We start from the raw sequence: 72,089 nt of genomic DNA, 5'->3' as shown, positions 1-72,089 counted from the left end.
ACAAAATGGGCTCGATGGCATATAAAGCTCGCAAATCCTTGACCGCTTGGCGAAGGAGATCAGCGGCAGGGCCGTCGAAGAGATCAACGGCGATTGAACCAGAGGGGTCGGGGATGGACCACTTAACCTATGACATGGCCCGCGTGAAGCCGTCGGTGTGGACGAGCTTGATGTCGTAGCCAGCTTTCCCGAGATACAGTAATACGCTAGCCCGCTGACATGAAGCCTTCGACATGGCAACGTAGTCAACTTCTTCGCTAGCTTCCGCCGCGACGTGTTGCTCTGGGATCGACAGGTCGGGGCGAACGGCGACCACCTTGCCAACGTCCGCCGGAGAGGCCATGATAAACCTCTTCTTGGCCGAACGCTCATCGGGCTCCCCGGGATACGTGGTCGAGCTTAGGCTGCGACATTCTGGAGCAGGGGATGTGGATCTGGAGGGGAGGGACACCGCAGGCCTCATCTAAAAACACAGGGGAGTGGGGCGACGGTATGAGAATCGCTGGATAACCTGAACTTTATTATCTAAGCTAGGAGGAATGGGCAGACCGGCAGGGTTGGCGGCGGCGGCGGCCGCGAGCTAGGGTTCGAAGGGGGAGGGGCGGGTGGGGGACTGTGGAGGGGGGGTGGTGTTTGAGGATACGCCTCGGCTACTGAAAATTTTAGTAATGGTGGGTGGAGATGGTGGTGGACGAGGGAGGGCGACGGTTCAAATGCCTCGGCTACTGCAATTTTACTATAAGGTTGGTGCTGGAAGAGTGTGGGTGACGGTTGAAGTACGGCGGCTACTAAAATTTGGGTAAAGGAATTGATGTGGGGCGGGAGTTCCCAAGATCACGCACGGTCCAATAACAATATGCGTGTATGATAATAAGGAAAAGTGGCGCGGATCCGCCGATTTTTGCAACGCTCAAGGCGGGTAGTTTGTTTTTTATATTTCTAGCTAGCTGGTCTATCGCACACGGTTTGTCCTAATTTCCAAATAAACGTACCCGCCTTTAGCTTCCACACAGCTGGTGGTTTTACATCGCACTTGCATCGCACACGGTTAAGCCAGTACCTCCACCCTTTGCTCGCGCTTGCGTGGTCGTGGTGATTTCAGTGCACTTGCATCGCACATAGTTGAGCCAGTACCTCCACCCTTTGCTCGCGCTTGCGCGGTGGTGATTTCAGCGCACTTGCATCGCACACGGTTGAGCCAGTACCTCCACCTTAATTTGCTCGCGCTTGCGCGGTCGTGGTGATTCACATCGCACTTGTATCGCACACGCTTAAGATATTATACCTCGTGTCCGTTGAGGGTCATCAGAGTCTTTGCAGCAAAAAATAACGTTAGGGAGGGTCAAGAGACAGCCATACCAGCATGTGGCCCAAATATATATGAGTGAAAAGGGTGGTCTGTGATGTTCAAAATTCCAATGCACAACTTTGACCCCGCGGGCCCACGGTTGGGCGCGTCATTGAAGATCGATGAGAGGGGCCAGAAGTCATGAACCACCTGGAAGTGGCCAAATATATGTACGAATATTGGGGATGTTTAAAACTTTAAATACACAATGCATAACTTTGGTGGCACCTGCCTCGCAAACCCGAAAGCACCCTAACAACCACCTAGCTAGGATATATATAATGACATAATGTCGTACCTAGCTAGGATGCTTGGCCCACCACCTCCCACTTCGTGTCAGCGGGGCGGATGCACGTAATGATCGATACTTTGGTCATACATGCATGTCGCCATGACCTACCATAAGACGGACCAACGAATCTTTTGTTTGGTCAAATGACAGTTGTTGTTGTCGATAAACCGCTTGGGCCAATAGATTGAACCATCATAAACATCGCACAAGAGGGACCACAAAACCAGCACCTCTTGCATGTGGCCCAAAATGATGTACGTTGGGAAGGGGTGATGTGTGTTTTCAATATAGAATAATGTACAATTTAGATGTGGTGCCTACCTCTCGATACAGACAACAACCATGAAGGCAAGGTAGTTAAGGATGAGATACGTACGCAGGGTTTGATGTAGGTCGAACCCAGCAATCCGAGCATCTGGGAGGGAATCCTGACAACGCATGAGCTCGAGCTTTGGTTGACCGACATTTGACGGTGACCGGCCCTAACATGAACTAGGAGGAATCCATTCATGGCCAACATATACCCCTCATTATTGGTCAAAGGGATGATATATATACACTCGGGGAGCCCACAGATATCTGTGTCGTCACAAAAAACCGCACAAGGGAGACATGGTCGATCAGAAGACCCCGTATACGCTGCATGCGGCCCGAAAATATGTATGGGTACGATGGTGTATGATGTGTTTAAATCCCAAATGCACAACTTCGATGGGCCACGCCAAGTACATTACAAACCGAACACCGTACCCGACTCCAAGCCTGGTTCAATACCTATGATGTCAGTTTCCCAACTTCGAGGCGGCAGCGGGGGGGGGGGGGGGGGGTCGTCCCACGCATGCACTCAAACTTTATTTTGTCTAGCATGGGACACATCTATATATATATCTATACATCTATACATCTATACACCTATATAGTGTGCGAATAACTATGAAAGTTGCTCGTTGGATGAAGCCAATCCGACGGTACAAAGATGGCAAATCCGAGCACTACTGGCCGTTGGATATCATCTACATTCCACCAGATTCTGCCACATGTACAATCTAGAAGACTCCATGGTTGAACTTAAGCATAATGCACAAACCTCAAAACACAAGCACTTCTCCTTTGTTCTCTAGAATCTTCCATATCTTAATTGCCCAAACCTTTTTATTCTAAATGAATTGTCACTTTTTGTTTTACCTTTACAATGCACAATACCATGAATCTTAAAATAGTTTTTTTATAAAACTAATTGATTTTGGATGAGATGAACTATTAAACGAACATATACATCATGCATATCTGGGAGAAGAGGCGGGAAACCGATGAGAGGAGTGGCGAGAAACGGTAGCCTATTTTGAATGAAAACCTAGTAGAGAAGGAAGCATGAGCTACACGACGCATGCGCACAGTGCTTACCCATGTACTGCATGTGCTGTCGAAAGGGCTCAGGGTTGCTGTTCGATCTGGGAGCATCCAACGGTGCACACGTATGACCCGTGGGGTTTGGGTTCTGGCCAGTCAGAACGCAGGACTCAGAGGGGGGGGGATATCATACGGAAACCAACATTCGGTGGAAACCGGTGAAAACCACAAGAAAAAGATGTTTTGAAGTTTCAAAAAAATGCGGGATGTTAAGAGGATGATGTTTTGTTGGAACACAAAATTTCAAGTTGAAACACATTAAGAGATGTGAGCTATGAAAAAGACAAAATCAGTGTTGAATAGTGCCGAATAGTAATGTCACTATTCAGGGCGGAATTTGTCTTTTTCATAGCTCACATCTCGTAATGTTTTTCAACTTGAAATTTTGTGTCGCAATAAAATATCACCTTCTTGACATCCCACATTTTTTTTAGATTTTTATGAAACTTTAAAATATAGTTTCCACGAATTTTTCATTGAATATCGGCTTTCGTGAGTGAACCGTGTGCTATTTGAAAACATTTCGTGAGGAGAATCTCGGTTTTTAAATCCTCGTAAATCCAAAACTAAGTTGAAAATCGTGAAACCTGCCATGGTGTCACGACATCGCACTTATATGTCGAGGAATTTTTTTCGTCCATTGTGGCGCAACTTTTATTACAAGCCTCTTACAAACCGGAGCTTCTCTCAAAGAAGCCTCGTGGTTCCGATAGGGAAACGTGTCCCCTTGTGGGCGAAAAGTAATCACTGCCTCTTTTCACCTTGTATTTTCTTCCACGGGCGACATGTAACGACATGATATCCGTGCTGAAATTTAAACTTATTCAGGGTTCGTTTGGCCTTTTTATATACTAATTGAGTTTCCTAGGCATTTAATGTCCATAATTCAAATCTGAACTACAAATACATGCTCCAGTTCGCCAAAATGGCTAGAAAAATTATACATGGGTCCTTGGGTGCTTGTTTAGGTCCCATGCCAGGAATGGGAACGAATTACAACCGTACTGGTGTCATGGCTCGTACTCAAACATTTCGAATCTCGGTTTTTAAGTCCCCATAAATCCTAAACTCACCAGAAAGTCATCAAAGGTGGCATGGTGTCGCGTCATGGCACATATATGTCATGGTAAAAACATTGTCCAATTTGGGCCAAGCTTTATTACAAACCTCTTACAAAAATTGGAGCTTCTCTCAAAGAAGCCTCGTGGTTCTGATAGGGAAACGTGTCCCCTTTGTGGGCGAAACGTAATCACTGCCTCTTTTCGCCTTGTATTTTCTTCTACGGGCAACATGGAACGACAGGATATCCGTGCTGAAATTTAAACTTATTCAGGGTTCGTTTGGCCTTTTTATACACTAATTGAGTTTTCTAGGCATTTAATGTCCATAATTCAAATCTGAACTACAAATTCATGTTGCAGTTCACCAAAATGGCTAGAAAAATTATACATGTGTCCTTGGGTGCTTGTTTAGGTCTCATGCCAGGAATGGGAACGAATTACAACCGTACCGGTTGTTGGGTAACGTAGCAATAATTCAAAATTTTCCTACATGTCACCAAGATCAATCTAGAGATGCTAGCAACGATAGAGAGGGACTGCATCTTCATACCCTTAAAGATCGCTAAGCGGAAGCGTTACAAGAATGCGGTTGATGGAGTCGTACTCGCAGTGATTCAAATCGCGGAAGATCCGATCTAGCGCCGAACGGATGGCGACTCCGCGTTCAACACACGTACAGCCCAGGGACGTCTCCTCCTTCTTGATCCAGCAAGGGGAGAGGAGAAGTTGAGGGAGAACTCCAGCAGCACGACAGCGTGGTGGCAATGGAGCTCGTGGTTCTCCGGCAGAGCTTCGCTAAGCACCACGGAGGAGCAGGAGGAGTTTGGAGGAGGAGAGGGCTGCGCCTTGGGAAAGGTATGGCTGCCCTCCCACCCCTCCACTATATATAGGGGCAAGGAAGAGGGGGGCTGGCCCCCTCAGATCCCATCTGGTGGGAGGGGCGGCGGCCAGGGGAGGTGGCTTACCCCCCAAGCAAGGGGGCGCCCCCCCTTTAGGGTTTCCCCCAAACCCTAGGCGCATGGGCCCTAGGGGGGTTGGCGCCCAGCCCACTAAGGGTTGGTTCCCTTCCACCTACAGCCCATAAGGCCCTCCGGGGCAGGTGGACCCTCCCGGTGGACCCCCGGAACCCCTTCGGTGGCCCCGGTACAACACCGGCATACCCCCGAATACTTCCGGTGACCGTATGATGACTTTGATAAATCTTTACCTCCGGACCATTCCGGAACTCCTCGTGACATCCGGGACTCCGAACAACCTTCGGTAACCACATACTATTTCCCATAACAACTCTAGCGTCACCGAACCTTAAGTGTGTAGACCCTACGGGTTCGGGAACCATGCAGACATGACCGAGACACCTCTCCTGCCAATAACCAATAGCGGGATCTGGATACCCATATTGGCTCCCACATGTTCCACGATGATCTCATCGGATGAACCACGATGTCTGGGATTCAATCAATCCCGTATACAATTCCCTTTGTCTATCGGTATGTTACTTGCCCGAGATTCGATCGTCGGTATCCCAATACCTCGTTCAATCTCGTTACCGGCAAGTCTCTTTACTCGTTCCGTAATGCATGATCCCGTGACTAACTACTTAGTCACATTGAGCTCATTATGATGATGCAATACCTAGTGGGCCCAGAGATACCTCTCCGTCATACAGAGTGACAAATCCCAGTCTCGATTCGTACCAACCCAACAAACACTTTCGGAGATACCTGTAGTGTACCTTTATAGCCACCCAGTTACGTTGTGACGTTTGGTACACCCAAAGCATTCCTACGGTATCCGGGAGTTGCACAATCTCATGGTCTAAGGAAACGATACTTGACATTAGAAAAGCTCTTAGCAAACGAACTACACGATCTTGTGCTATGCTTAGGATTGGGTCTTGTCCATCACATCATTCTCCTAATGATGTGATCCCGTTATCAATGGCATCCAATGTCCATGGTCAGGAAACCATAACCATCTATTGATCAACGAGCTAGTCAACTAGAGGCTTACTAGGGACATGTTGTGGTCTATGTATTCACACATGTATTACGGTTTCCAGTTAATACAATTATAGCATGAACAATAGACAATTATCATGAACAAGGAAATACAATAATAACCATTTTATTATTGCCTCTAGGGCATATTTCCAACAGTCTCCCACTTGCACTAGAGTCAATAATCTAGTTCACATCACTATGTGATTGTAATGAATCCAACACCCATGGGGTTTGTTCATATCTCGCTTGTGAGAGAGGTTATTAGTCAACGGGTCTGAACCTTTCAGATCCGTGTGTGCTTTACAAATCTCTATGTCATCTTGTAGATGCAGCTACCACACGCTACTTGGAGCTATTCCAAATAACTGCTCTACTATACGAATCCGGTTTACTACTCAGAGTCATCCGGATTAGTGTCAAAGTTTGCATCGACATAACCCTTTACGACGAACTCCTTTTCCACCTCCATAATCGAGAAAATTCCTTAGTCCACTAGATACTAAGGATAAGTGCGACCGCTGTCATGTGATCCATTCCTGGATCACTATTGTATCCCTTGACTAACTCATGGCAAGGCACACTTCAGGTGCGGTACACAGCATAGCATACTGTAGAGCCTACATCTAAAGCATAGGGGACGACCTTCGTCCTTTCTCTCTCTTCTATCGTGGTCAGGTCTTGAGTCTTACTCAATACTCACACCCTGTAACACAACCAAGAACTCCTTCTTTGCTGATCTATTTTGAACTCCTTCAAAATCTTGTCACGGTATGTATTCATTTGAAAGTACTATTAAGCGTTTTTGATCTATCCTTATAGATCTTGATGCTCAATGTTCAAGTAGCTTAATCCAGGTTTTCCATTGAAAAACACTTTTCAAATAACCATGTATGTTTTCCAGAAATTCTACATCATTTCTGATCAACAATATGTCAACAACATATACTCATCAGAAATTCTATAGTGCTCCCACTCACTTCTTTGGAAATACAAGTTTCTCATAAACTTTGTATAAACCCAAAATCTTTGATCATCTCATCAAAGCGTACATTCCAACTCCGAGATGCTTACTCCAATCCTTAGAAGGATTGCTGGAGCTTTGCATACTTGTTAGCATATTTCAGGATCGACAAAACCTTCTGGTTGTATCACATACAACCTTTCCCCAAGAAAATCTTCGAGGAAACAATGTTTTGACATCCTATCTACAAGATTTCATAAATAATGCAGTAACTGCTAATATAATTCCAACAGACTCTTAGCATCGCTACGAGTGAGAAAGTCTCATCGCAGTCAACTCCTTGAACTTGCTGGAAAACATCTTAACGACAAGTCGAGCTTTCTTAATGGTTACACTTACCATCATTGTCTGTCTTCCTTTTAAAATCCATCTGCACCCGACAGCCTTACGACCATCAAGTAGTTCTTCCAAAGTCTACACTTTGTTTTTATACATGGATCCTCTCTCGGATTTTATGGCCTCGAGCCATTCGTCGGAATCCGGGCCCATCATCGCTTCTCCATAGCTCGTAGGTTCATTGTTGTCTAGCAACATGACTTCCAAGACAGGATTACGTACCACTCTTAAGTAGCATGCATCCTTGTCGTCCTACGAGGTTTTGTAGTGACTTGATCCGAAGTTTCATGATCACTATCATAAGCTTCCACTTCAATTGGTGTAGGTGCCACAGGAACAACTTCCTGTGCCCTGCTACACACTAGTTGAAGTCATGGTTCAATAACCTCATCAAGTCTCCACCATCCTCCCACTCAATTCTTTCGAGAGAAACTTTTCCTCGAGAAAGGACTTGTTTCTAGAAACAATCACTTTGCTTCCGGATCTGAAATAGGAGGTATACCCAACTGTTTTGGGTATTCTATGAAGATGCATTTATCCACTTTGGGTTCGAGCTTATCAGCCTGAAACTTTTTCACATAAGCGTCGCAGCCCCAAACTTTTAAGAAACGACAGCTTAAGTTTCTCTAAACCATAGTTCATATGGTGTCGTCTCAACGGAATTTCGTGGTGCCCTATTTAAAGTGAATGCGGTTGTCTCTAATGCCTAGCCCATAAATGATAGTGGTAATTCGATAAGAGACATCATGGTATGCACCATATCCAATAGGGTGCAGTTATGATGTTCGGACACACCATCACACTATGGTGTTCCAGGCGGTATTAGTTGTGAAACAATTTCCACAATGTCTTAATTGTGTGCCAAACTCGTAACTCAGAAATTCATCTCTATGATCATATCACAGACATTTTATCCTCTTGTCACGATGATCTTCAACTTCACTCTGAAATTACTTGAACCTTTCAATAATTCAGACTTGTGTTTCATCAAGTAAATACACTCAGCATCTACTCAAATCATCGGTGAAGTAAGAACATAACGATATCCACTGCATGCCTCAGCACTCATTGGACTGCGCACATCAAAATGTATTACTTCCAACAAGTTGCTTTCTTGTTCCATCTTACTGAAAACGAGGCCTTTCAGTCATCTTGCCCATGCGGTATGATTTGCATGTCTCAAGTGATTCAAAATCAAGTGAGTCCAAACGATCCATTTGTATGGACTTTCTTCATGCATATATATTAATAGACATGGTTCGCATGTCTCAATCTTTTCAAAAACGAGTGAGTCCAAAGATCCATCAACATGGAGCTTCTTCATGCATTTTATACCAATATGACTCAAGTGGCAGTGCCACAAGTATGTGGTACTATCATTACTATCTTATATCTTTTGGCATGAACATGTGTATCACTACGATCGAGATTCAATAAACCATTCATTTTAGGTGCAAGACCATTGAAGGTATTATTCAAATAGACAGAGTAACCATTATTCTCCTTAAATGAATAACCGTATTGCGATAAACATAATCCAATCATGTCTATGCTCAACGCAAACACCAAATAACAATTATTTAGGTTTAACACCAATCTCGATGGTAGAGGGAGCATGCGATGCTTGATCACATCAACCTTGGAAACACTTCCAACACATATCGTCATCTCACCTTTAGATAGTCTCCGTTTATTCCGTAGCCTTTTATTTCGAGTTACCAACACTTAGCAACCGAACCGGTATCTAATACCCTGGTGCTACTAGGAATACTAGTAAAGTACACATTAATATAATGTATATCCAATATACTTCTGTCGACCTTGCCTACCTTCTCATCTACCAAGTATCTAGGGTAGTTCTGCTTCAGTGACCGTTCCCCTCATTACAGAAGCACTTAGTCTCGGGTTTGGGTTCAACCTTGGGTTTCTTCACTAGAGCAGCAACTGATTTGCCGTTTCATGAAGTATCCCTTCTTTCCCTTGCCCTTCTTGAAACTAGTGGTTTTACTAACCATCAACAATTGATGCTCCTACTTGATTTCTACTTTCGTGGTGTCAAACATCGCGAATAGCTCAAGGATCATCATATCTATCCCTGATTTGTTATAGTTCATCACGAAGCTCTACTAGCTTGGTGGCAGTGACTTTGGAGAACCATCACTATCTCATCTGGAAGATTAACTCCCACTCGATTCAAGCGATTGTAGTACTCAGACAATCTGAGCACATGCTCAACGGTTGAGCTTTTCTCCCTTAGTTTGCAGGCTTAAGAAACTTGCCAGAGGTCTCATACCTGTTGACGTGGGCACGAGCCTCAAATCCCAATTTCAGCTCTTGGAACATCTCATATGTTCCGCGACGTTTCAAAATGTCTTCGGTCCCTCAATTCTAAACCGTTCAACATTACGCACTGAACTATCACGTAGTCATCAAAACGTGTATGTCAGATGTTCACAACATCCACAAACGACGCTCGAGGTTCAGCACACCGAGTGGTGCATTAAGGACATAAGCCTTCTGTGTAGCAATGAGGACAATCCTCAGTTTACGGACCCAGTCCGCATAATTGCTACTATCAACTTTCAACTAAATTTTCTCTAGGAACGTATCTTAGTAGAACTAAAGCGTAAGCTACGACATAATTTGCAAAGACCTTTTGACTATGTTCATGATAATTAAGTTCATCTAATCAAATTATTTAATGAACTCCCACTCAGATAGACATCCCTCTAGTCATCTAAGTGATACATGATCTGAGTCAACTAGGCCGTATCCGATCATCACATGAGACGGACTAGTCATCAACGGTGAACATCTCCATGTTGATCGTATCTACTATACGACTCATGTTTGACCTTTTGGTCTCTTGTGTTCCGAGGCCATGTCTGTACATGCTAGGCTCGTCAGGTCAACCTAAGTGTTTCGCGTGTGTAAATCTGGCTTACACCCGTTGTATGCGAACGTTAGAATCTATCACACCCGATCATCACGTGGTGCTTCGAAACAACGATCCTTCGCAATGGTGCACAGTTAGGGGGAACACATTCTTGAAATTTTAGTGAGGGATCATCTTATTTATTCTACCGTCGTTCTAAGCAAATAAGATGTAAACATGACAAACATCACATGCAAATCATAAAGTGACATGATATGGCCAATATCATCTTGCGCCTTTTGATCTCCATCTTCGAGGCGCGGCATGATCACCTTCGTCACCGGCATGACACCATGATCTCCATCATCGTGTCTTCATGAAGTTGTCTCGCCAACTATTACTTCTACTACTATGGCTAACGGTTAGCAATAAAGTAAAGTAATTACATGGCGTTTTTCATTGACACGCAGGTCATACAATAAAGTAAGACAACTCCTATGGCTCCTGCCGGTTGTCATACTCATCGACATGCAAGTCGTGATTCCTATTACAAGAACATGATCAATCTCATACATCACATATATAATTCATCACATCCTTTTGGCCATATCACATCACATAGCATACCCTGCAAAAACAAGTTAGACGTCCTCTAATTGTTGTTGCATGTTTTACGTGGCTGCTTCAGGGTTTCTAGCAAGAACGTTTCTTACCTATGCAAAAGCCACAACGGTGATATGCCAATTTCTATTTACCCTTCATAAGGACCCTCTTCATCTAATCCGATCCGACTAAAGTGGGAGAGACAGACACCCGCTAGCCACCTTATGCATCAAGTGCATGTCAGTCGGTGAAACCCGTCTCACGTAAGAGTACGTGTAAGGTCGGTTCGGGCCGCTTCATCCCACAATGCCGCCGAATCAAGATAAGACTAGTAACGGTAAGCAAATTGAACAAATCATCGCCCACAACTACTTTGTGTTCTACTCGTGCATAGAATCTACGCATAAACCTAGCTCATGATGCCACTGTTGGGTAACGTAGCAATAATTCAAAATTTTCCTACGTGTCACCGAGATCAATCTAGGAGATGCTAGCAATGATAGAGAGGGAGTGCATCTTCATACACTTGAAGATCGCTAAGCGGAAGCGTTACAAGAACGCGGTTGATGGAGTCGTACTCGCAGCGATTCAAATCGCGGAAGATCCGATCTAGCGCCGAACGGACGGCGCCTCCGCGTTCAACACACGGACAGCCCGGGGACGCCTCCTCCTTCTTGATCCAGCAAGGGGAGAGGAGAAGTTGAGGGAGAACTCCAGCAGCACGACGGCGTGGTGGCAATCGAGCTCGTGGTTCTCCGGTAGAGCTTCGCTAAGCACTACGGAGGAGCAGGAGGAGTTTGGAGGAGGAGAGGGCTGCGCCTTGGGAAAGGTATGGCTGCCCTCCCACCCCTCAGATCCCATCTGGTGGGAGGGGCGGCGGCCAGGGGAGGTGGCTTGCCCCCCAAGCAAGGGGGGGCGCCCCCCCTTTAGGGTTTCCCCCAAACCCTAGGCGCATGGGCCCTAGGGGGGTTGGCGCCCAGCCCACTAAGGGCTGGTTCCCTCCCACCTATAGCCATAAGGCCCTCCGGGGCAGGTGGACCCTCCCGGTGGACCTCCGGAACCCCTTCGGTGGCCCCGGTACAATACCGGCATACCCCCGAATACTTCCGGTGACCGTATGATGACTTCCCATATATAAATCTTTACCTCCGGACCATTCCGGAACTCCTCGTGACGTCCGGGATCCTATCCGGGACTCCGAACAACCTTCGGTAACCACATACTATTTCCCATAATAACTCTAGCGTCACCGAACCTTAAGTGTGTAGACCCTACGGGTTCGGGAACCATGCAGTCATGACCGAGACACCTCTCCCGCCAATAACCAATAGCGGGATCTGGATACCCATATTGGCTCCCACATGTTCCACGATGATCTCATCGGATGAACCACGATGTCGGGGATTCAATCAATCCCGTATACAATTCCCTTTGTCTATCGGTATGTTACTTGCCCGAGATTCGATCGTCCGTATCCCAATACCTCGTTCAATCTCGTTACCGGCAAGTCTCTTTACTCGTTCCGTAATGCATGATCCCGTGACTAACTACTTAGTCACATTGAGCTCATTATGATGATGCAATACCGAGTGGGCCCAGAGATACCTCTCCGTCATACGGAGTGACAAATCCCAGTCTCGATTCGTACCAACCCAACAAACACTTTCGGAGATACCTGTAGTGTACCTTTATAGCCACCCAGTTACGTTGTGACGTTTGGTACACCCAAAGCACTCCTACGGTATCCGGGAGTTGCACAATCTCATGGTCTAAGGAAACGATACTTGACATTAGAAAAGCTCTTAGCAAACGAACTACACGATCTTGTGCTATGCTTAGGATTGGGTCTTGTCCATCACATCATTCTCCTAATGATGTGATCCCGTTATCAATGACATCCAATGTCCATGGTCAGGAAACCATAACCATCTATTGATCGACGAGCTAGTCAACTAGAGGCTTACTAGGGACATGTTGTGGTCTATGTATTCACACATGTATTACGGTTTCCAGTTAATACAATTATAGCATGAACAATAGACAATTATCATGAACAAGGAAATACAATAATAACCATTTTATTATTGCCTCTAGGGCATATTTCCAACACCGGTGTCCTGGCTCGTCCTCAAACATTTCGAATCTCAGTTTTTAAGTCCCCATAAATCCAAAACTCACCAGAAAGTCATCAAAGGTGGCATGGTGTCACGTCATGGCACATATATGCCGTGGTAAAAACATTGCCAATTTGGGCCAAGCTTTATTACAAACCTCTTACAAACCGGAGCCTGTCGCAAGAACCCTTGTGGTTTCGATAGGAAAACGTGTCCCCATGTGGGCCAAACGATAATCACTCCCTCTTCTAGCCTCGTATTTTCTTCTACACGCGACACGGAACAACTGGAGATTCGCGCTGAACTTTGAAATTATTCAGGGTTTGTTTGACCTTTTTTATTCATTAATTGAGTTTTCTAGGCATTTAATGTCCATCATTCAAATCCGAACTACAAATACATGCTCCAGTGCACCAAAATGGCTAGAAAAAACGCACATGTTTCCTTGGGGTGCATGTTTAGGTCCCATGGAACGAATGGGAATGAATTCAACTGTCTCGTCGTCCTGGCCTGGCCACAAACATTGCGAATCTCGGTTTTTAAATGTCTGTAAATCCCAAACTCACCAGGAAACCATGAAACTTATCGTGGTGTCACTACATGGTATATATAATTGTCCAATTTGGGCGAAGCTATATTACAAGCCTTTTACAAACCGGAGTCTGTCGCAACCCTCGTGGTTCTGGTAGGGAAACATGCCCCTCTTGTGGGCGAAACGATAATCGATGCCTCTTCTCGCCTTGAACTTTGTTTTCAACAGGCAACATAGAATAACAGGAGTGTCGGGCTGAAATTGGAAACTGTTCAGGGTTCGTTTGGCCATTGTATATATATTACTAATTACTAAGTTTTCTATGCATTTAATGTAGTCCATAATTCAAATTTAAACTACAACCACATGCTCTAGTGAAGCAAAATGGATGGGAAATCGTACATGTGTCATTGGGTGCATGTTTAGGTCTCGTTTAAGGAATGAGAATGAATTACAAACTTGTCGTCGTCCTGAAACAATGAGAATCTCGGTTTTTAAATCCCAGTAAATAAAAAAGTCACCCAAAAAAATATGAAACTTGGTATGGTTTCATGACATGGCAATCACATATATGCCGTGGTAAAAAAATCGTCCAGTTTGAGAAGAGGCGCACACATTAGTAGCCAACGAAGTCCTTTTTGAAACAAAAAGCTGACACGTTAATATCGCAAACGGTTGTATTATATTCACCGTGTCAAAATTTAACCATACTCGGTGGCATGCGTGCAACTGTTTGATTAGACGGGACGAGCGCGAGAAGTCCGTCGTGCAGGTTCGACGGGACGCGTGCGAGCAGTCCGCCGCGCAGGCTCGACGGGGCGCGTGCATCCTGTCCACCTCGCAGGCTTGACGGGACACATGCGAGCAGCAAGGCCGCCCATGCTCATCGGGAAGCGAGCTCTTTGACCTCCATGCACCAGCCGCCGCCCGCCTCGTTCACAACTTCTCCACTAATGGGTTAATTAAAGCACTTGGACGGAGGGTGTTTGCTTGTGATCCCATGGCAGCATTTGCTTTGTTCGTGTTTTCAACTCCTATTCCGCCCTAATTTAAATTGCCACATAGAGCAACGGATAATACGAACACAACTAAAATGGCAACGGATAATACGACGACAAATTTACAATGGCGCAAATAATAATTGTCTTACATATTCCGGATAATTTAAAATGCCACATGTGACAAAGCCTGGAAGACACGGGGGCAAGAGAAGAAGGAAATTGCAGACAATGATCTCGGTCGCTACTGTCTCTACTCGTCGATGGATCGCCGGGCGGCGAAATCCTCCAGCTCCTTCTTCAATTCCTCACGACTTTGCTTGAAAGCAGCCACGGATTCCTCCACCTCCTGCTCGCACACGATCCGGAGCTTCCTCAAGCCACCGATCAGTTCCTCAACGACCGCTTTCAGCGTCATCTCCGAGGCACTACTCTGCTCATGCAGCATCTTCCAGCCGGTAGCCTCCTCCTCCTTCTCGGCGACCAACTTGAGGAGCTTCGCATTGTCATCCATGAGTTGCTCGACGAGGCCGGTCGCCCTGTCAACCGAGGCATCGCTGAACTTGAGCAGCTTCATCAAGCCGTCGACCAGCTCCTGCTGCGTAGTGACGCCAGCGAGAATGTCATCGTCGCCAGCGAAGGACTTCAGGAACACCGGCTCGTCATGATGGCCGACGCCGCGAATGCGCTTTTGAGAGCCCTCGCGTGCCCGTGAGAGCTCGTTCGAGGGCTCCGCGGCGCGCCGGGACATCTCTGCTGTGGCTGCGGCTTCGCGGCGGGACCTCTCTAGTGCTTCCGCGGCCTTGGTCTTTGCTGCCTGGTTATATGTCCAACCTAAACTCCTCCTACCGGTCATGGCAGAACAACTTGACAGAAAAAACCAATTTTGTGGGTGATGAGGAGAGGAACTGTGAAGTAATTTTTGAGTGGGTAGTTTTTATAGCCCGGTGCTAAGTGTGAACACATATTAGTTTGATAAGTGTGAACAGATTTGCAATTACTTATTGCGTTGTAATCAGCAATGTGACAAGAAACAAGGTCAAAATTTATTGATGGCAGAAGGTTGACCACGTGGTTGCTCGCCGTTGAGGCGGCCGCGGCGCGCTCCGCTCTGGCGTCCCTGCGCGCGCTCTGCTCGCCGTTGAGGCAAATTTACAATGGCAATGATTAATAATTCTTAATAATTGTCTTACATATTCAGGATAATTTAAAATGCCAAATGCGGCAAGGCCCAGAACACTCACGACCTACATATGCACACAATTATAATAAAAAATAAGCTAAATGGCTGAGTTGTCGGCCTTCCGACGATGGTCTTCTCGGACTCCATGATCAGCATAGCACCCTTGCGGCCGTTCACTCCGAGTGTCCCGACCTGCCTCCGCCTACGGAGCTGCTAGCGCTGGGAGGCTCTTGGGGCTGCTGGGCCTCTTCCAGAAGAGCTTGATAGCGTGCAATCGCGTGCATGACAACTTCGCAGAACCGCTCCATTTCCATGTCTCTGGCCTGGTAGCAAATTCCTTCGATCACCTGCATCCTCAAGATATCACGTTGGCGATGTTCTACTTCATCGGGGACGTCAACTCCGCCAAGGATGCGCTCGAGCCTGGCCACCACATCATCGGGATCAAGGTTGACACGGCCGCCGCGGGCAATGATGAAGCCGCAGGCTGCCTTTGTCTTGACTGAATCGCAGAGGTCCTCTGCTCATTCCTTGCGGGGCGTCAGGCTCTCGATGAGCACTAGTGACGGCGGTTCTTCGGGTGGGTCGTCGATCATGCCGCCGAGCAGCTCTGGATCTTTTGCACGGTGGATGGCAAACTGCTCATCACACCTCCTGTGCAATATGTCGATTGTGCTCCCAAGGACTGTGACGCCGATATCGCTGCCGATGGGCCATGGTGCCTGCACCGACCGATGAAGCTCTTGCTCCCCGACCTGCTCCAGCTCATTCTCCTCGCCGAAGATGTAACGCAGGTAGGCGTCGACGTTGAAGCTTTGGTCGTTGCCTGGCATGCTTTGAATAACTAATGGTAGATGGGTGAGGACTAGATCTTCGCAGAGTGTCGCGGCGGTGTGTTGCCGCCTGGGTTATATGCAGCAAGCCGTTACCTGGTGGCGGGAAACCGGTGAGGGAATAGGCGTGGATTTTACAATTCACCCATGTGGAGCGCGGGAAGCATTCGCTCGAGCGCGGGAAGACTAAGTGGAGCACACACACAACACGAATACCGTATCCGGTGGCACATGTTATTTATCACACAAGTGTTAACATCAGGAAATGCATGTGTAACTTACTAATCATCGCACACGAGTACTCGCAGACGCATCGTGTGCGATACTCCTACCAACCGCAAGCAACTAGTTTGCATTTTTTAAAGTTTTTTGTACACACAGAATCGCACACGAACTAACTGTATTAACCGTCTGTGTTGTAAATTCTCATCGCAAACAGTTCACCGAATCGGCTGTTTGCCACGTATCACACACATCTTGTTAAGTTGAACCGTTTCTGTTGCGTTCGCTAATCGAAAACAGTTCGTCCGAGTGAACCGTATGCCCTATATCACACACACCTTGACCTAGCTAACCGTTTATGTTGCACTCCTTAATAGCAAACGGTTCATCGGAGCGAACTGTATGCCGTATATCCCACAGATATTGATATGGCTGCCCGTTTCTATTGTTCTGCCTCATCGCAAACAGTTCGAACGGGTTAACCGTGTGCCCTACATCGCACACGCAACTAAAATCTGAACCATGTTTGATGCGTCCTCCATCGCAAACGTTTTATACATTTCTGACGGTTTTCATACACCATCATTTGCGATTATGGCATCACACACAGTTTCTCAAAGGGTCTCCGATCGTAGTGTCGCGTTAGCAGCATCCTGCAGTAGTGAGTGCTATGCTCCGAGTGGTTGTTGTCGTCCGAGTGACTTGGTGGTCATCCTAGTGGATGGTCTGTCGATTCTCCGAGTGATGCTCTGGGCCCATCTGATATGTGGACCCCGTGCTTTATGATCTTTGACCCTTCGTGGGCCTACCTGTTATGTATGTCTCCAACATTAGCCCCCGAATCGGTTGTGATTTTGCAGAACGAGTTTGTGAAAGACACAATTTGGCCCGAGTGGTTACGGAAATACTCGGTACCCGTCATCGTTCTTTCAGACAACCAAGGTTTGAACAAAATCTCAATGGATTCTGGCACCGCGCTTCCTGACTGATCTGCGGTAAATGCCCGCGAGGATCAACTTGGTGACATTCGATTATCTCTCGGAAGAGGTTAACTCGTGATCAGAGTATGGATGTGTCATTAAATCCGGGCAACAAGATCGACGCATGGACTGCTCTATCGGAGAGATGCCATTCTTATCCCGGAGGAATGTCAATACGAGTCAGCTCTAGATCCAAACTTATGAGTTTCACGCTTTGAGTCCTAGAAGAAGGCTCAAAACAGGTCCACGGAGGAGCGTTAAACTCAATTATAGCAATTTTTTGGTAGTCGACGGGAGTCTTAGAACTTGTTTGTTTGTTGTTCCACTCGGACCGGTCAGGCCATACCGACTGGAGATTACTCCAGTGGGGGCACGCTGAGTGCACCCACTGGATGTAGTCCCCAAGACCGCCGTCGACTGCGGGCAGTCGGCGGGGGTCTGAGAGAACTAAAAATCTTCTTAGCTGGTACTGATTGAACTTATTCCTCTCTGACTCGGAGGTCGAGTAGTACTTGAGGATCTGGAGCTGGTCTTGCATCGAGTAACAGATTACTCGGAATTTTTTTCTATGGGTGTAGTCTCCGAGACTCCGACTGATTGTTGGTAGTCAGTTGGAGTCTTTAGGTTTGTTGTACTTGAATGTTGATGCTGGACTTGACCGAGTTCTCTTCCAGTGGGGGCACGCTGAGTGCACCCACTAGGCGTAGTCCCCGAGCCTCTGTCGGACTAGATGAGTCTGGTAGAGGGTTTAAGTCTCCTGGTAAACCTCCATGCAGTCGGCACGGTAAATATCTTTTAGTCTGAAATTGAGTCAATCAGATGGATCTTCAAGCGCTTGGCATGGTAAATAAGCTCATCCTGGAGTTGAGTTAGTCGGACTGATCTTCGTGCACTTGGCACGGTAAATAAATTCAACCTAGAACTGGATCAATCAAGTGAATCTTCGTGCACTCGGCACGATGAATGAATTCGGCCTTGAAACTGCTGACTGTAGAAAAAAGCTGGACACTCCAGGGAGTAGTCATTTCATTAGTACTTCTTACATTGACTGTCAGCCTTTGCATGAAATGGGTATTTGTAAGAGTACATTGTATCCGAAGAGGAGCTTCGTTTTCACCCTTTTGCATGGAAGGGGTATTTGTCCGAGTGGACGTGCTTCCCGACTGATCGGGGTATGTTGACTGCAAGGAAAAACTTGGTGGCACTCGTATGTCTCCCGGAGGAGATAGACTAGTGGTCTGACGTGGACGTGCCGTGAAACCCGAGTGACGAGGCTAGTGTGTGGGCTGACTCTCCGGAGAGAGGCCACTCATCATCCCGGGGGAACACCAGCACATGCCATCTCTGAGTCCAAGTTTGTGAAACTGACGCCTTGGAGCCTAGGATAAGGGCCAAGTGTATCCGTAGAGGAGCGTCGTTTTCACTCTTTTGCAGTCCTGAAGATGACTCCAGGTAATGATTTGGGCGATCATCCGAGTGGACGGTGTTACCCTTATAGATCTTCGGCGGACCGAGCATGTATGGTCAGAAAAATATTACTGATGTGATCAACAGGTTGATCAAATGGGCGTAACCCCTAAGGATGGCATGGCCCACAGCTGTGTGCAGCCCCCGAGTGATGCTCGAAAGAGGTAAGCTTGCTACAAAGTGTGATATGAGGCTTGATCATATGAGTAACTTAGTCGTTCCCATGTTGGGGGTATAGTGGTGAAGACATGTCCAACTGAGTGGTGACGCGCGGGGCGGCCGAGGGGCGAGGATGTGTACAACTGAGTGGCGACGCGCGGGGCGGCCGAGTGGCAAAGACGTGCACAACCGAGTGGCGACGCGCGGGGCGGCGCCCAGTGATGAAGACGTGCACAACCGAGTGGCGACGTGCGAGGCGGCCGAGCGATGATGTGCGAGGTGGCCGAGTGAAGGAGTACGTGTCCAGCCAAGTGGTGATGCGCGGGGTGGCCGAGTGACGACGCGCAGGGTGGCCAAGTGGTGAAGACGTGCACAACAGAGTGGCGACGCGTGGGGCAGGCGAGTGGTGAAGACGTGCACAACCGAGAGGCGACGCGCGAGGCGGCCGAGTGGTGAAGACGTGCACAACCGAGAGGCGACGCGCGGGGCGGCCGAGTGGTGAAGACGTGCACAACCGAGAGGCGACGCGCGGGGCGGCCGAGTGGTGAAGACGTGCACAACCAAGAGGCGACGCACGGGGCGGCCGAATGGTGAAGACGTGCATAACCGAGTGGCGACGCGCGGGGCGAACGAATGGTGAAAATGGTCCTCGGAGGAGTTAGTTGGATGCTTTTGAAGTTGATGCAGTGACGAGGTCGGTGTAACGTGGTTGCGGTGCGAGAAGACCGGTGTGCCAACTGATTCTGAGTAGGAACGAAGATGGCGCACAGAGCGTCTGAGTGATCATGCAACTTAACGAAGTGGCGGGTCCGACTGCACTTGTTGAAGTGAAGGATCTGACTGGTGTCGAAGTACTCGACCACTCAGGGGAGTGTGATTCTGAATGAGCTGCAGCCCCCGAGTGCGGCGTAGCCCCCGAGTGTGGCATAGCCCCCGAGCATACTATAGGCTTCGACTGCGGTCCTGTCGGAACACGATTAATATAGTTTTGTATGGATAAATTGTAGTTCATCGAGTCGGACTCGGGTAATGGTGAGGAGGAGCTTCCGAGTGATGCTCGAAAGAGGCAAACTCGCGAATGAGTGAAGTGTGCAGTTTGATTACAAAAGTGACTTATCAGTCTCATGCCTGACGAGGTCTATGTCATTAATACGATGAAGATGATTCCTCTGAGGGGTTGGCCGGATGTGTTTGAAGTCAACAGAGCGACAAGGTCCGTGTTGTTGTGCGCTAGGACCGGTACGGTGACCGAGTCCGAGCAGCGATGAAGTTGGCGCATAGGGCCGTCGAGTGATCGCGTAACTTGTGTAAGAAAAATGGCACAAGCCAACGGAATAATTTCTCGAGGAAATTTGATGTGTGCTGAAATGATTTGTGTAAATAACACCCACTGAGAGTGCAAGGGGCTTGCTGGTTCAAAACCAGGAAGAGACTAAAAGAGTGAAGGAATTGATCGAACATGTTGGAGTGCTGGCTCAAATAAAACGGAAGTGTAGTGTTCCGACTGAATTGCAGCACCCAGGACCGATGCGAACTCGAAAATGAAGAACACATGGTGTTCGTGAGTGACATATGCGTTAAAATGGAAGTTGGACTCGAGAGTCAAATAACCAGTACTAAGCAAGTATGTGAAAATAAGCACCCGAGCGTAGAGGTACACTCGGTGGCGTGGCCTCCGAGTGAACGTGATGTGTGAATTACGGGATACTCGGGAAGACGGAAATAACATAATGGAAAATGACTTAGCTGTCTGAAGGCGCGCGAGTGGCCGAGTGGTGAAGATGTGTTCAACCGATGGCGACGCGCGGGGCGGCCGAGTGGTGATGAGGTGACCAACCGAGTGGCGACGCGCGGGGCGGCCGAGTGGTGATGAGGTGACCAACCGAGTGGCGACGGGCGGGGCGGCCGAGTGGTGATGAGATGACCAACCGAGTGGCGACGCGCGGGGCGGCCGAGTGGTGATGAGGTGACCTAATTTTGCCGGTCTCATGGTGCTTGGAGGGAGACCAGATTATAGGTTTGATAGTCGTACTATGAAGAGGGACTTTCGGACGAGTAGCTTGATCACGTCGCATAAAGAGAGATCAAACCTTTGCATAATTTGCATCATTCTTTCTTGTTAATCTTGGGTGGTTCTCTATGTGAGGACCTTGGGTTTTTCCATAGCTTTAAAACGAGCCCAAGATCATCGAATTTGGAGTTCGTATGCCAAAGTTATGCATGTTTTAGTGGGCTGCTGCAGGCTGTTTCTGAGTACCTCGTGGGCACGGGGTTTGAGGCCGTGGGCACGGGGCCTCCTGCGCACGGGACCCCGTGGGCACGGGGTGCCCAGGAAGTGTCTGTTGGAGCACTAACGGCTAGTTTTGGAAGTTGGCTATAAAAGAGCCCTTCCTCCCCACCGGTTTGGGGTTGTTGTTACACTTTCTAATCATCATTTTGAGCATCATACCACCTCTTCCAAACCCCTATCTCCCCTCTATGTGAAGGGGATTTTTGGATGGATCTTGGAGTCATTTTATTGATTTCCTCCATTGCATCCCCTCTCTTCAATCTCCTACTTTCGAGAGTGCATCTTGTGAGATTGAGAGAGTGAGTTGAGCATTTGTTGCTTGAACTTGCATTGCATTTGTTGCATTGGTTTGAGCTCCCCGCATCAATTTGTTCAAGTGAGAGCCCGTGAGTTTATTACTCTTGGAGGCCTCCGTCTCCTAGACGGTTTGGTGATATATTGAGAAGTTTGTGAAGAGGCCTAGGTGGCCAAGGTTCCTCCGGAAGCTTCCTTTTTTTGGTGTGCTCCGGGGAAGGGTGTGAAGTGACCTAGGTGGTCAAATTCCTCCGGAAGCTTCCGTGTTTGTGGTGTGCTCCGGAGAATATTGTAAAGGTGTGGTGGTCTCCTTCAAGACCAACCCCGAGTGAATCGAGGCTCATCCATTGGGGGTGACTCGAAAGGGAGAATACGGCGAGTCACTTGGTGACGCCCCGGAGCTTTGGCTTCGGCACCGCTCTAACAGAGATTAGCACTCTCACGAGTGTGAACTTCGGGATAAATCCGCGTCCCCGGCTCGCTTGTGGTTATCTCATACCCACACCCTTTACTTTCCGCAATTCATACTTGCTCTTATTGATATATCTTGTGCTAGTTGAATTGCTTAGTTGTTCCTACATTTCCATATCTTGTGATATAGTTTGTGCTTGCTAGTTTCCTTAAGTGCCTATCTTGTTTAGCATAGGTTGTTGGTGCACTTAGTTGAGCCTAACATATTTAGGATTTGTGCTTGAAAAGTATCAATTCCACATTAGGATAAAGTCAAATCCGTAAAAGTTTTAAAACGCCTGTTCACCCCTCCTCTAGTCGCCATCTAGATCCTTTCAAGAACGATCGGACGTTATCACGGTCCAGATTCTTATGTGAAAGAAAGAAGGAATCGTAACGAGGAGGGGATAGTTCGGATCTGTCGTTAAAAACGGAACGATCGGACGCTATCACAATCCTAGATTCTTTACGTGTTTCTAAAATAAGATTTATATATCTAGACCTCTTGTCTTTGTGTTGAAATTCAAATACGAAAGAACTGTTATATTAGACCATGCACACGAGGACCTTTATCTACGTTCTTACTCAAAAAATCACGTTCAGTTGATTTTTGGGCAGTCCGATCTTTAGTCGAACCTCGTAGTGCCCATGTGGAGGCGGTGTGTTTTTATTTTGTTGGGCTTTTCTTGGGTCGTGGTTTTTTTCACACGTGGTTTCTGGACTGCTAGCCGTTTTTGCCAATGTGGTCATTGTACCATTGAGTTCCTGACGAGTAGTGATAGGAAGGTGGTGGGCGGGGAGGCGAGCTGCTGGTGAACAATGTGGAGGAGTGGGGGCGAGCTGTCAGCAAGGAGCCGAGGAATGGGAGAAGGGAGATGGAGGGGTGGGAAGGAGGCCATTGATGCTCCCCCATCGGGCGCACCACGAGCAAGCGACTGTCCATTGGGGCGGAACCAACTGCCATCCCCGACCGCGAGTAAGGTAGGGAGAGCTCGTCTGCTCTTCCCAGCCTGCTCAGCACATATATGTTCTTCTACGCCAGTCTTGTTTTGCGCTACCGCGTGCTGATTTATTTTCAAACCACTGTACTTGCTAATCCCCTTGCCTATCGATTTCCAATGCAGCACTTCCCTTAACACGGTAAGTAGTTCAATTGCTATGCCATTCGTTTTCATCTCAGGAAAGAGAGAATAACCAAAATACCACTCGTTAAAACCGAAAGTTTTGAATAACACTAATAAAAGTCAAGTAGCCAAAGTAGCACTACCATTCCGGTTTTTATTCCAATTTTTTGGGACACGGGAAGGGTCCGGAAGGACCCAAACTGTATTAGATACTACTAGAAGCAGTACAATCACATTTTACATAAGGACCCAATGAAAATTGAAAAGTACAAACTAGTCTCTGCATATTATGGCTAGACACCAACATAGAACCAACCTTCATGCTGTCTGGGACGGAACCACTTGGGGCAAAAAAATCGCCACATCACCACCATTGATGAGTTGCCGGAAGTCAAAGACATGGAGGCCTAGTTAGGGTTGAACTGCCTCTCATCTGACTCGCCGACCGACATGAATAACCGGAGTTGACAACTCCATAAGGTCCCATTCGACCAGAGAATGCTGCTGTTTCGTGTCAAAGCCCGGCTGCCGCCTGCTAGCTGCCAAAAGAGATCCTCCCTGAAGGAAGGGGCACTCAGGCGGGCACCAAGGCTTCAGCAGTCGCGACGTTGCTGATGAGCTCCGGGAGGGAAACAAATTTGCAGCTTGTTTGAAGTCTTGATCTTCTACCCTCCACCTCTCCTCTTCTTCCACTACAACTAGAGAACCAAATCAACTAAACAGGGGAATTCCATATCTGAGATGGTGGCAAGTAGTGTCTCAGGTTCCGCAAGAAAGCCAACTCCGACTACCAATACTCTGGCCACTATGACAACAATAAGAGCAGCAAGAAGTGAAAGATCTAAGCCAAAAACTGCTTTATTTGAGAAGCTATGACCATGGAAGGAGCCGAAAAAAGGAGGAAGAGAGGTCGGAAGGGAAGAGAGCAAGGGAGGCTAAACCAATCCTACGTAGAAATAGGAATCCATTTCTACGAACCAAAGGCCTCTGAAGAAAAAATTTCTATCATATTCTATAAAATTCCTCCAATCCAAAGGAGGCCTAAATGTCAATGTGAATCGCTTGTCAGTTTTATAGTATTCCAAAATTACCCCTGTCAAAATTATCCTCTCTCCCCTCTCTCTAGTTTGCTGCCTCCGCCACCCCTCGCTCCGCGGCCCTCTTACACCGACGCCCGCAACCTCCACTGTCCTCCCCTGCTCGGCCGCCACGACCTTGGCGGCCTCTACTCGGCCGCCTTCCCTGGCTTGACCCCGACGTCCACTGCTCGCCCGCCTCCCCTGGCTCGGCTCCGGCGACCTCAAGGTACCTGCTCGGCGGCCCTCGCCTGCTCCGGCCGTCGGCGCCCCTCGCCTGGCTCGGCCCCGGCGACCTCGACGTCACCGCACCTGCCGGCCCTTCTCCGCCGACCACACCACCTGGCCCTGCTCCAACGACCGAGCCACGCCCTGCTCCGTGATCGGCTTCAACCACGCCGGTGCGCCTTTCCCTGCTGTGCTGGTTGTGTTGCTGATTTGGTATTGAAATGTGTTAAGTGGTTGCGTGATTCAGTCGATTCGGCGATTAGTTCACCTGAGCGCTTAGTGTTGTTTTGGTTTCATCAGATTTCATCACTAATTTGACTGCAAACTAGGTACGTCGGCATGATTCGGTCACGTTGAGGGAGTGTATCCCGTAACATTTTTAATCGAATTAGAGGGAAATTTGCTAGCTCAGAGTATATGGTTTCACCAGTTCTTCAGTGATGAGAATTGAGAGCTAGCTTTGGGCAGCAGATTACTAAGTTCTAATTTTTAGATTTAGTCTTTGGTGGGAGTTGGTAGTGTTTCTGTTTAGTTATTTGTTGCGTAGTTTCCAAGTTGCTTCAAACAAGCACTGATTTTGTGAAGTCTAGGATTCCTTTTTTTTTTATGTTCAGTTGATCGACATTTTTTACATCCGCCACACTGATGCAACTTTGCTATTTTTTGACATATAGCCTACATTCACAAGTGTATGGCGTAAATGGCTAAATGCTGGTCCATTCTATTTGTCCATTTTTCGCGCGCCTGCGTGAAGTGGGAATGCGGCGTTTTGGTGCTCAGGCTACATGGAGCCCTTTTTTTGAAACATTCGAAAATAACATTTCAAAGTTTCAAAAAATTCTGGAAACAATTCCACATTGACATGTGGATGCATACTACACATGTGTAAAATTTCATGAGACTAGCAAGATGCCCGTGCATTGCATGGAACATCAAGATGCACTTTTTTTTTTATAAAACACCTGTTGTGATTGACCCATGCGTGAGTAAAACCATGTGTAAAAACTAATGATAGCTCGAGAAAGAGGAGAGATAAGGTGAGCAGGAGTGGGGCGTGGTGGTGATTGGTGGTCGGACTGAGCGGAGGCATGGGGATGGACGACGCTGGCAGCGGCCACCTGTTGTGATTGACCCATGCGTGAGTAAAACCATGTGTAAAAACTAATGATAGCTCGAGAAAGAGGAGAGATAAGGTGAGCAGGAGTGGGGCGTGGTGGTGATTGGTGGTCGGACTGAGCGGAGGCATGGGGATGGACGACGCTGGCAGCGGCCACCATGCCAAATTGTTCCAGAGGCTTCCTTTTTTAATTGCTCAACAATGAGGTTGTGGGAGATAAGGATGAACGAGGGAAGGCCTTATCTGCAAATGTGGAGAGGGGTGCGGGTATCTTTTTGCAAAATTGCCATAGTTTGCTTTCTATCCGTCAGATATAGATCGGACGGTCTATATTGCAAGATGGCAGGCATACCATCATCACCAACTCGGTTTTTTATAAGAGTAGAGAAAATACATTGATTCGTGAGCTACACAAAAAACTAAAAATCGTTCGGTTTATACAGTGAACAGTTCGTATACTGTTCACTCTTTCCAATGTCAGCAATTTGTCTTTTTTGTGTAGCTCTCATGTCCATGTATTTCATTATGAAAATTTGTGAGTATGCAGTATACATCTATATGATACTGTGGATTTTTTCGCAGAATTTTTTAAGCATTGAAACATTTGTTTTGAATTTTTCCAATTCAGTCAGTCTATAGGAGCATGTGGGTTTTCAACAATAAGTGTATTTTAGATGATTGTGATACCCCATGTATTTTTCATCCCGTTTTTGCATACAAGTGCTCTGCTGTATGTATGTATGTATGTATGTATGTATGTATGTATGTATGTATGTATGTATGTATGTATGTATGTATGTGTTGTGGTGTAAATGGTTTCTTCCTTCCATGCTGGTGTTGTAACCTATAGGCGTGTTGCCAGTATTTTATCAGGGAACTACGCGAGTAGTAAATCAAATGTTGTCAGTGGATTATTTTGTAATATCAATGTTCAGTTATGCAATATATTTTTCAGCAATGTTCACCACCCTGCTCTTTGTGTAAAATTTGATGTCCACTGCAAATTACCTGTGGCTTGCTCTTATATTCTTTTAGTGGATGTAAATTATTGGGTTGTCGTTCTATTTGTTACCGTCACCTGGATGTCGTGCTTTGTTATTCTCCTCTATGTAACTCGTGAATTATGCTACTCCAATTAATATGGATCGGAGGGAGTATAGTATTCCCTTCTGTGAGGTTCTTGCTGTTTTATCAACAACAAGGTTGATTAGTATATGTTGAGTGTACTAATGCTCTACTGAAATTATCCTGTTCATTCTTGTGATCACTTCTGCTGATGGAGTAGCTAGTGGTTGCAATTTTGAGGCACTTACAGTCAAGGTTCTTGTTTGAGTACTGTGCTTTGATTACTGTAATTGACATGTATCCCTTATGTAATTTTTATATAATCGCCATGGAACATATACGTACTTTGCACTGTGTCATTCCTATTGTTTTATATTCTTCTTTTTATGGTTGATCTTAGTTAGAGATCAACTGAACTCTATTTTTTGTGGCTTGTAATATATAGATTACTGTAATGGGTAGACTCGGCAAGGCTTCCGAGCTGAATATTCGCATACAATCTTCTTTTGACACTGATGATTCGGGAGGCAAAAAATGTTCCCAATGACTTTGCTGAAGATGATTCATACCCTATTTCCCAGGTTAATTTATGTCTTTTTAGATATTTTTTCCAAGTTTACTAGGTTTTCATGCTTTGTGCAGTGCTTACTGAGTTTCTTTTTATTGCAACCTTTTCAGGATCTGTTGATGGATGATGATAATTTTGTTAAAGGTTTGTATGATTTCAATGCGACCCATGTGAGTTTTTTAGCCTATAATCTTTGTTTTTCGTTTTGATTACGGGCTCGGTGATTCTAGTCAGTATGGTGTGTACCTGATGCTCCATTTTTTTTCCTCTGTGCAGAAAGTGAAATGTCTGAAATGGAAGCAAACATCTGTTGGTGCTAGAAATGGTATGTAGTCTTTGTGTGTGCAGAAAGTTCATCAGTTCTGTTTGCTTTTGATGTATCGTGTACCTGCACGATGAGATAGGGAATGTTCATTAGCTAGATTTTTCAGTAATATGTAGGCTTACAGTAGTATACAGAGTGTGCATGTATATGTTTTATAGTCTTCAGTCTGTTTCTTTTTTTATTCTAGGTAGGTGTATTTTCTCTTTGTGTTTCGATGTTTCCTGTCTGTGTATGTAGGTAATACAATTCCCTATTCTCTCTTGGTTTTAGTTTGTCGTCTAGTTTTCCCTCAACTATTTGTGTCTATGTATGTAGGGGTTTTGTATTTTAGTTCCAGCTATAGTATTTGACCTTTTCTCATTGACTTGTTGTTTGAAGTCCATTTTCTCTTTCCATGTATGTAGGTTAATATAAATCCCCTTTTCTCTGTCTTCTAGTTTACCTGCTACTGTTGATCGCTGTTTTAAATTTATTTCCGGTAGTATTAAAGATATTTTATCACAATGTACTGTTTTGTTTACAGTCCATTTACTCCGTTCATGTATGCCAGTATTTACTTTTTCCGGTGGTCGGTTTGTTGCCAATATAGTTCAGTCTAAATTTGGGTTTTGAGGACTGCAGGTCATTAATTGGTACTCCCTCCGTCCCATAACATAAGAGCATTTTTGACACTACACATTTTTGACACTAGTGTAGTAATGATTAGTGTACTGAGCTGTCAGCCTCTGCTGTTTCTTGAGCCTATGTTCTCTGAGCTTCTAGATCAGAAGTACCAGTTATTCTCTATAGCAATAGCAAGATCAGAGCGCCATATTCATGTAATTACAGCCTGTTTGATCATGACTTACTGTACCTATCTTCCCTGCTAGCTCTAGTGTAATTATGATGATACATACGTAGTTGTTTGTAATCTGTACTAGCTTTATTTTTGCGAGGTGTAATCTGTACTAGCTGAGGTCCTATATGACTTCATTTCGCTGTCCCTTTTGATGCTGTTGGCAAAATCTTGTGGATTTGTAGAGGGAAAGGCAAGGCCCCTGAAGTCTCAATCCCTATGAAGAATGCTGGAGAAGCTTAGACAAAGCAAAATTGGGGTGAGGGATGCTCTGCTGTGTTGCATCTGCCATTGTTCCTTCCAGGTTTGTCCCAGCGTTCTTGCTGTAAGTTTTGCCCCAATTTTTGGTTGTTTCTTTAGCCTTGTTCTTCTCTTGCTTGTCCATGCTGTAAGTTTTGCCCCAATTTTTTGTTGTTTCTCTCACCTTGCCCGCAAGCTCTGGTGTCAGGGTCGTTTCTGTCCTGTTGATTTTCGTGTAGCTGGGTTGTAGTCATACGTGAGAACGTTTTAGGCCCTACTCTTTTCCCTGCCTCTTTTTAGGTCAAATAAACAGCACCTTGATCTATAAAGCACCCTAAGCACGACAGCTAGACCTTCTCAGCTACTCTTAGCAAACCTGATATCGGAGTTACTCCAAGAGGATCTTGATTCATTAAAGAAAAGAAGAGAGTTGCCTGGTTAATTTGTGGAAAACCGGACGCAAACCGTTACAACATGCCCGCAAGACAGGGTACCTGATCAACGTGACTACCCACACAAAGACTCATTCGCTGAGGAAATAAAGACCGTCGAGGTTGTCATCCGATGTCATCGTCATCACTCCTCTATGAGCCATCGACTCCAACTCCCCTATCGGGGGCCAGGGGGCCACCAACCTAGCCTTCACCACAATAGGCTGAGACCCATGCCTGCCTAGGCCAAACAGTCAACCAGGCAACCACCCACGTCAGCGACCAGCCAACTCTGACTCTGTCGACGAACATAGCTCGTTCTAGGATGACAAGAACAAGGGTTCCCTCGGAGCATGAGAGAGAAGGTAGATGCCCTTGAACCACGACGCCTCCAAGAAGGTAAGCAGTGCTCGTCGGCGTCACCATTGGTGGCTTCTGTCGAGCCGGAGCAAGGCTTTCGCCTCGAGCAGCCACACCCTCCTCCGAGTCGGTTGACGAAGCCCGCCGCTCGCCCGAACCTCAGCCACCTAGGAACCACGCGCCTCCCCCACATCATACGCGCCCACCCTAGCAACAGTGGCACACACGAATTTGTTGGTGTTGAGCACCCCAAGACCACCATACTCAAATGGTCGGCAAATGGCCTCCCAGTTGATCTTGCACTCTGCACGGTTGTCTTATCGGCGGTGGACCAAAGGAATGCCCGACCGATCTTGTTTAGATTGTGGAGGGTGCTCGGGGGAACCACGATCGGTGTGATGGAATAAACCGCTTGGGAGGTGATTTCGGACTTGACAAGTGTCGTATGCCCAATGATGGTGATGTTTTAACCCTCTCAAGTGACAAATTAAGATCACTAGTACAATGCCCGTGCGTTGCCACGGGCTCTTGAAATAGTTTGCAAGAGTTATATAAAGATAATGCATGTTAAATTTCACACGTACAGACAATATAACACAGACACAATTATTTAATAATTAAAGTACATTTTTGCAATGTAAATTGCCAAAAAGAAAAATTAACGGCATGTCCTTGTAACAAACTTAATGGAGTTCCAACTAAACATCTATTATAAAATTATTAATATCTAGGTTATACGCTTAAGAAATTCTTTCACAATATACGGAAAGTTGTCTTTAGCTTCATTCCCACGATGTTTTAGCAAGTATAATAAAAACTGCTTTCTCAACTCATATCCATCCTGCACAAACAATATATGTAGTTAGTATGAAAATAAGTAACGGACAATACTCACCGCGCAAACCGGCTTGACCCGTTCCACCAGAGCATAAAATGAATCATCGCTAATCATAATTCCCATTAACATCAACGAGTATTCTTGGTGTTTATAACTGTTAGTCAACTGGCATTTCAAGTTTCATTACTGCCTGAAATGAAGGTTATCACTCTAAAATAGCATGGTCATATTAGTGACCGTACAAACTTCAAGATTTAAAACCGATAAGCAGCCCTTCAAATTGGAAAGGGTGCACGTGCGTAGTTTAGGAATTTCTTCATCATTTTGATTATCTAAATCAATTTTTTTCATAATAGTTGTCACAATAACATGTTATGTTTAACAAGAATTGGTCTAAACTGAAATTTTATAACAATCCAAAGTCCAATTTCGGCAAACAGCCTCCTCGCTAGCAAGATGTGTCAGCACCATCCAATCGCCATCTCGCAACTGTCATCCTGGTGGTTTGGATTTCTGAATATGTTTGTCTCTTTCCTGCCGCACGCAACACTTTATCTTCATGTCACGCCGAATCTTCTTTTTAGGCTATCATCAGGGGATTTTGTCTACCTAAATATAATTACACACCATGAAGACAAGCTCGAATTGCTGGTGGCTTGGATCGTCTCAACAACACCCAACCAAGAACCAACCGACCAGGCTCGATCCTCTGCAAGGAGGGCATACCAAATCATCTCCTTTTTTATCAACACAGATAGAATGTTCAAAACAATGCCATCGTAATCAACATGGGCAAAACATAGCAAAAAATAAGGACATGCTATTGTTCTACGCGAGACAATAAGCAACTTCAGCATCCAGTGTCCCATCATCTACCATGAAGATTGGGAACTCCGTCGTTCCAAGATATGCTTCAATATTTCAATATTTCAAGATTGGGAACTCATTGCATGTAACTTTTTTCTTGCTTGTTAGCCCCACAACAGAAAACATTAAGGTTTCAAAACAAAAGAAAACATTTGAACAAAAGAAAGTTAACGTATAGCAGATCTCAACCCATCTTACATCGCAAACTGTTAACCCCAATATTTCATGATCTGAATGGGGGAATTAAGGTTGGATTTTGTCTCTGACGAATCAGATTTCTGGACATTGTCAACATCAAGATTCCATCGCATGGTTTCATAACAATCAACCTGTACATGGATCTCTGATTAAATTCTAGCCACTACCATGAAGCTCCCGGTCAGCAAGAGTTGTATTTTTTCTGTTTAAGCGGGCACCTAGTTTTTCTAATACATGGATGTAATTCTCCCCATGTGGCTCAAAAGAAGCATGATGCCCCTGGGTTCGTGAACCTTGACCCAACGCCACCCATTTATTTGTGACAATTTATGCCCAAATTTATCTCAAACAAAAGGTATGCCCAGATCTGTAACACAAGCAGCTGAACAATTAAAAAATATAAATATCCTAGCCTTCTTTTTCATACGACTCATGAGATTCTACAGCAACAAAAATGATTTTACATTGTTTTTCACACACACATGAACCAGAGCTGCTAGGCGGCAATATTCCACCATTTGACAATAACTATAACGATAAAGAATGACTACCAGACCATATCCTTTACTACATAATGGAATACTAATGTGCAAACAAATGCCACTATTGCTCCTGAGGTATTCATATCATCGAGTAAGAATGGTTGCATGTTTATCACCTTTTCCAATCCAATGAAACTGATGTTATAACGCATTACACATGCTATGAAAGAAATTGATGAGAACAATATTACATTTGCTCTTACTGCAAATCAACACCAATAGGTTCATGCATAAAGCAAGTGAATTTGAAAAAGAAACCAGAACCTTATTAAGTGATCCTAATTCCATGCGAAGTTGCCTAGGAAAAATAGAAGTGGAGGATCAAGGTGGATTCCAAATAATAGTAATATAATACTCCTTCAAGGTAAAAAAATGAAATTTAGTGGGTACAAGCATTTTGAATAATAAAGAAAATTAAGATCTAACTATATACGTGCAATGCATGTTTCTAAAATTCAAAGTATGTATGAATATATGTAAATAAAAGTTTTGCTTAGGTCATAATTTTTCATACTTCACAAACATCTTATCCTGTCAAATCATTGGTGCACGTCCCCATTGTGCAGGATTTTTTTGGAACTTCCTATCTCCACTTACATCATGGATAGCATACAGCAAAAGTTAATTAAAATTCAATAGACTTCTATGAGATGACATGAGTGACGATCGGTGCAGGTTTATGGCATTGAGCATCATCTACTAACCCTTCAAAATGATGATTTTCATTTGGACCAAGTACATCTCAAGCTGCAAGCACAATAAAATCACCATGGGCTTGGAGCCCACCATCTCTCCACGTTTCTGCATGTGAAGAATTAACCAGTGCCCCAAGTCAGAACTACTGCATACCTTATTCATGTAGACCTTACTAAAAATTCAGAAAATATGCAGAGTATCCATTTTGTTAACCTAGCTATCTGCAGTCCAAGACAGAGCGTGACCATAATCCACACTACAACACATGAATATAGCTACCTTATGGGGCATATATGCCTAATCCTCATATCTTCTTGTTTGGAAAAGAGTTGACCATTTGCACATAGTATAGAATGGCGAAGATTGAACATGCTCTCGTACAATTGGGGAATGGTGTGGAGCTCCATAAGCGACGGCGGCGATGCCGGCTACAGTTGTTCTGACAGGAACTAATTTGCTTACTCTTCGTTTTCAGTTAACCACATAGTACTACACTGCCAATACAAAATCAGGAGAGGAAGGTACCTTCTGTACGCCCACTGCACGGGAGAGTTTTGTGGCGGACTATATACCTGGACGCGATAATCTTGTTTCGGAGGAGCGCCCAACTGCGGCATGGAGGTCGGAGAGGGGTGAGAGCCGGACCGGCGTGATCCACACAGTGCAAACCTGATAAACAAATCGCAAAAGTCCAGCACCTGGTTTACTGCAAGGAGCTCGCTGGTGTCCAGATTCAACCCGAGGTAGACTTGCCCATTATCTCGCCCTTCCGCCATCGGATCGGCGGGATGTCCCCTGCTCAGCCGCTCCCGTCGACAGGTACGACCGTCCGCGACTGCAGGCATTGTGGCGGCGAGGGACTCTTGGAGATGCGATCGAGCAGCCTACCCCTTGACTTGCAGAGGCAGGAGCTGATACGGACGCCGATCCCACTGAGGGGCCCGGCGGAGTGCTGGTGCGGACTTGATGAATCGACACATGAAGTCGAATAGATCATGGAGCCCGGCACCGCCGCCGGCATCAGCGGGGTCCCGTCGCATGGGTCGTGGTCTAGGCTCGGGGGTCGTGTCGACGGCGGCATGGAGGTAAGAGAGGTGAGAGCATGCTGGCCGTGCCCTTGCTCCCCTCCCTTCCTTCTGTTCTCCCTGGAACCGCAGCAGGCCATGGAGGAGCTCAGCCGCCGCCGTCGTCCCTCCGACTCTTGCCGGAGCCGTCCGTCGTCGACCCGATCCTGCTGCCATCCGCCAGATCCACAGCAGCCCCGCCGGAGCCCACAACTTGGCCATCACCGTTCCCTCGAGATGCCGCCGCCTCCCCGTGTTGACCGCGTCGCTCACCTGCATTCAGGGATCTTTCGATATCGGATTGTGTTTTCCTTTCCTTGGATTAGGAAACGATGTACCGGGGTCGACGCGGGGCCCGCGGAACGTTTGGTACGGCAGAGTTTTCGTCCGCCCAGGTAAATTGCTAAGCGCGTTTTTGGCTCTGGATTAGTATAATCTTAACGGTTGGATTAAATTAAGTGATTCTGATCGTGTGGTTATAATTGAGCTATGTTGTTATGTGTACGTTAGGCTGGGTACACTTAGCGATGTACATGTTTTCTTCTTTAATAAGTAGTAGAGATGGTTTACTTATGAATTTCTTTAAATTCATTATTTGTTTCCTCAAAATCTATTATTTATTTCCTAAAGCAAATTGCATTAATGAGAGAAATTCACTGATTTGGTTGAGGTAGGAAAGAATCTATTATTTGTTTCCTAAAGCAAATTGCATTAATGGAAGAGATCCGTTGATTTGGCTAAGGTAGGAAAGAATCTATTATTTGTTTCCTAAAGCAAATTGCATTTATGAAAGAGATTCGTTGATTTGGCTAAGCTAGGAAAGTTAGATCCGTGATCTTTTGTCATTAGGAAAGTGTTGAAAATAAACCGTATTAAATCCATTATTTATTTCCTGAAAATCTATTATTTATTTTCTAAAGCAAATTGCATTAATGAGAGAAATTCATTGATTTGGTTAAGGTAGGAAAGAATCTATTATTTGTTTCCTAAAGCAAATTGCATTAATGGAAGAGATCCGTTAATTTAGTTAAGGTAGGAAAGAATCTATTATTTGTTTCCTAAAGCAAATTGCATTTATGAAAGAGATTCGTTGATTTGGCTAAGATAGGAAAGTTAGATCCGTGATCTTTTGTCATTAGGAAAGTGTTGAAAATAAACCGTACCGGACTACCAACTCCTTCATTAGGTTTTTTTCGCTGGTTAATCTTGGTAGGTCTTTTTTCGTTGGTTAACCTTCGTAGGTCTATTTTTTTGGTACGTGGATGGGTGCGGGTTGGGGCCTCAGGAGGAGGTTTTTTCGGTTTCTGGTGGATAAGTCAGAGGTGGAAGTGAGGACGGAAAAACCGGACGAAAATGGTGGGACGAAAATAAACCCGGAACGGAGACTACCAACTGCTTCATTAGGAGTAGAGATTTTAGGTACGCCCAATGGCGGTCATGTCTTTTAATCAAAAATAGAAAAATGTTGACGTGTTTTTGGTGGTTGTTTGGTGAAGAGCGAAACCGATACGAGATCAGCATCGACGAGCCAAGACTTAGGAGCAGTGTAGGCTGCCCCTAGAAACGGCCTGAGCAAATGAGCTTGGTTAGGGACGTGGAGTTTTTAAGCTCGAGCTCAAATGCTCCTTCATGAACAGTAAATTCGAAAAAATAGAAAAAAATTCAACAAATTCTGAAGAAAAAAATTGGTGGCAAACTTTACAAAATGTTTGTAGTGCGTGCAAAAATTCATCACAAAATCACATCGGTGCAAGGCGGGGTAAAAAACAAAACCAATACTCTGAACATGTTACTTTCAAATGCATCTGGGAGCTCTGATTTTGTTTTGTTTTTTGCCACGAGTTGTCCAATGTGATTTCATGATGAAAATTTGCATGCACTTCAAACATTTCTTCAAGTTTGCCAAAATAAAATTCAGAATTTTTTGAATTTTTTATATTCAATTTTACTGTTCATGGTAGTAACATTTGAGCTCGAGATTACAAGGATACTTTCGCTTGGTTAGAGCATCTATAGCCGGACTTTCTGACCGGGTGGACGACTTGGTCAATGACAGGTTAGTTCTGCCCGACCCAATCGGCCTCTTCAAACGACCCTTCAGGCTGACCGGCACCCCTAATATCCAGCCCATATATATGCCCATATATATGGGGCGGATATGGGGTGTTTCGAACACGTCTGGCATGTCAGCCTGGCCCACACTGGCCCGCATGGACCCCCACTCCGTCCCTACAAAAAATCCCAGACCAAACCCTAGCTTCACTTTCACTCTCTACTCCGCTCCCCGTCGCTTCTCCTACCCCTCTTGGTCCCTCCTCTCTCGATGTCGAGCTCCGGCAGCGGCGGCGATGTTGGATCCGGCAGCGAGGATGATCCCATCAACTGGGATGCGTTCGTCCGCGAAGCGGAGGCAGGCGACGACGTGCAACTGGCCCTCCACATCGTGTTGCAGCGGTCGCGAGTCGACATGGGTGGTAGCTTGGGCTTCGCTCCGTCCCCTATCACCCGCCGCCCTAGCGTGAACGTCAGCGCTGATATATCGTGCACCGTGCACCACGCACAGCTCCGCGCGCTCTACTGTGCTGGCCCGACGCCGTCCAGTCCCTCCAGCAGCAGCTCCTCACAGACATCGATGGGTGCTCCTGCCCGCATGGCCGGCGTCGCAGACGCTCGAATCAGAGGCGCCTGCCGCCTGCCGCCTGCCACGAGAGGCAGCGGGCTAGGAAGAGGGCGACGATGTCAGAGGCGACCACATCTCCCTCTCGCCGGCTCAAAAAGATCAAAACTAATTTAGGTTTTTGGATAAAGAGATTAGGTTGGGTGACTAAATAAAATATTGGCTTTATTATTTACTCCCTCCGTACCAAAATAATTGAAGTTCTACGTTAGACCGAACTCAAATTTGGTTAAGTTTCACCTTAATTTCCGTTCCGCTCTCGGTCGCTTCCCCTGCCCTCCCAGTCCCCTTCTCTCTAGATGCTGAGCTCCGGTAGCGGCGACGACGATGGATTAGGCAGCAAGGACAATCCCATCGATTGGAATGCCTTCGTCCGCGAGGCGAAGGCGGGCGACGACGTGCAGCTGGCCCTTCGCATTACGCTGCAGCGGTCGCGAGTCAACACAGGTGGTAGCGCGAACATCGGCACCGGCTTGTCACGCATCGCGCGTAGCTCCGCGTGCTCTACTGTGCTGGCTTGACGCCGTCTAATCCCTTCGGCGGCAGCTCCTCACGGGCATCGGTGGGTGCTCCTGCCTGCGTGGCTGGCGCCGCAGACACGGAGGTGCGTGCCGCCTGCCGTGAGAGGCAGTGGGCTAGGGAGAGGACGGCGAAGTCGGAGGCAGCCGTATCTTCCTCTCGCCGGCTTAAAAAGATCAAAATTAATTTAGGTTAAAAAGATCAAAAATAATTTAGGTTTTTCGATAAAGAGATTAATTTGGGTAAGTCTAAGTAAAATATTGGCTTTATTATTTACTCCCTCGGTTCCAAAATAATTGAAGTTATACGTTTGACCTAACTCAAATTTGGTTGAGTTTGAACAAATTTATAAAAAAGTACATTAACATCTAGAACATCAATACAAAAAATATTTCATACTGTGTGTATTTGATATTTGATATTTTAGCATATACTTTTTAATAAATTTGATCAAACATACAACAAATTTAAAACTTGAATTGTTTTGAAATAGAGGTAGCATGAAGAAAATTATACCAGAAACGCCCGATTTTGTTTTTTGGGTCCAGCAGCCCACTTCGCTTTTTTTTTTCCACGGGAAGCAGCGGCGGTTGGTTCGAGTCGAGCACGGTCGGACTCGAAGGAACAGCTGGCGTCGAACCCAAACCTGGCTGCATCGGTCGGTCGGTCCCGTATAGTCGGTACGGCGTATACGTAGCTAGCACGCTACGGTATACGTACCGTACCGTAGTCGGACCCGATACGGCGTATAATACCTAGCGTCGACGCCCAAACTCGGCAAATCCAAAGCTCGCAATCAATCGCAAAAGTTTTCGCGCGAACTCCAATCTCCTGCTCTCCGCTCCAATCGCCCGCCGCCATGGCTCATCATCGACGCCGCAGCTGCCTGCGCCGTGTCCTCACCATCGCCGGCGGTGTGTCAGCCGGCCTCCTCCTGCTCGCCGGCGGCCATACCTACGGCCACGGCCAGCTCTTGTCGCCGTCCTTGCTGCCCCTCGGCCTCGGCGCCGACTGCTCGCCGTCCTTCGCCCCGCCCCCCTTCGCCCCGCCGCCCTCCGCCCTCTCGCCGCTGCCGCCCTACCTCCTGTCGGACTTGGAGGCCGACGCCTCGCCCCCGCAGCCGGAAGCCAACCTCCCGCGGCGCCTTCTGCCCATCCACCGATCGCCGCCCTGCCTCCCCTCGAACTCGGAATCGGGGGCCGACCGCTCGCCGCCGCAGCACGACGACGCTGATGCCGTCTTGCTCCCGGACTGGGAGGTCCTTCTCTTGGCTGACGCCGAGCTTGGCGGCGGCGCGGGCAATGGGAAGGCGACGTGCGCCTTCCAGGGTGGGGCGTCATCCCCGGCGAGCGCGCTCGGGAGGCTGCCGGGGTCGGCCCGCCACGGCTACGTCTGCCCAATGCCCGAGCCTGTCCGGAGCCTCCAGCCGCTCCAAGCGCCATTGCTGCTCCCCACCTCCGCTGCCTCTGCTGATTGCCCTGGCCGCACGTCGTTGCTGAATTGGAGCGGCCCGATCGCCTTCAGCTCTGCAACTCTCGACAGTGGCGATGTCCTTATCTTTGCAAAGGGCGTCAACCATGCCGCTGGCGGAGTCCGGTGCATCTATCGCCACTGCGGCGACGCCCATGGCCATGGCGTGGTGGCCTCCTTCCCGGCCATCACGTCCGTACAGCAGGTTACCCGGTGCCCTGCTCCACCGATGCATCTCAACTCCAGGAACGCAGAGTTGCGTGTCACGGTGGCAGCCACCGGCGAAGATCCCATCCCCTCAATTGCAACTTATCGCCCACAGCAGAGTCAGAGTGGCTTGGTGGTGACACCGGCCCGAAAGAAGTTGATTTGCGCTTGCACTATGGTCCACAATGTGTCCAAGTTTCTTCGCGAGTGGGTGCTGTACCATGCCGCTGTCGGGGTGGAGCACTTCTTCCTGTATGACAATGGAAGTCAAGATGACTTCGCAGATCAAGTCGCTCAGTTGAGGTCAGCCGGAATCAGCATCACTACTGTGCCTTGGCCGTGGATCAAAATGCAGGAAGCTGGCTTCTCCCATTCTGCTGCAATGCACCAGAGTTCTTGCAAGTGGATGGCATTCATAGATGTCGATGAATTCATTTTTTCGCCAAACTGGAAAGGATCCGAGAAACCGTCAAAATCAATGCTTGAAGCGCTTCTTCCCGTTGATCCAGACGTCGGGCAGGTGTATCTGTGGTGCTTTGATTTTGCTCCCTCTGGCCAAACATCACACCCACAGGAGGGTGTCATCCAAGGATACACATGCCGTCGAAAGATTATTCTGCGGCACAAATCGCTCGTTCTTCTTGCTGCGGTGAACCATTCTTTGGAGAATGCAATACACCATTTCACGCTCAAGGATGGTTTTAGAAGCATACGGAACTTGCAGGCGCGGGTCAACCATTATAAATACCAGGCATGGAGTGAGTTCAAGCATAAGTTCAAACGGCGAGTGTCCGCCTACGTGGCTGACTGGAGAGATCCGATCAACCTTCAGTCCGCTGATCGGGCCCCCGGCTTAGGACTTGACGGAGTTGAACCGGTTGATTGGGCGCAAAGGTATTGCGACGTCAAGGACAATCTGCTTCAGCAGTTGAGCGCAAGATGGTTTGGTAATGGATTGGCAACTCTGGGATCTCAGGATACTTAGGCTCGACTGTATCTATAACCTGCGGTTTTCTAGAAGGATCTAAAGGCATTAGAGACGGAATTGTAATCTAGTTTAGACTTGTGTCCTTGCCGGCCAAGGTCTATCTAGAAAACCAATCTGTACATCGCTTGCCATGTTAGGCACCAATAAATAAACATCACGCGGCCTCCAATGGAGGTAGAGACGCTTCCACAATTCTCACATGGTATCACGAGCCATCTTCCTCTTTTAGCAATTCATCTAGATTGATCTGATCATGCCGAGCTCTTCCTCCAGCTGTAGCGCTTCATCGACACCACCAACGCCGTCTTTTGAGGAATTCCTGTCCAGCACTGATAACGATGGGAGGCAACACTGGCAAATCCATTCATAAGGTTCATAGGATGGCAGTTTAAGGTTGCTGAAGGTATTCTTCTTGGATTGGTTTCTTTCACTTGGGCTCGTCTCTTAGAATACTTGGCTGGAAGCCCCTGATAGTTAATACATCAATAGCTTGGATGGTTCTGTTTTGTTCTTTTTAGATTTATAACTCTTCAAGAATTATAATGGAGTAATTTCTAGGTTTTCTTGAAGAAGAGCTTCTATCGCCTCTTCAGTAGTCTATTGGGATGAACTTTCTGAAGCATCCCGTCAAATACTGATTACTATCAGTACATATACCTGATATTTGCTGTCATGTGTACTGCATACTGTACGGTACGCTGTTAACTTATCCAGGATTCCACGGTCTGCAGTAATAATGGAATTTGTCACTGGAAGTATTATCTAAGTGATATATTTCAGGTTTGGTATCACTTCTGCTCTAGGTAGGAGATCTTTGACCAGGATACGGAGAATTCATGGGCAATGTAAAAATTTCAGCATGATATTTTCAGGCAGTGGTTACTTGAGTATCAGTATTCTTCTGTGTTCTGTTTTGTTCTTTTTGTTCAGAATTAATGATTTACCAGTGCTGCTCATTGCATGCTTGCCGCAAACTTAAAAAAAAGCATCTGATTTTGATAAATGCTCTTTCTTACTGAACTAGCTTCAGGACAGATGACAGGTTTGCTAGAAAAATTGATCTTTTTTGCACATTGCAGGTTCAGTACTAATTTCTTGAAAATTTGTGCTTTTTGCAGCACCAACCTGTTGAGCCATGAGATCTGAACCAATGAATTCAGATAACATCTACCATGTTTACGGATCACTACATGTCCCGTTGGAACAATGTGAAATCCCTTTTTCGGTAACCATCTGAATTCTGAACACACACTTCCTGCTTTTTCTGAATCATTCAGTGTCATGCATTGCATGCTCGCTGCAATCTTCTAAAAAGAACTTCATATTTTTCTTGCTAAATGTTCTCTCTTACTAAACTTGCTTCAGGACGAACAACAGGTTTGCTACTTAATTCTCAAAAAAGTCGTTCTTTCGCATCACCATGCTGTGGAACCATGAGGTCTGATCCAATAAATTCAGAGAACGTTTACTATGTTTATGGATCACTATATGTCCTGCTGGAACAAGGTGAGATCCTTTTTCAGTAACCATTTCATTTCAACACGCATCATGCTTTTCCGAATATAACTGAACATCTGAAGCAGCCATGGTGTACTGGTGTATATTTTTTAACATAGCCAGTCAGCACCTCCCTGTTTGATTGCTATATACTTCCTTGTGAGAAAATTATAAGGGCAGCCCGGTGCATGTAGCTTCCGCTTGTGCAGGGTCCGGGGAAGGGTCCGGCCACTTTCTTGCTAGAAAATTATAAGGGATTTTCTTAAATACTCCAAAAGAAAGAATGATGCTCTAGCATTCATCTATTGTCATTTGTTCTCTTCTATACATGACATTGATGCCCTATGTTTGGGTAATATGTATAGAATTAGTTCTGTTCTACAAGGCCCTGATATCGTCGCATTGATGAGTTGATAGAAGCAGAAATGATCTTATAAAAGTTTACAGAGGGAGTACATGTGGTAGGAGCTAGGGCCCTACCGGATCTAGGGCGTAGGTTGTAGGGGAAGGAGGGGGAAGGGCGAGGGCTGGTGCGCAGCGGCCGGCGGCGTGGCGCCGTCCTTGTGACGGGAGCGGCGGCGGCGAAGGCAGGAGGCGGCTAGGGTTTAGGTCTCCCGGCTCCCTAAGGGAAGCCGAGCAAATATTGATTGCTTCTTGCTTGATTAGATTGATACATCTCCTCTCCTTATATAGAGAGGTTTACTTGACTCCTAAGCAAACGATCCTAATACGATAAGATAATTGGGCTAAGCCCCTAATTAAGATACTTGGGCTATAACCCACTGGGCTAAGCCCCTATGCCGGTCATAACACTTCTCCCCGCCTGCACAAACAGCTCGTCCTCAAGCTGTAAGGTGGGGAAGCGCTTGCTGAACTCCTCGAGGTGATCAACCAGCGTCAAACACCTTCGCGACAGCTGGGGCGGCAAGGTCGGCGGCGATGGCGTCCTCCGGAATGTAGTCTGCAACCTCCAGGTAGAAGAGTCGCGGGCAGGCGTGGCTAGGCGTGTAGGGCTCGTCACAGTTGAAGCACAACCCTTGGCGGCGACGCTCGAGTAGCTCGGCCGAGGTGAGCCGGCGGAACGGGCGTGTGAAAGAACATGTGGTGCCCCCATGTTTGGTTTTGGTAATTGACGACAATCTCTATGGACTAATGGTTGCCTTGAGTTATATTTGAAGGTTTTGTCCATAGGCTTTTCTTGGAGTACATGTGTTGGTTTCAAGGAGAGTTTGTGTTGACCAAGGTGCTATTAAGGAATTATCCAAAGATTGGTCATGTGAGAGTTGAGCTTATTGCAAGCATGTCTTGAAGAAGAAGATTGTGTGATCATTCATGTTTACCTTCAAGACATCATCCAAATGAAGAGAGTTGGAAAGATTCTAGGTTAATCAAGACTAAGTCAAGAGTGAATCAAGTTGATCAACTCACAAAGCGTAGAAGATGTACCGAGAGGGATCAAGTGATCCCATGGTATGGTAAGCATTGTCCATTGTGCTTTGTGTACTAACCCATGGTCTATGTGAGAGTTCTATGTGGGGTTAGGTACGTGTTCATGGGCTTGCGTCAAGAGGAAGATATCACTCAACCCATGGAGAGGATGACATCAAGTGGTGATCGTCATCAAGATTGCCGTGTGCAAGTTCAAGTGGAGCATCACGAAGAGATCAAGTGCTTGAAGCTTGCCGTCCATTGTGGTGACAATGGACTTGTGAAGATGTGCCGAAGAGTGGCTCACCCATAGTGGACTATGGGGGAGTAATCATCTAGTCTTCATCGAGCCAACGCAATCAAGAAAGGTGGTCCAACTTGAGGGAGTCAAGATCGTCATCATCTAGCTCAAGTGGACCATGTGCAAGGCAAAGGTTTGCCCTTGATAGGTTTTCTATTTTACCGGTCTCATGGTGGTAGTTGGGAGACCGGGTTATAGGATCGATAGCCGTACTATCAAGGGGGGCTCTCAAGTGAGTAGCTTGATCGCATCGTTCGTCGAGAGCTCAAACCATTGCATCCTTGCATCATGTTTCTTGGTTCTTGTTTGGTTCTCTTTGTGAGTCTTAGAGCTTATGGTCATCTTGATGACAAGCTTGAATTCATCGAAAACGGAGTTTGCATGCGTCTTCTATGATGTTTTCGATGTTGGAGGTTTTACCGGTCTTATCCGAGGAAGGGTTCTCACCATTTTCTTTTGAGCCTTTTCTCATTTGCTTCTTATTGGTATTTCTATCAAGATTGTGTTAGCCCTTGTCGCTAGCTTTCCAACAAACTTGGTTTCGTCGAATTCGGAGTCCGTTTGCAGAAGTTGTGTCAGTTTTGGTGTTCTGAAAAGGCTGCAGTGGTACTACCGCGGACAGGAGCGGATGTAATTTTTTACTACCGCTCTTGGGAGCGGTACTACCGCTTGGAGCAGTACTACCGCGGCTACTTCCTCTCGGGACCAAAAACTCGTCACAAGTCCAGCGGTGATAGGCACAGATGTAATTTTTTAGTACCGCTCGCAAGCAGTAGTACCGCTACCCTTAGCAGTAGTACCGCTACCCCTAGCGGTAGTACCGTGAGGTCAAGCGGTACTACCGCTCCGACGGTTCTTCTGGCTTTTTGCCTCCTCGCTGTTGTGTTTCAAAGGGCTACTACCGCCCTAGCGGAAGTAAGCGGTAGTACCGCTCGATGCGGGCTGTGACCATAACGGTTGGATTTTTCCCCACCTATAAAAGGGGGTCTTCTTCCCCAATGAACCTTATCCTTTGAGCTCGTGTTCTTCCCCCATTGTTGACCTTCTTTGAGCTTGCTAACTCTCAATCCCTCCATGGATTCTTGCTAGTTTTTTAGGGAAAAGAGAGAGATCTAGATCCACATTTCCACCAATCACTTTCTCCTCTATGCGAGGGGAACCCCTTGGATCTAGTTCTTGGAGTTCTTGGTGTCCTCCTTCTTGTTCTTCCTCTCATTTTCCTCCCTAGCATTAGTTGCTTCGGTGGGATTTGAGAGAGAAGGACTTGGGCACTCCGTGTGCCCTTGCCATTGCATTTGGTGCATCGGTTTCAGTTCTCCACGGTGATACGTGGAAGTTACAAGTTGAGAAGCTTATTACTCTTGGGTGCTTGGTACCCTTGAGCTTGTTCCTCTTGGGTGCTTGGGCGCCCTAGACGGTTGGTGGTGTTCGGAGCTCAATCATTGTGGTGTAAAGCTCTGGGCAAGCATCGGGGTCTCCAATTAGGTTGTGGAGATCGCCCCGAGCAATTTGACGGGTACCGATGACCGCCCCCAAGGGTTGCCATTTGTACGGGTTCGGTGACCGCCCTCAGGGGTCCCTTAGTGGAATCACGACATCTTGCATTGTGCGAGGCGTGAGATTACGGTGGCCCTAGTGGCTTCTTGGGGAGCATTGTGCCTCCACACCGCTCCAAACGGAGATTAGCATCCGCAAGGGTGTGAACTTCGGGATACATCGTCGTCTCCATGTGCCTCGGTTATCTCTTACCCGAGCCCTTTACTTATGCATTTTACTTTGTGATAGCCATATTGTTTCTTGTCATATATCTTGCTATCACCTAGTTGTTTATCTTGCTTAGCATAAGTTGTTGGTGCACATAGGTGAGCCTAGTTGTTGTAGGTTTTGTGCTTGACAATTAACCGCTAGGTTTATTCCGCATTTGTTCAAGCCTAAACCGTAATTATTTTATAGCGCCTATTCACCCCCCCCCCCTCTAGGCGACATCCACGATCTTTCAGCGTGCCGCGGTCGCGGCGAGGGGTGCCGCGGAAGCCTGAACAGGCCGACCCGGAGCGGGATCTGGCCAGGTTAGCGACCTAGTGGCTCGGGACGGTGACTCCTGCTGGACGGCCACCGCGCGGCGCTCGAACGCGCAGGCGTAGTACATGGCCGTCTGGATATCCTGGGGTCCCTGAAGCTGCACGTCCACGCGGATGTGATCCGGAAGTCCACCGACAAAGAGGTCGGCCCGCTGCTGCGCCGTCATGCCCGACGGGTGGCATGCCAGGGCCTGGAAACGGTCGGCGAAGTCCTGAACTGTGGAGGTGAAGGGAAGGCGGCCTAGCTCCGCCAGGCGGCTCCAGCGGATCGGGGGCCCAAAACAAAGGAGGCAGAGCTCGCGGAAGCGCTCCCAAGGGGGCATGCTACCCTCGTCCTGCTCGAGGGCGTAGTACCAGGTCTGGGCTGCACCGCGGAGGTGGTAGGATGCCAGCCAAGTGCGCTCCGACGCGAGCGTGCGCTGTCCACGGAAAAACTGCTCACACTGGTTGAGCCAGTTAAGCGGGTCCTCCGTGCCGTCATAAGTGGCGAAGTCGATGTTGGCGAACCGTGGCGGCGTCTGGGTCGGCGCGCCATGGCCGACCGGCTCGGCGGTGCGGAGCAGTGATGATGACGGCGCCCGGTCAACGGTGGGGAGACCGCCATAGGCCCCCGTGGAGCCAGACGAGGCCCCAGACTGCAGCGTGGGTACTGGTGGGTCCCCGGCCTCCGTGTAAACTGGCGGTGGCGACGTCTCTGTTAGCCAGGCCGGGATCTGGGGCGGTGACGGCGGAAACCGGACCTGCTGGATCGGGAGGCCTCCCGGTGTGGACTGGCCCAGTCCGGAGCTGGCCGGCGGCGGTGGGAGCTGGACCGGCGCGGTTGGCGCGGCTGGGGCCGGTGCGGGCCAGTGCGGCCACTGCGGCGCTGGGGCGGGCGCGGATGGCGCCGCGAGAACCGGCGCGGGCCACTGCGGCCAGGACGGCACTGGGGCGGGCGGCGGCTGGAACGACGGATGGGCCCCGGCGATCGCCGCGGGTACCGAGTACCAGGGCAGGTGCAGCAGCGGCGGAGGCGGCCCGCTGGGGTGCCCCGCCTGGAACGGCGGCAGCGGTGGCCCGCCCATTGCAGGGGCGCCCTGGGACGGCCACGGCAGCACGGGGTGGCCATAGGCGGCGGTAGTCGCAGCTGGCGGAGGTGCGGGCGGTCCGGCCAGGTACAGATGGATGCCCTGGACGGCCGTCACGAGATCCCGCAAGATGCTGGTGACTTCTTCCGGCGTGAAAACGGCGGTTGTCGGCGCAGCGGAGGTGACCGGGGCCGGCGGCGTGGGAGAACCGGCGGTGGTGACGGTGACCGGGGCCGGCGGTGGTGGGGAACCGGCGGTGGTGATGATTGGCAGCGGCGGCGTTGGCGTTGACGAAGACATGATCGAGCCCGAGTCTCTGGATACCAAATTGGTAGGAGTTAGGGCCCTACCGGATCTAGGGCGGAGGTTGTAGGGGAAGGAGGGGAAGGGCGAGGGCTGGTGCGCGGCGGCCGGCGGCGTGGCGCCGTCCTTGCGACGGGAGCAGCGGCGGCGAAGGCAGGAGGCGGCTAGGGTTTAGGTCTCCCGGCTCCCTAAGGAAAGCCGAGCAAATATTGATTGCTTCTTACTTGATTAGATTGATACATCTCCTCTCCTTATATAAAGAGGTTTACTTGACTCTTAAGCAAACGATCCTAATACGATAAGATAATTGGGCTAAGCCCCTAATTAAGATACTTGGGTTATAACCCACTGGGCTAAGCCCCTATGCCGGTCATAACAACATGGCTGCAGGAGATAGGGTCTGCTAAGGCCACGTGGATGTGGTGAGTGAAGCAACTACATTATTACTCCAGGGGCTAAGGTTCTATTTTAATCATACGATGAGTATGGGGTCTGCAACATACTCACATAGTTGCAAATCTGAAGCACCGGTTAGCTTGTTGGCTAGCAGTATAAATCAGAACCGGGTACTTTTATCTGTTGTGAAGAATATAAATATTTTTTTAGTGATCTTGTGTGCATTTATAAAAATCTGAAGGTGGTCATGATTAGGCTGACCAGTAGGCTTTTGTTCTGTGTGAACAGAAGAAGGAAGATGGTACCTAATAGAACCAAAGTAATTGATCCTCTGATGTGCATTTATAGAAATAAAACAGAATAGCTTCGAAAGTAGATCACTCGTAAGGATCTATGGAAATGCCTTTCTTTCCCAAGCTTATCGACTGCATATCTCCTGGTACTGTCGTCTGATACGTCGCGGTTAAGTTATTTGTTATCCTGTTCTTTAAAAATATAAGCCTTGCCAACTGAACTGGTAATTATAGCCTTAGTGCATTGATCTTGCCTTTTTCTCGGCCCCCCCCCCCCCCCCCCCCCCCCCCAAAAAAAATCTTGCCTCCTGGGAGCTGAACTGAAAATTATATCCTTAGTGCATTGATCTTACCTTTATTTGATTCATATGCGTTCATCATTTAGGATTTCCGATTGTAGTGACTGAGAAACATATTTGTAAATTCTGTATTTGTTTGACATGAAAACACCTTTCTTTTGTGTGTTCAGATATGCAAGGGTCGCAACTGTAGAAAAGAATTGTGTGGTTGGAGGAGGAATCAATCCATCACAGTCTCGCTAAGAGGGCACAATTTGCTGCTATGGTTCCTGAAACGACATAATTCTCTGCAATCCAGTTCATGGGAATCTGCTCAGGATGTGCAAGTACTCTTGGACAAACTTTGGTGAGTTTGACAGGAAGAATCTCTGTATGGTGTTTAGAGAGATTAGATTACTTGTCACCTTGTGATGTTTTTGCAGAAATGGTGAATCAGGAAAAAAAATCTCAATACTTGCATTTTTGTCGGCCTTTTCAGTTGCATGTGTTGCTTGCAGTCTGTAATGCCACTCTTTCAGCTTTTCTGTTGCCTGCAATTTCTATCTGATGATTAGTCTTCATTTTTAACTATGCACCAGAATTCCATTTCACCACCCCTCAATTCTCAAGCTACCATAGAGGTCTATTGGTCTTGTTATCTCCAAGGAGAAATGGTGTTTTTAAAAATTGCATGTTCCTCGCCCAAAAGGGTGTTAGTTACTACTTATCACTTATCAGTTTGCTTATTTGACAGACTATGAATATACGTTATGATCCGTTCTTTCTTCATTGTAGGTAAAATCATTTCAAAGGAATCTTTGAATCAGAGGGTCGCAAATCTGATGCACTGATTGCTGTCAAATGGGCTGAGGTAATTCTTTCCTGCAGATATGCTATGGATAAACATGTAAGAGTCCATTGTTTTACTGATTATGTTGTCCTCGGTGCTTCACATCTCAGAATTTGGAATGTAGCTGACATGATAGTATTATATTGTTTTACTATGAAAAAAACCCTGAATAGTTATAAAGAAATACTCACTTTTCAATCCTGGTGCAGCCATGACTGCATATTGACCATACAAGGAACAAACCAACCACGACTCCAGATGAATCACTTGCGTGAGGTTTCGATTTGCCCATCCAATTCTATGGCTGGACCTGAAGCCTCGAGGGCCGTCATCAGTCAAAACCAATAGCTAGCACCAATCAACACAACCGCACGCAGACACGGTGTACCACCTGAGCAGAATTAGGGGCCCGTTACAGATCAGAATCAGTTCCCAGCGGTGTTGCTGCCTGTCAGGATCTCTGAACTTCAGTTCCTGCAAGTGTCGATTTCTTCAGCTGACAGGATATCGTTTTGCCTTGTTGTAATCAAGCTCAGTCGTCGATCTTGCATCCAACCGTCAACACTGCTTGGTACAGCTTCGCGCCAAGTAGATGATCTATTCGACGTTGATTTCAGATCGAGGGCTCCTCGGTAGCTCATGGCTCGCTGTTTGAATTCCGACAAAGTGCACTGTTTAATTTATGCCTTTTTTCGCTTTTCTTTCAATTTGTAATGTCTACAAGGCCATGGATTCGGGGCAGGTAGCTCCATCTCTCCCTTATGTGCCCCTGTAAGTGACTTAGAACCCTAGAAATTATGTGTTAAAGAAGCTATACTTTCTAGTCGAAAACACCATTTCCAGTTCGTACTGTTTTTTTTTGCGAATTACTACCTCTAATTGAAGTGCAAAAACGTCTACTATTATGGGATGTAGGGAGTAGATCGTACTAGTTCAGAGGATGGCGCCGCTTCTTGTTCGAGTTTGTCTTTCGGGCTCTGATCCTCCTCGAGTCCGTCCATCTAGGAGTAGTTGACAGAGCTCCGGCGTAGACTCCTTCCGTCTCCTTGGGGCGGTGAGGTTAGGGTTTATTGTCGTATGACAAGATTTGGTGTCAGGTGTTTCAGATCTTTTCAAGTGTTCAACGGTGATGACTGCGGCTTCAGGGCGTTGGTCCTTAGGGGCGTGTGCACGAATACTTCTCATCTTTCATCGACAAGGTCAAACCAGCTTTCGTAGGGGAGCAGAGACAACGGCACGTCGCGGCTCGTTCGGACGGCGCTAGTAGTCGTTTGGTGGTCTTGGAATCTCGATGTAATTTTTATTATGTTTGAGATGCTTTGTACTTTTAGTGAACTTTAATAATAGATTTGAATCATTTCACAAAAAAAACTTTTACACAATGGTAGAAGCATTTTGTTTCGTTTGTTTGTTTTGTCAAGCGTTTGAAAAAGGGAGCATGAGGTCACTTTTTGTCAGGGCCATCACATCTTCATCCAACTGCCCAAAACAAATCAACACGGTTCATCTTCTTCCTCACTCACGCTCTCAACTACCTACCCTCCATCACCCACAACCGACAGGCGCTACCGCCCACCGCCTTGTTGCCTCGCCCTCTCCAACCTCCTCCTACCTCTATTGCGGCTACTGCCTCGGTCATCCCTCTAAACCCCCCAAATCTACAGGAACCCCGGCGACCGCCCCCCTCCCCTCCCGACCACTATGGTGAAGTTTCTTCCTCGCCTCCACCCGGGACGCCGCAGCTCGCTGCTGCTCGCAATGTTGTCCCCGGCTCCGGCAAGGTCATGGGTCGGCCTCAGCATGGTCGACACTAGTCGCTGATGCTCTGTTGGGGATCGTTGCAGAAATTTAAAATTTTCTACGCATCACCAAGATCAATCTATGGAGTCATCTAGCAACGAGAGAGAGAGGAGTGCATCTACATACCCTTGTAGACCGCGAGCGGAAGCGTTCAAGAGAACGGGGTTGATGGAGTCGTACTCGTCGTGATCCAAATCACCGATGATCCTAGCGCCAAACGGACGGCACCTCCGCGTTCAACACACGTACGGAGCGGAGACGTCTCCTCCTTGTTGATCCAGCAAGGGGAAAGGAGAAGTTGATGGAGATCCAGCAGCACGACGGCGTGGTGGTGGAAGCAGCGGGATTCCAGCAGGGCTTCGCCAAGCGCTACTGGAGGAGGAAGAGGTATCACGGGAGGGAGAGGGAGGCGCCAGGGCTTAGGGTGCGGCTGCCCTCCCTCCCCTCCACTATATATAGGGGATAGGGGGGGCGCATGCCCCCCATTGGAGATCCCATCTAGGGGGGGGGCGGCGGCCCCTCGGGGGGCAACGGCCCCCTTAGGGTTTCCAACCAGGGGGCGCATGCCCCCTCCGGGGGCAACGGCCCCCTAGGGTTTCCAACCCTAGGCGCCTTGGGCCCTTGGGTGGGGCGCACCAGCCCACCAGGAGCTGGTTCCCACGCCACTTCAGCCCATGGGGCCCTCCGGGATAGGTGGCCCCACCCGGTGGACCCCCGGGACCCTTCCGGTGGTCCCGGTACAATACCGGTGACCCCCGAAACTCTTCCGGTGGCCGAAACTGGACTTCCTATATATAAATCTTTATCTCCGGACCATTCCGGAACTCCTCGCGATGTCCGGGATCTCATCCGGGACTCCGAACAACTTTCGGTTAACCGCATACTAATATCTCTACAACTCTAGCGTCACCGAACCATAAGTGTGTAGACCCTACGGGTTCGGGAGACACGTTGACATGACCGAGACAACTCTCCGGTCAATAACCAATAGCGGGATCTGGATACCCATGTTGGCTCCCACATGCTCCACGATGATCTCATCGGATGAACCACGATGTCGAGGATTCAAGCAATCCTGTATACAATTCCCTTTGTCTATCGGTACGTTACTTGCCCGAGATTCGATCGTCCGTATCCCAATACCTCGTTCAATCTCGTTACCGGCAAGTCACTTTACTCGTTCCGTAATGCATGATCCCATGACTAACTACTTAGTCACATTGATCTCATTATGATGATGCATTACCGAGTGGGCCCAGAGATACCTCTCCGTCATACGGAGTGACAAATCCCAGTCTCGATCCGTGCCAACCCAACAGACACTTTCGGAGATACCTGTAGTGCACCTTTATAGCCACCCAGTTACGTTGTGACGTTTGGTACACCCAAAGCATTCCTACGGTATCCGGGAGTTGCACGATCTCATGGTCTAAGGAAATGATACTTGACATTAGAAAAGCTTTAGCAAACGAACTACACGATCTAGTGCTATGCTTAGGATTGGGTCTTGTCCATCACATCATTCTCCTAATGATGTGATCCCGTTATCAATGACATCCAATGTCCATGGTCAGGAAACCGTAACCATCTATTGATCAACGAGCTAGTCAACTAGAGGCTCACTAGGGACATGTTATGGTCTATGTGTTCACACATGTATTACGATTTTCGGATAACACAATTATAGCATGAACAATAGACAATTATCATGAACAAGGAAATATAATAATAACCATTTTATTATTGCCTCTAGGGCATATTTCCAACAGTCTCCCACTTGCACTAGAGTCAATAATCTAGTTACATTGTGATGAATCGTACACCCATAGAGTTCTGGTGTTGATCATGTTTCGCCCGTGGAAGAGGTTTAGTCAACGGATCTGCGACATTCAAATCCATATGCACTTTACAAATATCTATGTCTCCATTTTGAACATTTTCACGAATGGAGTTGAAGCGACGCTTGATGTGCCTGGTCTTCTTGTGAAACCTGGGCTCCTTGGCAAGGGCAATAGCTCCAGTGTTGTCACAGAAGAGAGTCATCGGCCCCGATGCATTGGGAATAACTCCTAGGTCGGCAATGAACTCCTTCATCCAGATTGCTTCATGTGCTGCCTCCGAGGCTGCCATGTACTCTGCTTCACATGTAGATCCCGCCACGACGCTTTGCTTGCAACTGCACCAGCTGACTGCCCCACCATTCAAAATATACACGTATCCGGTTTGTGACTTAGAGTCATCCAGATCTTTGTCGAAGCTAGCATCGACGTAACCCTTTACGATGAGCTCTTCGTCACCTCCATAAACGAGAAACATATCCTTAGTCCTTTTCAGGTACTTCAGGATGTTCTTGACCGCTGTCCAGTGTTCCATGCCGGGATTACTTTGGTACCTTCCTACCAAACTTACGGCAAGGTTTACATCAGGTCTGGTACACAGCATGGCTTACATAATAGACCTTATGGCCGAGGCATAGGGGATGACACTCATCTTTTCTCTATCTTCTGCCGTGGTTGGGCATTGAGTTGTGCTCAATCTCACACCTTGTAATACAGGCAGGAACCCCTTCTTGGACTGATCCATATTGAACTTCTTCAATATCTTATCAAGGTATGTGCTTTGTGAAAGACCTATGAGGCGTCTCGATCTATCTCTATAGATCTTGATGCCTAATATGTAAGCAGCTTCTCCAAGGTCCTTCATTGAAAAACACTTATTCAAGTAGGCCTTTATGCTTTCCAAGAATTCTATATCATTTCCCATCAATAGTATGTCATCCACATATAATATGAGAAATGCTACAGAGCTCCCACTCACTTTCTTGTAAACACAGGCTTCTCCATAAGTCTGTGTAAACCCAAACGCTTTGATCATCTCATCAAAGCGAATGTTCCAACTCCGAGATGCCTGCACCAACCCATAGATTGAGCGCTGGAGCTTGCATACCTTGTCAGCATTCTTACGATCGACAAAACCTTCCGGCTGCATCATATACAATTCTTCCTTAAGGAAGCCGTTAAGGAATGCCGTTTTGACGTCCATTTGCCATATTTCATAATCATAGATTGCGGCAATTGCTAACATGATTCGGACGGACTTCAGCTTCGCTACGGGTGAGAAGGTCTCATCGTAGTCAACTCCTTGAACTTGTCGATAACCCTTAGCGACAAGTCGAGCTTTATAGATGGTAACATTTCCATCCGCGTCCGTCTTCTTCTTAAAGATCCATTTATTTTCTATCGCTCGCCGATCATCGGGCAAGTCTGTCAAAGTCCATACTTTGTTTTCATACATGGATCCTATCTCGGATTGCATGGCTTCAAGCCATTTGTTGGAATCTGGGCCTACCATTGCTTCTTCATAGTTCGAAGGTTCACCGTTGTCCAACAACATGATTTCCAGGACAGGGTTGCCGTACCACTCTGGTGCGGAACGTGTCCTTGTGGACCTATGAAGTTCAGTGGTAACTTGATCATGATCGTCATCATTAACTTCCTCTCTAGTCGGTGCAGGCACCACAGAAACATTTTCTTGTGCTGTGCTACTTTCTGGTTCGAGAGGGGTCATCTCATCAAGTTCCACTTTCCTCCCACTTACTTCTTTCGAGAGAAACTCTTTCTCTAGAAAGGATCCATTCTTGGCAACAAAGATCTTGCCTTCGGATCTGAGGTAGAAGGTATACCCAATAGTTTCCTTAGGGTATCCTATGAAGACGCATTTTTCCGATTTGGGTTCGAGCTTTTCAGGTTGAAGTTTCTTGACATAAGCATCGCATCCCCAAACTTTCAGAAACGACAGCTTAGGTTTCTTTCCAAACCATAATTCATACGGTGTCGTCTCAACAGATTTCGACGGAGCCCTATTTAAAGTGAATGCGGCAGTCTCTAAAGCATAACCCCAAAATGATAGTGGTAGATCGGTAAGAGACATCCTAGATCGCACCATATCCAATAGAGTGCGATTACGACGTTCGGACACACCATTACGCTGAGGTGTTCCAGGCGGCGTGAGTTGTGAAACAATTCCACATTTCCTTAAGTGTGTGCCAAATTCGTGACTCAAATATTCCCCTCCACGATCTGATCGTAAGAACTTTATTTTCCTGTCACGTTGATTCTCAACCTCACTCTGAAATTCCTTGAACTTTTCAAAGGTCTCAGACTTGTGTTTCATTAAGTAGACATACCCATATCTACTCAAGTCATCAATGAGGGTGAGAACATAACGATAGCCACCGCGAGACTCAACGCTCATTGGACCGCACACATCAGTATGTATGATTTCCAATAAGTTGGTCGCTCGCTCCATTGTTCCGGAGAACGGAGTCTCGGTCATTTTGCCCATGAGGCATGGTTCGCACGTGTCAAATGATTCATAATCAAGAGACTCCAAAAGTCCATCTGCATGGAGTTTCTTCATGCGTTTGACACCAATGTGACCAAGGCGGCAGTGCTACAAGTATGTGGGACTATCATTATCAACCTTACATTTCTTGGCATTCACACTATGAATATGTGTAACATCACGTTCGAGATTCATTAAGAATAAATCATTGACCAGCGGGGCATGACCATAAAACATATCTCTCATATAAATAGAACAACCATTATTCTCAGATTTAAATGAGTAGCCATCTCGCATCAAACGAGATCCAGATACAATGTTCATGCTCAAAGCTGGCACTAAATAACAATTATTGAGGTTTAAAACTAATCCCGTAGGTAAATGTAGAGGTAGCGTGCCGACGGCGATCACATCAACCTTGGAACCATCCCGACGCGCATCGTCACCTCGTCCTTCGCCAGTCTCCGCTTATTCCGCAGCTCCTGCTTTGAGTTACAAATATGAGCAAGTATCAAATACCCAGGAGCTACTACGAGCGTTGGTTAGGTACACATCAATAACATGTATATCACATATACCTTTGGTATTGCCGGCCTTCTTATCCGCTAAGTACTTGGGGCAGTTCTGCTTCCAGTGACTGTTTCCCTTGCAATAAAAGCACTCAGTCTCAGGCTTAGGTCCATTCTTTGTCTTCTTCCCGGCAGCTTGCTTACCGGGCGCGGCAACTCCCTTGCCGTCTTTCTTGAAGTTCTTCTTACCCTTGCCTTTCTTGAACTTAGTGGTTTTATTCACCATCAACACTTGATGTTCCTTTTTGATCTCCACCTCCGCTGATTTCAGCATTGAATATACCTCAGGAATGGTCTTTTCCATCCCCTGCATATTGAAGTTCATCACAAAGCTCTTGTAGCTAGGTGAGAGCGACTGAAGGATTCTGTCAACGACCGCATCATCCGGGAGATTAACTCCCAGCTGAGATAAGCGGTTGTGCAACCAGACATTTTGAGTATGTGCTCGCTGACAGAACTATTCTCCTCCATCTTACAACTGTAGAACTTGTCGGAGACTTCATATCTCTCGACCCGGGCATGAGCTTGGAAAACCATTTTCAGCTCTTGGAACATCTCATATGCTCCGTGCTGCTCCAAACGCTTTTGGAGCCCCGGTTCTAAGCTGTAAAGCATGCCGCACTGAACTAGGGAGTAATCATCAACACGTGTTTGCCAGGCGTTCATAACGTCTTGGTTTGCTGGGACGGGTGCTTCACCTAGCGGTGCTTCAAGGACATATGCTTTCTTGGAAGCTATGAGGATGATCCTCAAGTTCCGGACCCAGTCCGTATAGTTGCTACCATCGTCTTTCAGCTTGGTTTTCTCTAGGAACGCGTTGAAGTTGAGGTTGACATTAGCGTGGGCCATTTGATCTACAAGACATATTGTAAAGATTTTAGACTAAGTTCATGATAATTAAGTTCATCTAATCAAATTATTAATGAACTCCCACTCAGACAGACATCCCTCTAGTCATCTAAGTGATACATGATCCGAGTCAACTAGGCCGTGTCCGATCATCACGTGAGACGGACTAGTCATCATCGGTGAACATCTTCATGTTGATCCTATCTGCTATACGACTCATGTTCGACCTTTCGGTCTCTTGTGTTCCGAGGCCATGTATGTACATGCTAGGCTCGTCAAGTCAACCTAAGTGTACTGCGTGTGTAAATCTGGCTTATACCCGTTGTATACGAACGTTAGAACCTATCACACCCGATCATCACGTGGTGCTTCGGAACAACGAACCTTCGTAACGGTGCACAGTTACGGGGAACACTTTCTTGAAATTTTAGCGAGGGATCATCTTATTTATGCTACCGTCGTTCTAAGCAAATAAGATGTAAAACATGATAAACATCACATGCAATCAAATAGTGACATGATATGGCCAATATCATTTTGCTCCTTTTGATCTCCATCTTCGGGGCGCCATGTTCATCATCGTCACCGGCATGACACCATGATCTCCATCATCGTGTCTTCATGAAGTTGTCTCGCCAACTATTACTTCTACTACTATGGCTAACGGTTAGCAATAAAGTAAAGTAATTACATGACGTTTCAGTTGACACGCAGGTCATAAATAAATTAAGACAACTCCTATGGCTCCTGCCGGTTGTCATACTCATCGACATGCAAGTCGTGATTCCTATTACAAGAACATGATCAATCTCATACATCACATATATCATTCATCACATTCTTCTGGCCATATCACATCACAAGACACATGCTGCAAAAACAAGTTAGACGTCCTCTAATTGTTGTTGCTAATTTTTACGTGGCTGCTATAGGTTTCTCGCAAGAACGTTTCTTACCTACGCCAAAACCACAACGTGATATGCCAATTTCTATTTACCCTTCATAAGGATCGAATCCGATCCGACTAAAGTGGGAGAGACAGACACCCGCTAGCCACCTTATGCAACTAGTGCATGTCAGTCGGTGGAACCTGTCTCACGTAAGCGTACGTGTAAGGTCGGTCCGGGCCGCTTCATCCCACGATGTCGCCGAATCAAGATAAGACTAGTAACGGCAACTAAATTGACAAAATCGACGCCCACAACAACTTGTGTTCTACTCGTGCATAGAAACTACGCATAGACCTAGCTCATGATGCCACTGTTGGGGATCGTTGCAGAAATTTAAAATTTTCTACGCATCACCAAGATCAATCTATGGAGTCATCTAGCAACGAGAGAGAGAGGAGTGCATCTACATACCCTTGTAGATGGCGAGCGGAAGCGTTCAAGAGAACGGGGTTGATGGAGTCGTACTCGTCGTGATCCAAATCACCCATGATCCTAGCGCCGAACGGACGGCGCCTCCGCGTTCAACACACGTACGGAGCGGAGACGTCTCCTCCTTCTTGATCCAGCAAGGGGAAAGGAGAAGTTGATGGAGATCCAGTAGCACGACGGCGTGGTGGTGGAAGCAGCGGGATTCCAGCAGGGCTTCGCCAAGTGCTACTGGAGGAAGAGGTGTCACGGGAGGGAGAGGGAAGCGCCAGGGCTTAGGGTGCGGCTGCCCTCCCTCCCCTCCACTATATATAGGGGCTAGGGGCGCATGCCCCCCATTGGAGATCCCATCTAGAGGGGGGCGGCGGCCCCTCGGGGGGCAACGGCCCCCTAGGGTTTCCAACCCTAGGCGCCTTGGGCCCTTGGGTGGGACGCACCAGCCCACCAGGGGATGGTTCCCACGCCACTTCAGCCCATGGGGCCCTCCAGGATAGGTGGCCCCACCCGGTGGACCCCCGGGACCCTTCCGGTGGTCCCGGTACAATACCGGTGACCCCCGAAACTCTCCCGGTGGCCGAAACTAGACTTCCTATATATAAATCTTTACCTCCGGACCATTCCGGAACTCCTCGTGACGTCCGGGATCTCATTCGGGACTCCGAACAACTTTTGTTTAACCGCATACTAATATCTCTACAACTCTAGCGTCACCAAACCTTAAGTGTGTAGACCCTACGGGTTCGGGAGACACGTATACATGACCGAGACAACTCTCTGGTCAATAACCAACAGCGGGATCTGGATACCCATGTTGGCTCCCACATGCTCCACGATGATCTCATCGGATGAACCACGATGTCGAGGATTCAAGCAATCCCGTATACAATTCCCTTTGTCTATCGGTACGTTACTTGCCGAGATTCGATCGTCGGTATCCCAATACCTCATTCAATCTCGTTACCGGCAAGTCACTTTACTCGTTCCGTAATGCATGATCCCATGACTAACTACTTAGTCACATTGAGCTCATTATGATGATGCATTACCGAGTGGGCCCAGAGATACCTCTCCGTCATACGGAGTGACAAATCCCAGTCTCGATCCGTGCCAAGCCAACAGACACTTTCGGAGATACCTGTAGTGCACCTTTATAGCCACCCAGTTACGTTGTGACGTTTGGTACACCCAAAGCATTCCTACGGTATCCGGGAGTTGCACGATCTCATGGTCTAAGGAAATGATACTTGACATTAGAAAAGCTTTAGCAAACGAACTACACGATCTAGTGCTATGCTTAGGATTGGGTCTTGTCCATCACATCATTCTCCTAATGATGTGATCCCGTTATCAATGACATCCAATGTCCATGGTCAGAAAACCGTAACCATCTATTGATCAACGAGTTAGTCAACTAGAGGCTCACTAGGGACATGTTATGGTCTATGTGTTCACACATGTATTACGATTTTCGGATAACACAATTATAGCATGAACAATAGACAATTATCATGAACAAGGAAATATAATAATAACCATTTTATTATTGCCTCTAGGGCATATTTCCAACACGCTCCTCACGCCGTCCCCACCTCCAGCCTCCTGCGAAGCAGAAATTTACTCACGTGAGAAAAAAAATCAGGCACGTGAGATTTAGCAAAACTGTTGAAAAATAGTAAATGTGAAATCCAACCAATCAATTCAAAAATAAATAAAAAAGTGTTCAAAAGAAAAAAAAGCCTCTACTTGGTCCTGCCCCAAGCCAGGACTGCTCTACCAGCTACTCCCCACCCCACCCCACCCCTAGCTCGAAAAGAAAAGCACCATCGCCCCTCCCTCCTCCCACCCATCTCAAACAAAACAAGCAAATAAAACGTAGGCCCCGGCGGCTGGCTCCTCGGCCCACACCTCTCCTCCCTCCCAAAATCGGCAGTCGTTAGGAAGAACACCACCGCGGCGCATTACACGCACAGACAGCAAGATGCCCCCCCGTTGCGAATTACTACCTCTAATTGAAGTGCAAAAACGTCTTCTATTATGGGATGTAGGGAGTAGCTCGCACTAGTTCAGAGGATGGCGCCGCTTCTTGTTCGAGTTTGTCTTCCGGGCTCTGATCCTCCTCGAGTCCGCCCATCTAGACGTAGTTGACAGAGCTCCGGCATAGACTCCTTTCGTCTCCTTGGGGCCGTGAGGTTAGGGTTTATTGTCGTATGACAAGATTTGGTGTCAGGTGTTTCAGATCTTTTCAAGTGTTCAACGGCGATGACTGCGGCTTCAGGGCGTTGGTCCTTAGGGGCGTGTGCACGAAGACTTCTCATCTTTCATCGACAAGGTCAAACCAGCTTTGGTAGGGGAGCAGAGACAACGGCACGTCGCGGCTCGTTCTGACGGCGCTTGTAGTCGTTTGGTGGTCTTGGTGTTGGGGAACGTAGTAATTTCAAAAAAAATCCTACGCACACACAAGATCATGGTGATGCATAGCAACGAGAGGGGAGAGTGTGTCCACGTACCCTCGTAGACCGAAAGCGGAAGCGTTAGCACAACGCGGTTGATGTAGTCGTACGTCTTCATGATCCGACCGATCCAAGTACCGAACGCACGGCACCTCCGAGTTCAGCACACGTTCAACTCGATGACGTCCCGCGAGCTCCGATCCAGCAAAGCTTCGCCGGAGAGTTTTGTCAGCACGACAGCGTGATGATGGTGATGATGATGCTACTGGCGCAGGGCTTCGCCTAAGCACAGCTACGATATGATCGAGGTGGATTATGGTGGAGGGGGGCACCGCACACGGCTGGGAGAGATCAACAGATCAACTTGTGTGTCTAGAGGTGCCCCCTGCCCCCGTATATAAAGGAGCAATGGGGGAGGCCGGCCGGCCCCTGTGGGGCGCGCCAGGAGGAGGAGTCCTCCTCCTAGTAGGAGTAGGACTCCCCTCTTTCCTACTCCTACTAGGAGGGGGTAAGGAAGGGGGAGAGGGAGAAGGAAAGGGGGGCGCCGCCCCCCCTCTCCTAGTCCAATTCGGACCAGAGGGGGAGGGGCACGCGGCCAGCCCTAGGCCAGCCCTCTCTCTCTCCACTAAAGCCCATAAGGCCCACTATTTCTTCTGGGGGGCGGGCGGGGGGGGGGGGGTCCGGTAACCCTCCGGCACTCCGGTTTTCTCCGAAACCTCCCGGAACACTTCCGGTGTCCGAATATAGTCGTCCAATATATCGATCTTTACGTCTCGACCATTTCGAGACTCCTCGTCATGTCCGTGATCATATCCGGGACTCCGAACTACCTTCGGTACATCAAAACACAAAAACTCATAATACCGATCGTCACCGAACTTTAAGCATGCGGACCCTACGGGTTCGAGAACTATGTAGACATGACTGAGACACGTCTCCGGCCAATAACCAATAGCGGAACCTGGATGCTCATATTGGCTCCCACATATTCTACGAAGATCTTTATCGGTCAAACCGCATAACAACATATGTTGTTCCCTTTGTCATCGGTATGTTACTTGCCCGAGATTTGATCGTCGGTATCTCAATACCTAACTCAATCTCATTACCGGCAAGTCTCTTTACTCGTTACGTAATGCATCATCCCGCAACTAACTCATTAGTCACATTTCTTGCAAGGCTTATTGTGATGTGCATTACCGAGAGGGCCCAGAGAAACCTCTCCGACAATCGGACTGACAAATCCTAATCTTGATCTATGCCAACTCAACAAGTACCATCGGATACACCTGCAGAGCACCTTTATAATCACCCAGTTACGTTGTGACGTTTGGTAGCACACAAAGTGTTCCTCCGGTAATCGGGAGTTGCATAATCTCATAGTCATAGGAACATGTATAAGTCATGAAGAAAGCAATAGCAGTAAACTAAACGATCATGTGCTAAGCTAACAGAATGGGTCAAGTCAATCACATCATTCTCCTAATGATGTGATCCCGTTAATCAAATGACAACTCATGTCTATGGTTTAGGAAACTCAACCATCTTTGATTAACGAGCTAGTCAAGTAGAGGCATACTAGTGACTCTATGTTTGTCTATGTATTCACACATGTATTATGTTTCCCGGTTAATACAGTTCTAGCATGAATAATAAACATCTATCATGATATGAGGAAATAAATAATAACTTTATTATTGCCTCTAGGGCATATTTCCTTCACTTGGAATCTCGATGTAATTTTTATTATGTTTGAGATGCTTTGTACTTTTAGTGAACTTTAATAATAGATTTGAATCATTTCATAAAAAAACTTTTACACAATGGTAGAAGCATTTTGTTTCGTTTGTTTGTTTTGTCAAGCGTTTGAAAAACGGGAGCATGAGGTCACTTTTTATCAGGGCCATCACATCTTCATCCAACTGCCCAAAACAAATCAACACCGTTCATCTTCTTCCTCACTCATGCCCTAAACTACCTACCCTCCATCACCCATGACCGACAGGTGCTACTGCCCACCGCCTCGTTGCCTCGCCCTCTCCAACCTCCTCCTACCTCTATTGCGGCTACTGCCTCGATCATCCCTCTAAACCCCCCCAAATCTACAGGAACCACGGCGACTGCCCCCCCCCCTCCCGACCACTACGGTGAAGTTTCTTCCTCGCCTCCACCCGGGACGCCGCAGCTCGCTGCTGCTCACAATGTTGTCCCCGGCTCCGGCAAGGTCATGGGTTGGCCTCAGCATGGTCGACACTAGTCGTTGCCGCTCCGCACGCCGTCCCCACCTCCAGCCTCGTGCGAAGCAGAAATTTACTCACGTGAGAAAAAAATCAGGCACGTGAGATTTAGCAAAACTGTTGAAAAATAGTAAATGTGAAATCCAACCAATCAATTCAAAAATAAATAAATAAGTGTTCAAAAGAAAAAAGGCTCTACTTGGTCCTGCCCCAGGCCAGGACTGCTCTACCAGCTACTCCCCACCCCACCCCACCCCCAGCTCGAAAAGAAAAGCACCATCACCCCTCCCTCCTCCCACCCATCTCAAACAAAACAAGCAAAGAAAACGTAGGCCCCGGCGGCTGGCTCCTCGGCCCACGCCTCTCCTCCCTCCCAAAACCGGCAATCGTCACGAAGAACACCACCACAGCGCATTACACGCACAGACAGCAAGCTGCCCCCCCGTTGCGAATTACTACCTCTAATTGAAGTGCAAAAACGTCTTCTATTATGGGATGTAGGGAGTAGATCATACTAGTTCAGAGGATGGCACCGCTTCTTGTTCGAGTTTGTCTTCCCGGTTCTGATCCTCCTCGAGTTCGTCCATCTAGACGTAGTTGACAGAGCTCCAGCATAGACTCCTTCCGTCTCCTGGGGGCGGTGAGTCAACATGGCAATGGGTACCCGATACCCGCAAACCCGGCGGGTAAAAAACCCCATTAGGGTAAGGGTATGGGAAATAAAAATACCCATGGGTTTGTTAATAGGAAAAAATTATACCCAATGGGTAAGGCGGGTACGGGTACGGGAAGGCAATACCCATACCCGTGAACCCGTAAAACCGTATAATAAAACACCTGTCAAATAGGTCCCATATGTCATTGACATAGATTGAGAAAAACCTAAGCTAACTAGACACGCAACCACACCCTCACCCTCCGAATTCCTGATCCAAAATGCGCCACCCCCCTACTTTTGTGTCATGTTGGTTTGGTGTTATGTGCTGAAATGTTTGTGCATATATGCTGAAATGTTATATAAGTGTGCAGAAATGTTGTATAAATTTGCTAACAATGTTGTATAAATGTGCTGAAGTGTCGTATATATGTGTTGAAATGTTAAAATATATGCTAAAATGTTCTATATTTGTGCCGAAATGTTGTATATATATGTGTGTGCGCGCTAAAATGCTGCCAATATGTGTCAAAATGCTGAAATATAAATGCTAAAATATACACGGCTAGATGGGTATTTTTACCCGCGGGTATTACCTGTACCCGGCCGGGTACGGGTATAGGAACGGTTTGAAACCCGGGGTGCGGGTACGGGTACGGGTATGGGCGGAAATTTTGGAGGCGGGTGCGGGTTTAGGCGCGTAATACCCATACCCAAACCCTGCGGGTGCCATGTTGAGCGGTGAGGTTAGGGTTTATTATCGTATGACAAGATTTGGTGTCAGGTCTTTCAGATCTTTTCAAGTGTTCAACGGCGATGACTGCGGCTTCAGGGCGTTGGTCCTTAGGGGCGTGTGCACGAAGACTTCTCATCATTCATTGACAAGGTCAAACCAGCTTTGGTAGGGGAGTAGAGGCAACGGCACGTCGCGGCTCGTTCTGACGGTGCTAGTAGTCATTTGGTGGTCTTGGAATCTCGATGTAATTTTTATTATGTTTGAGATGCTTTGTACTTTTAGTGAACTTTAATAATAGATTTGAAACATTTCACAAAAAAAACTTTTACACAATGGTAGAAGCATTTTGTTTCGTTTGTTTGTTTTGTCGAGCGTTTGAAAAACGGGAGCATGAGGTCACTTTTTGTCAGGGCCATCACATCTTCATCCAACTGCCCAAAACAAATCAACACTGTTCATCTTCTTCCTCACTCACGCCCTCAACTACCAACCCTCCATCACCCACGATCGACAGGCGCTACTGCCCACCGCCTCGTTCCCTCGCCCTCTCCAACCTCCTCCTTCCTCTGTTGCGGCTACTGCCTCGGTCGTCCCTCTGAACCCCCCAAATCTACAGGAACCTCGGCGACCGCCCCCCCTCCCGACAACTGTGGTGAAGTTTCTTCCTCGCTTCCACCCGGGACGCCGCAGCTCGCTGCTGCTCGCAATGTTGTCCCCGGCTCCGGCAAGGTCATGGGTTGACCTCAGCATGGTCGACACTAGTCGCTGTCGCTCCTCACGCCGTCCCCACCTCCAGCCTCGTGCGAAGCAGAAATTTACTCACGTGAGAAAAAATCAGGCACGTGAAATTTAGCAAAACTGTTGAAAGTAGTAAATGTGAAATCCAACCAATCAATTCAAAAATAAATAAAAAAGTGTTCAAAAGAAAAAAGCCTCTACTTGGTCTTGCCTAAGGCTAGGACTGCTCTACCAGCTACTACCCACCCCAACCCACCCACAGCTCGAAAAGAAAAGCACCATCGCCCTCCCTCCTCCCACCCATCTCGAACAAAACAAGCAAAGAAAACGTAGGCCCCGGCGGCTGGCTCCTCGGCCCACGCCTCTCCTCCCTCCCAAAACCGGCAATCATCAGGAAGAACACCACCGCGGCGCATTACACGCACAGACAGCAAGCTGCCCCCCGCCCCCCCTCCGCCCCCCCTCCCCCGTTGCGAATTACTACCTCTAATTGAAGTGCAAAAATGTCTTCTATTATGGGATGTCGAGAGTAGATCGTACTAGTTCAGAGGATGGCGCCGCTTCTTGTTCGAGTTTGTCTTCCGGGCTCTGATCCTCCTCGAGTTCGTCCATCTAGACGTAGTTGACAGAGCTTCAGCGTAGACTCCTTCCGTCTCCTTGGGGCGCTGGGGTTTGGGTTTATTGTCGTATGACGAGATTTGGTGTTAGGTGTTTCAGATCTTTTCAAGTGTTCAACGGCGATGACTGCGGCTTCAGGGCGTTGGTCCTTAGGAGCGTTTGCACGAAGACTTCTCATCTTTCATCGACAAGGTCAAACCAGCTTTGGTAGGGGAGCAGAGACAACGGAACGTCGCGGTTCGTTCTGACGGCGCTAGTAGTCGTTTGGTGGTCTTGGAATCTCGATGTAATTTTTATTATGTTTGAGATGCTTTGTACTTTTAGTGAACTTTAATAATAGATTTGAATCATTTCACAAAAACTTTTACACAATGGTAGAAGCATTTTGTTTTGTTTGTTTGTTTTGTCAAGCGTTTGAAAAACGGGAGCATGAGGTCACTTTTTGTCAGGGCCATCACATCTTCATCCAACTACCCAAAACAAATCAACACGGTTCATCATCTTCCTCACTCACGCCCTCAACTACCTACCCTCCATCACCCACGACCGACAGGCGCTACTGCCCACCGCCTCGTTGCCTCGCCCTCTCCAACCTCCTCCTACCTCTGTTGCGGCTACTGCCTCGGTCATCCCTCCAAACCCCCCAAATCTATAGGAACCCTGACGACCGCCCCCCTCCCAACCACTCTTGTGAAGTTTCTTCCTCGCCTCCACCCGGGACGCCGCAACTCGCTGCTGCTCGCAATGTTGTTCCCGGCTCCGTCAAGGTCATGGGTCGGCCTCAGCATGGTCGACTCTAGTCGTTGCCGCTCCTCACGCCGTCCCCACTTCCAGCCTCGTGCGAAGCAGAAATTTACTCACGTGAGAAAAAATCAGGCACGTGAGATTTAGGAAAACTATTGAAAAATAGTAAATGTGAAATCCAACCAATCAATTCAAAAATAAATACATAAATAAGTGTTCAAAAGAAAAAAAGCCTCTACTTGGTTCTTCCCCAGGCCAGGACTGCTCTACCAGCTACTCCCCACCCCACCCCACCCCAGCTCGAAAAGAAAAGCACCATCGCCCCCTCCCTCCTCCCAGGCATCTCAAACAAAACAAGCAAAGAAAACGTAGGCCCTGGCGGCTGGCTCCTCGGCCCACGCCTCTCCTCCCTCCCAATACCGGCAATCGTCAGGAAGAACACCACCGCGGCGCATTACACGCACAGACAGCAAGCTGCCCCCCCCCCCCGTTGCGAATTACTACCTCTAATTGAAGTGCAAAACGTCTTCTATTATGGGATGTCGAGAGTAGATCGTACTAGTTCAGAGGATGGCACCGCTTCTTGTTCGAGTTTGTCTTCCGGGCTCTGATCCTCCTCGAGTTCGTCCATCTAGACATAGTTGACAGAGCTCCGGCGTAGACTCCTTCCGTCTCCTTGGAGCGGTGAGGTTAGGGTTTATTGTCGTATGACAAGATTTGGTGTCAGGTGTTTCAGATCTTTTCAAGTGTTCAACGGCGATGACTGCGGCTTCAGGGCGTTGGTCCTTAGGGGCGTGTGCACGAAGACTTCTCATCTTTCATCGACAAGGTCAAACCAGCTTTGGTAGGGGAGCAGAGACAACGACACGTCGCGGCTCGTTCTGACGGCGCTAGTAGTCGTTTGGTGGTCTTGGAATCTCGATGTAATTTTTATTATGTTTGAGATGTTTTGTACTTCCAGTGAACTTTAATAATAGATTTGAACCATTTCACCAAAAAAACATTTACACAATGGTAGAAGCATTTTGTTTCGTTTGTTTGTTTTGTCAACCGTTTGAAAACGGGAGCATGAGGTCACTTTTTGTCAGGGCCATCACATCTTCATCCAACTGCCCAAAACAAATCAACACGGTTCATCTTCTTCCTCACTCACGCCCTCAACTACCTACCCTCCATCACCCACGAGCGGCAGGCGCTACTGCCCACCAGCTCGTTGCCTCGCCCTCTCCAACCTCCTCCTACCTCTGTTGTGGCTACTGCCTCGGTCATCCCTCTAAACCCCCAAAATCTACAGGAACCCCCCCCTCTCCCGACCACTGTGGTGAAGTTTCTTCCTCCCCTCCACCCGGGACGCCGCAGCTCGCTGCTGCTCGCAATGTTGTCCCCGGCTCCGGCAAGGTCATGGGTCGGCCTCAGCATGGTCGACACTGGTCGTTGCCGCTCCTCACGACGTCCCCACCCACCTCCAGCCTCGTGCGAAGCAGAAATTTACTCACGTGAGAAAAAAAATCAGGCATATGAGATTTAGCAAAACTGTTGAAAAATAGTAAATGTGAAATCCAACCAATCAATTCAAAAGTAAATAAATAAGTGTTCAAAAGAAAAAAGCCTCTAGCCCCAGGCCAGGACTGCTCTACCAGCTACTCCCCACCCCACCCCCAGCTCGAAAAGAAAAGCACCATCGCCCCCTCCCTCCTCCCACGAGTGAAATTCACCCGCGGTCACTGTATTTGATCACAAAGTTCACTTCGGTCACTGGATTACGGAATACCCAAATTACGGTGCTTATCATTACATTTGTTAACAGCGCAGGTCACCGCGTACGCTGCGTCGCCGTATTTGTCCCACGTGGCGTACTGTTTGACTCTTTGACCTGCCACGCAAGCGAGGCGGGGGTTCTTTTGCACTGGCGAGTTGATTTGGGGGGCTATTTTGCAAATTTCGCGTCCTGGCTGCCTCTGTTTTGCATTAAGCTCCTCCCCTGCTCTGTTTCTTTGTTAGTTGCGTTCGAGGCAGGGAGACGCTTGGTTTTCCTCTCGTCGGGAGGCGGTGATCGGCAGCGGAGGTGACCGGCGACTGCTCGTGTCGTCGGGAGCGAGGCTTCAAGAGGTCGTGACGTCGTCTGGTTGCAGGAGATCGGAAGGCAGCGTCGCGCGTCTGCTCTGGCGTTGGCCCCTGTTCGTCGCCCAGAGCACGGACCGCCGCCGCATTACGGTAAGAACCCGCGACCCTCTCCCGCACCAGCTTTTATTCACGTGTTTCCGTTCATATCCGATCGTCCACAGCCGTTCCATGGATTTGAAGGTCAAAATTTTATGGGGAAAGGGGTTAGTGCTAGGGTTTTGATAGGGTTTTGGCAGGTGGATTTTTTGGGGATTTAGGTTGGGTTTTCGCTCGGTGTGGGTGGCATTGACTACGATCTGGACTGATTTAGGAGGAGTGTGTAGATACTATGCGATATGTTGACGAGAGCTAGGGTTTGTAGTGAATTGAGTAGGGTTAGTACTAATTTGGGAGGAGTTTGTAATGAAAGCAGGCTCTTTTTGTTGGAGTTGCTTCCAATGCAGGCAATGATTTATGCAATCTTTTATAACATTGTCTTTTTCTATTATGAATTGATTGGTGCATATGTCAAGTTGTTTAAATTCTGATATAATTTGTTGAAGTAGTTCAAATTGAGGCACATTCAGGTACATTCAGATAAGTTTGACATTATGGAGAGATGCATGTTTAAATTCAGAAACTTGTGGTCACAATCAGTGTTCATTTTTTAGGACAGAAACTTGCGGTCACAATCAGTTACATTTTGATTGAAAATGTTATTCTGAACAACTCCACTTATTGATTGCAGGTGATGATGATCCTATGTTTTCTGTTCAAATATGGCATGGAGGTTTTTTCATGGGCCAAGGCAGAAGCAAAAAGTACTATGGAGGGCAGAGCATCTGGTTTGATAACATAGACAAGAACACATGGTCTCCCCCAGATGTGGATGATCTCATAGAGCAGATAGGGTATGAGAAGGAAGGAAGGATGACAGTGTACTACTGCATGCCAGGTCTTCAAGTCAACACAAATGGGCTTAGAGTGATCAATGGAGAGGATGCCACAGATAACATGAGAGCTTTTGTGACATTTGGGCATCATTTCATGGATATTTTTTTGGAACATGATGATTCTATCAGGGATCTTGATGATGTAGTTAGGTTCCCAATTCAAGATCTCCCAAAAGTCATCAGCCCAATGAAGCCATTGAATGTGGTCAGACCTGAATCAGGGGAAGGTTTCAGGACAGCAACTGAAGTACTAAAGGAGAAAGGCAAGTCAGTTATCAATATGGATGCAGATGATGTTCATGACAATGATGCAAGTGGAGGATCAACAGATTCAGAAGAAGAGGGTAGTGACATTGATTATGTGCCTGAAATTGCAGATAGTGACTATGCCATATCAGAGGGAGATGATGACTTGTATGTGAACAATTGCTTTGATGCTGTAGAGGAGAATAGGAATGAGGAACAATTAGATGTGTCAGAAGATGATGAGTTAAGAAGGCCAGATTCTGATGATGAAGGAATAATTGAGATGAACTTCAAGACATTTAGGGATGAAGATTTAATAAGCCCTAAGTTTCATGTGGGGCAAGTTTTTCAGAATGTGCAGCTGCTTAGGAAGGCTATCAAAGAATACTCATGCAGGAACAGGGTCAACCTGAAGATGCCAACTAATGACAAGATGAGGGTTTGTGCAAAATGTGAGGAGGGGTGCCCTTGGTATCTATGGGCATCCAATGACAATAGGACAAAGGCATTCATGGTTGTGACGCCCCCGATTTGACCGTACACTAATCATGCACGCAAATGTGTACGACCAAGATCAGGGACTCACGGGAAGATATCACAACACAACTCTAAAACATAAATAAGTCATACAAGCATCATAATACAAGCCAAGGGCCTCGAGGGCTCGAATACAAGTGCTCGATCACAGACGAGTCAGCGGAAGCAACAATATCTGAGTACAGACATAAGTTAAACAAGTTTTGCCTTAAGAAGGCTAGCACAAAAGTAGCAATGATCGAAGAGGCAAGGCCTCCTGCCTGGGACCTCCTAACTACTCCTGGTCGTCGTCAGCGGCCTGCACGTAGTAGTAGGCACCTCCAGTGCCGTAGGTGTCGTCGTCGACGGTGGCGTCTGGCTCCTGGACTCCAACATCTGGTTGCGACAACCAGATAGAAAGGAAAGGGGGAAAAAGAGGGAGAGAAGCAACCGTGAGTACTCATCCAAAGTACTCGCAAGCAAGGAGCTACACTACATATGCATGGGTATATGTGTAAAGGGGCATATCAGTGGACTGAACTGCAGAATGCCAGAATTAAAAGGGGGATAGCTAGTCCTGTCGAAGACTACGCTTCTGGTCATCTCCATCTTGCAGCATATAGAAGAGAATAGAGTGAAGTCCTCCAAGTAGCATCGCATAGCATAATCCTACCCGGCAATCCCCTCCTCGTCGCCCTGTTAGAGAGCGATCACCGGGTTGTATCTGGCACTTGGAAGGGTGTATTTTATTCAGTATCCAGTTCTAGTTGTCATAAGCTCAAGGTACAACTCCGGGTCGTCCTTTTACCGAGGGACACGGCTATTCGAATAGATAAACTTCCCTGCAGGGGTGCACCACATAACCCAACACGCTCGATCCCATTTGGCCGGACACACTTTCCTGGGTCATGCCCGGCCTCGTAAGATCAACACGTCGCAGCCCCACCTAGGCTCAACAGAGAGGTCAGCACGCCGGTCTAAACCTATGCGCGCAGGGGTCTGGGCCCATCGCCCTAAGCACACCTGCACGTTGCGAACGCGGCCGCGAGCAGACCTAGCAACCCACACGATCACGGCGGTTACGTCAAAGCGGTCCAACACGGCGCGCGCCACTCAGTCGCTGACGTCAAAAGAGCTTCGGCTGATACCACGACGTCGGGATACCCATAACTACTCCCACGTAGATGGTTAGTGCGTATAGACCAAATGGCCAGACTCAGATCAAATACCAAGATCTCGTTAAGCGTGTTAAGTATCCGCGAACGCCGACCAGGGCCAGGCCCACCTCTTACCTAGGCGGTCTCAACCTGCCCTGTCGCTCCGCCACAAAGATCCACTTGCGGGTACTCCTACGAGCCGACCCGACTTTAGTCATCACATGTGTCATGTATATAGTATATAAGTATATACCCGCGATCACCGCCCAGGTGATCACGGCCCGATAGTGTAGCACAGCAGACGGACAAGAATGTAGGGCCACTGATGGAAATCTAGCATCCTATACTAAGCATGTAGGATTGCAGGCAAGGTAACAACAGTAGTAGCAAGGATAGGCTATGCATCAGGATAGGATATCGGAAAGCAGTAACATGCTATACTACTCTAATGCAAGCAGTATAGAGGAGAGTAGGCGATATCTGGTGATCAAGGGGGGGGCTTGCCTGGTTGCTCTGGCAAGTAGGAGGGGTCGTCGACTCCGTAGTCGAACTGGGCAGCAGCAGTGTCGGTCTCGTAGTCTACCGGAGAGAAGAGGGGGAAGAAACAGTAAATACAATGCAAACATAAGCATGACGATGCGTGACATGACAGTGAGCGGTGCTAGGGGTGTCCTAACGCGACAGTAGGTGGTACCGGTGAAGGGGGGGAACATCCGGGAGGTATTCCCGATGTTTCACGTTTTCGGACAGACGGACCGGAGGGGGAAAGTTGCTAGTTCGATAGGTTAGGGAGGTGTGGTGGACGAACGGACTGCGTATTCGGATTCGTCTCGTCGTGCTGAGCAACTTTCATATAGAAAACATTTTCATCCGAGTTACGGTTTAAAAGATATGAATTTTCAAAGTTTATTTGAATTTCTGGAATTATTTAATTAACAGAAAAAGGGATATGACGTCAGCATGACGTATGAGTGACGTCAGCGGTCAACAGTCCGGGTTGACTGGTCAAACTGACAAGGGGGACCCACCTGTCATAGACAGTGGGTTAACAGAGGATTAAACTAATTAACTTTTAGTTAATTAACTAATGGGCCCACCTGTCAGTGTGAGATTATTTAAACTAATTATTTTTATTTATAAAACATTTTTTAAAAAAAAAAATTGGCGGCGGGGCCCGCATGTCAGTGACTGGGCCTGCCCAGTCAGCAGTTGACTGGGTCAACCCAGTCAACTGGGGCCCGTGGGGGCCACTGGCGGTGAGCCGGGGGGGCCCGGCCGGCCACGTCGGCAGGGCACCGGAGAGGGGCTCCGGCGAGCTCCAACGCGGCGGCGATGCGCGGGTGTGCTTCGGGTTTCGCCCACAGTGGGTTTGCGGGGGCGGGGCTTGGCGCGTTCGACGCGGCTCGACGTCGCGCGTCCAACGGCGGTTGTCGGAGGGGCTGGAACGGCCGGAGACGAGCGCTATGAACTCGCCGGCGGCGAGGTGCTACGGGTGCCCGACGGAAGCTACGCTAGAGCGCGCGAACGGCCGAACTAACTACCTAGGAGGGTGCGGCTCGGTGCGGTCGGGCTAGCGGGCCAACGCCCGTGACCATTTG

The 72,089-nt window shown here is 47.7% G+C and overlaps 1 protein-coding gene and 1 non-coding gene across 5 annotated transcripts; both read left to right on the top strand.

Moving 5' to 3' along the window:
• The first annotated feature begins 24,704 nt into the window (after nucleotides 1-24,704).
• Nucleotides 24,705-49,245, top strand: LOC109770739 (uncharacterized). 4 transcript variants are annotated; one of them, XR_012181332.1, is made up of 11 exons: nucleotides 24,705-25,072; nucleotides 27,527-27,662; nucleotides 27,760-27,819; nucleotides 27,926-27,974; nucleotides 28,995-29,113; nucleotides 40,180-40,309; nucleotides 41,025-41,131; nucleotides 41,272-41,412; nucleotides 47,742-47,917; nucleotides 48,346-48,421; nucleotides 48,610-49,245. It is a non-coding gene; the product is annotated as an uncharacterized protein (transcript). The 4 variants fall into 4 exon arrangements; XR_012181331.1 differs by lacking the exon at nucleotides 40,180-40,309; XR_012181333.1 differs by lacking the exon at nucleotides 40,180-40,309 and having other exon boundaries at nucleotides 48,346-48,457.
• LOC123493364 (glycosyltransferase family 92 protein RCOM_0530710-like) lies at nucleotides 37,377-40,098 on the top strand. The gene has a single exon (XM_045227379.2). It carries the CDS (start codon nucleotides 38,101-38,103, stop codon nucleotides 39,901-39,903), a length of 1,803 nt encoding a protein of 600 aa, XP_045083314.1. The 5' UTR covers nucleotides 37,377-38,100; the 3' UTR covers nucleotides 39,904-40,098.
• Nucleotides 49,246-72,089: the final 22,844 nt, after the last annotated feature.

This window comes from Aegilops tauschii, chromosome 4, assembly GCF_002575655.3.
Source record: "Aegilops tauschii subsp. strangulata cultivar AL8/78 chromosome 4, Aet v6.0, whole genome shotgun sequence".
Taxonomy (NCBI): Eukaryota; Viridiplantae; Streptophyta; class Magnoliopsida; order Poales; family Poaceae; genus Aegilops; species Aegilops tauschii.
This window is presented reverse-complemented; position numbering and strand designations above follow the sequence as displayed.

Coding starts and splice junctions, on each gene's coding strand:
- LOC123493364 (XM_045227379.2), top strand. CDS start 38,101: ATGGCTCATCATCGACGCCGCAGCTGCCTGCGCCGTGTCCTCACCATC.